Source organism: Engystomops pustulosus, chromosome 1 (assembly GCF_040894005.1).
Source record: "Engystomops pustulosus chromosome 1, aEngPut4.maternal, whole genome shotgun sequence".
Classification (NCBI taxonomy): domain Eukaryota; kingdom Metazoa; phylum Chordata; class Amphibia; order Anura; family Leptodactylidae; genus Engystomops; species Engystomops pustulosus.
Window position 1 is genome coordinate 244,312,924 of NC_092411.1, and position 72,089 is coordinate 244,385,012.

The 72,089-nt window shown below is 41.5% G+C and overlaps 1 protein-coding gene across 1 annotated transcript; it reads left to right on the forward strand.

The window, feature by feature from the left end:
- Positions 1-20,802: 20,802 nt before the first annotated feature.
- On the forward strand, positions 20,803-28,684 carry DCTD (dCMP deaminase). Its single transcript, XM_072123388.1, has 6 exons — positions 20,803-20,955; positions 22,777-22,888; positions 23,461-23,596; positions 25,841-25,957; positions 27,247-27,343; positions 28,152-28,684. The coding sequence occupies exons 1-6, from the start codon at positions 20,930-20,932 to the stop codon at positions 28,228-28,230; spliced, it is 567 nt and encodes a 188-aa protein (XP_071979489.1). The 5' UTR covers positions 20,803-20,929; the 3' UTR covers positions 28,231-28,684.
- The last annotated feature ends 43,405 nt before the right edge of the window (positions 28,685-72,089 follow it).

A 72,089-nucleotide genomic window follows, 5' to 3' on the forward strand; every position in this document is an offset into this window, starting at 1 on the left:
GAGATATCCATTAATTCCACAGATAGCACACATACAAATACATTTTTGTGGGCACATGGTGGTGGTTTCCACGGATCCTTGGGGGAGCCGTCGGTATGAGCCGCAAAAAAACATGGGGTGGTGGAGTTGCTTATTAATCAGCAATGAACATGACTTCCCCTATAAGGTTCCCTGCACATAAAAGTGTGCATTCCACGGACAACAAACAACGGATCTGTGGTCCGTTATTTGCGACCTTTGTGTCATTGGCGTTAAATAAAGTTAGGAATAAAGTTAGCTCACACATGGGGAGCTTAAGAACAATCCTTTAAAAAGTCTGAGCCATTTTTCATAAACCTCTTTTAGACTGTGAGGACTAAACTGAAGCAAATTGGATGATTTTATCCTTTATGCATTTACATGTACATTACTTTGATTATGTGTTTTGGGGGTTTTTTTGGCGGGTAGTGACGCAGTGAAACATTAATTTCAATGCACACATGAACATGATTTTCAATTTCATGATATTCTGTTTGGATGCTGTAGAAAACTAAGAACAGCTCCTATTCTTGTCTGTGTTTGTGGCCCAGGCCTTCCCATAGAATATCAAAGCATGGATCCACCTACTGTGGCCAAATATGTATGTTACAGTTATTATAACAAATCCGTGTTTCTGATAAGACTGTGTTATACAGTGTGAGGGGCATATGTTTTGCCGGTTCTATTGCAAAGCGTCTTTATGTTTTTTGATCAATAAAGTGCAACATCCCCCACCGGGGCCTAACCTGTTCTTGGGGCTTGGGAGCCAGGGCTTGGGAGCCAGGGCCTAGAATACCAGAGTGGCTGACGGTTGCGGCCAAAGCACGCTAATGTCACGGTGCTTGGTATGGGGTCCAGAGGGCTGTCCTACAGCCTGTCCTATACATACAGCATATATATGCACAGAAACAGTATGTACACACCATAAATACACACATACAGCATATACACATCACATATACACACATATATAAAGCATACATACATGACATATACAGATTATACACTGTACATTTATATACTCATACACACATATGTATATACTCACTGTCAGGCAGTCTTCTTATTATGGGGCCAAGTAACTGCTGTCCACATGGCGAAGTAGATGGCAGGATGATGAGATGACAGCTTCCTAATCCTACCATTTTGATGTCCCCTTCCATGGCATTTTTTATCTGAGCTGTCGGCTCTAGTTGGTAATGTTATATACATATCATGCTGTACAATGTAACTCCATTCTTTAGTGTGACAGGTCGAGTGGCCGGACCCCCTGACACTTCGGGCCTCATAGCAGCTACTACGACTGCTAACCCTGTAGTTATGTTCGGCCCAGGGGCGTAACTTTAGTGGGTGCAGAGGTTACGATTGCACCTGGGCCCAAGAGGTTTAGGGGGCCCTTATGGTGTCACTTTCCCATATGAGAAGACTATTACTATAAATCATACATTATAGTCGGGGGCATGGCATAGACTTTGCACTGGGGCCCATCAGCTTCTAGTTACACCACTTGTCCGGCCTGTATATATGTGATTGGTCTGTTACCTCTTCTTTCCATTAGAATTTACAATGGATGTGATACAGTATTATCCCATATCCAAACTTCTTAATGTAATGGTGGAGCACATATACAAACTGTACCGTGCAAGTGTAAACATATTGTAATAAAACAAGAACATGTATAAATGTCTAGTAGTATAAATCTAGGTCCAGCACAACATTACACCGCTTTATGGCTGAATATTAGTATTATTGCTACTGTACATGAGTGCTCTACATTTATCTGTAAGGATGAAATGTTTCATTGTGCAGTGGCATTATTACCAGCGCCATTGATTCAAAAAGCTATAATAAAGATTTACTAAGTATAGACTTCTGCACAACTCTATTTAATGCGTTCAGGCAAATGTAATTGAATGTAATGAAACATTGTACATTGGCTACATTTATAGTTAATACTTAGCAATGAAGCTGACAGGTTGAAACGATCATATAACAATGTTATACTAATGCTTATATAGAGGTCACTGGTAGAGATGCTGATGTATGACATTCATATGCTAATTGCCATTCTAGTGCAAAACGGGTAACCTAATGTACTACTTTAATAAAGCGTCACATCAGTGAATGGTGAAAATGCATATTTATGTTATATTTGAATTTTATTTTTTTCATTTTTAGACAGTAACCTATAAGTAGGGTCCAACCTCTTCTAACTTAAAAGACAAGGTCAGATGGAGGCCTTCCCGCTATATTCCTTTTATTGCTAATAGACAGTGTTGCTATGCAGCCCTTTTGCTTGGTTGTAATTAGAACTTGCACTTCTATTTTTTAATGAATTCAGAAACCTGCCTCATAGTGACTATCTAGTCCACATTTATACCATTACAAAATATCAGAATAACGCTGCCCTGCTATTAACCTTATATGCAATATCCCTAACTAGAAACTCCACCAATTTATACAATTAAAGGAATCCTACCATGAGGTTTCTACTATCAGAATTAGATCTAATGGTAGATTCCTCCTATCCACCTCTGGCCTAATCTGTAATTTAATAATCCTGGAACCTAACCTAACTTGTTAAAAACGTTATTTTTGTAATATGTAAATTAACTGCAGAGGCTACTGGGGCGTGGAGAAGCCTTAGCTCCCAGTGCCAGGCTAGTACACGCCCCAGTAGCCTCTGCAGTTTATGTACATATTACTATAAAAGTTTAGGTCAGGTTAAAGGATTATGGCAGATGCAGGCAGGAGGAATCTACTATCAGATGTATTTCTCATGGTAGGTTTCCTTTAACCATTTTCTATAATAAGTCTTGAACACCTTCAGACATTTAGCTATAGACTGCTAATGACTGCACAAAGGTGGCTGGTAAGAAGTTGAGAAAGTTATGGCCTCTTTAAGTCCATTCACTTCCCCTAAGGTGCAGTCTGGCAGCTTGTTTGTAAGATTTTCCTAGGGTTGTCCGAGGGTTAGTCAGTAAATACAATACTGATCTGACACAGGAAGAAGTTGGCTCAAGTATCTTAAAGGTGGCATTTTTTTCTCCGTTTGGGTCCTGAATCACATTAACATTTTGCTTCAGTTCCCATCAGCACATGCCCTAAACTGTGCAACCAAAAATACAACAGTTACTTGCAGTATAATGTCACCTGGCTAACAGAAATCTCTTACACTGTGACATAGGCTGGGGATGCTTCACGGCCACATCACATTCACAGGATCTTAAAGACGCAGATGTTATTGAAGGTGTCGGCTGCAGTGATATGACTAAAGTGGACAATTCTGGCCACATTAAGTGCTATGACGACCAATTCCAGGGGTCTACAATGGGTATGGATGGAAGCCCCTACCAAAGCGCCTGCAATCAGGGGGGCCACAGGTGAACCACTGATCCACTTGTAGGACAGGTCGACCCTGCTTATACACCACTTTTCTGGAGTAAAGGCCTTGAAATAATTTTAATTACTAGTAAACTGTAATTGCGATTATTTCCCCCCTTTGCCCCACTAGGCGTGGAGGGGCATAAAGAGGGTATAGCCGGCACTCACTATAGTTGATCACCTGCTATAGCATAACGGGCAGGTCATGGTAGACATGTCCGATCTGGCATAGAATTGTACACCACCATAAGCGGAACACCAGATACATCAGGAGGCTGGAGCTAAATATACAAGGAGATTCCGGCCTGATGTAGAGTTCAGGTCAACTCTGCCATACAATTCAGTTATAACCTGCTCCGGGTTTCTGCAGTCACAGCCTGCTCTGCTCTCTCAAACGCTTTTCAAAAAAGTGTCGAGAAGTAAAAAAAAGTGTCATAAAACTGGCGTACAAGGCATGATAAAAGCCTTCCTATGTGTAGGATTATTTGTTTGGCAATTTTATAAATGAAGCTGTTAACCACATTAAGATGACACTTCTGTCTCCATTTCAGTTATTTCACAATAAGTTGGGTATTGGGGTCATACATTCTTTTATGTGCAGTCTATAAAAGACCTGCTTGACTAAACTAATAACAACTATACTATATAAATATGTATGTATATAAACCAGGCACCCTCTTACACCCTCTGACATGGCACCCTCATAATGCCCCCAGCTGTCATAGCTACTGATGAGTGCCCTCCGTGTTCTGGTGCTGAATGGGTGATGCATTTGGGTTGGACTGTATCCTCCCTGTATTTAGAGGGCTCAGCATGTGAGCCCCCTGCATACAAAATTTTACATTAGCTGGTTGTAAAAAAATAATTTTTTTTTTAATACTGTAGTTATTTTGAATTATTTTACAATTTATCATTGATGAAGCTTTCAGCTACATCAATAGGAAAATGGAAAAAAAAATGTGAAGATGCATCAAATATAAAACAACTAAAATATGTATTGTCCAAAATTGGCTTCATAGTAAAGGGGTTCAGCATGATTAGAAATGATGGTCAGATTTGCGTTTGGTAACCTGACCTGAACAATTTGCCGGATTTGCACCAAATAGACAATCCGGCTTGCTGTGATTGGCCAGGGAGACACCAACATCAATTTGCCAATTCGGTGATCGGGACCGGTCATCTCTACTGACTAATTAATATATTTAGTGTGCATTTTATATGTAAACTGGAGCTGAAAGGGATTTTATTAGAGCATACTGGTTATACACCCATATATATTGAACTGTTGTCACAGCTATACAGCAGTGGAACATCAAATGCTGGCAATCCGCTTCTGCTTTAAACACTCAATGCTTCCATCTAGTGGTTAGACATGTAGATAAACATTTCCATACAGAGACAGCAACATTCAGAGACATTCATTTAATCAGGGATAAAGTATAATAGAAAGATATACACATGCCACTTCTGGTGGTGGAGATGTGAATTTTCCATTACTTTTCTGGGAACTTACATAATGCAAAAATATATTAGCTGCCAGTATGGGTTTAGAAGTTCTTACTCAAGTCCACATATACTTACATGTAAGTAAGATGTGATATCCCCATCAGAGGAAAGACACAGACACGTTTATTCAGCAAAAAGTAAAGTGGAGAAAAAGTAGATCAGGAGCATACACTACACACTGGGTTGGAAGTTGGTGGCGCAAGGGATTAATGATTTGGCGCACAAATAAAATGGATTAGAACTGTCTCCACATTCATGAAGGCGAAATAGACCTCACCAGACCAGCATTCAGCTACTCCTTTTTTGAGCCAAAAATAGAAGCGCCAGAAAAGCAGCGACAACATTTTATGGGCCAAAAACTATGAAACAAAAAGACATGAGTGCTGGAAAACCACCAAAATTGTGGTGCCAACACTTCATAAATAAGCCGCAAGAGGTGCAGCAAGGGAAAAAAAAATTGGGCCAGTTTTTTTTTAAATATATCTGCCTGTTATGCAGCAGGAAGTCTTATAGGAAATCTACCATCAAAATCCATCATTATTAACCAGGGGCAATTTGTAATAGATCCAGCCACCGTGACTGTGCTAATCTTCTTATATTTGTTATGCCTCATTCCTTTTAAATGCTAATGAGTCTAAAGGGCTTCTGAGGGTGTTAGTGCTGTAGCTTCACAGAAAGTTTCCCTCTGATTCCTCAGCACTTCCACCCTCCCTCTGCCAAATGTAATCTCACTGCAGCAGAAGAAGACCAATACTAGGGCTCTTCAGACTTATTGGGGAAAATGATTTTCGAGATTTGTTATTACTTTGGACCCAAATAATCGGTGTTACCCTGGGTCCTTATATACAGATCACAGATAGCCGTAGTATAATGGTAACATCCCATTAGGTTCAGGGCTGGATTAAAGGAGGGGCTCCCGGGGCTCGAGTCCCAGGGCCCCCACCACTTTCACTTTTAAAGGGGCCCCCACCAGGTTTCAACAGTCAGCGACTCAGCTGGCTATATACTATAGAGCTGGCAGCTATATTCTACAGGGGGCTGCTGGCTATATTTTACAGGGGACTGGCAGGCTATATACTACAGTGGGCAGGCAGGCTATATACTACAAGGGACAGGCAGTCTATATACTACAGGAGCTGACAGGCTATATACAGAGGCTGGCAGGCTTTATACTACAGAGGCTGGCTGCCTATATACTTCCAGAAACATTGTTGGAAGGGCCCCCACCAGTTTGCGCCCAGGGGCCCCCACCACCTTTAATCCGGCCCTGATTAGGTTACTGCCATCAGTGATCTATAATCTCCCTCTACAAAGGCAATCCCTGTGACAACATTACGGACATCATGGGATACCCCAGCATCCACCTGTATGTGAAGTGTTATATTTGGATAGTAGAAGTCCAATGTCACAGTGCAGGACTGGGCTGACAGCTGATTGATCGTGCCAATGGCACAGTGTGACACACCAGACCAACATTTATCAGCTGGAGTGAAAGAGTACTGTTGGAAAAACTCTTTAAGGGACTGTACCAAACCATGAGGTTATTCTGTAGACAGAGGAGATCAAGTTGATCAGTGAGTATCTGACTGCTGGGACCCCCACCAATCAAGAGAATGGACCACCAGCAATCTAGAGCATGCACCCTGCACTTGGCTGTCTCCAGTATTCCCATGGACAGTGAATGGCAGTGCTGGAGACAAGCGCTGTGCTCACCAATTTCCCACACTCTACCTGCAAGTAGTGAGAAGGGGAATTCCTAATCTCTCCCAGAAGGCGTCCCTCGCTCATCATCTTGTTATATTCTGTGGATAGGAGATAACAGGCAGACCACTTAAATAAAACATATTTTTTTTTCACCAGAATGTAGTCCAACCATTGTAGAAAATCAGCAACATACAACCAATCCCATTTGTCCTCAGCCAAAAAAGTTACGCTATACCCTGTAATTACTATTCTGCCTAAGCAGAAAAATCCATCCAGAAGAGTTGTCAGTGTCCAGCAAAACTAATGAAGAACAATGCCTGCCAATGATCAATTCCCTAGAAGAACAATTAACCTGCAATAAAGAAAGCTAATTGTCAAGCATTAATTATAAAGTGTTTGGTAGAGAGATGTAACATAAGGGTTGACAATCTCTACCATGGGTCATTGAGGACCACGTTCTCTAGATGTTCCTAAACTAAACAACAGCCTGGTGAATACATGGCACAGGATGGAAGTGAATGATCTCATTAAACTAGAACTGTTAACTGAGATTACTGAAAGAATGCGCACTTCTAAGGAGCGATGATAAATTCATTGTATCAGAGGAGAGCCAAGGAAGGGAGATGTGAAGAAGCAAGAGCGGTGATAAGAAGACGGGTGCATGTGATTGGTGTTCCTTAGAAGTTAGTTCCTCTAGGCTATCAGCAAGAGTTGTATCTCTCTCGTTTTCCTCTTGTAAAAAAGCAAGGCGGAAATCTATTTCCAAGCCTCTGCGGTGTGAATAAAGCAACAAGGCGTATATCCATGCCTGACCATCTGGGGCCTATTTATCAAGCTCTGAATTCACGTTGTGATATAAAGTCTCACAGCTTGACTTTTATCGGTATGTTTCAGACTTGTTGACCTATTGCAGAAAAATTTCCATACCTAGCATAAACTCCTGTGGTAATGACTAGCACTTCAAAACTTCTCCCCAACTGTCTTACAATGCTGGTGACAAAGTACGCGAAAGTTTTCTGAAGAAGACAGAGTCGTATATACTAAAGTTTTTATGTGTAAATGTAGAGGACTTCTCATACCCTTTCTCCTAGTTAAAATGCTAGAGAGGCGTAATTAATGGCTCCGTGAGCATGCAGTATGGATTATCTTTCCCATATCCAAGTGTGAAATGACCTATAAACCGTGGGTGGGATGCTTGATAGGATTATCAGTCCATTACACTGTAGAATTATATTAACACGGCAATCAATAGATAGAGGACTACCGGTACTGCTTCTCCTTGTTTTCAAAGAGATCATTGAAAAATTTACAGATCGACATTGGACAGGTACATATATTCACCAAATACAGAACTTTATTAATTTATGGAATACAAACTAATACTGCGACTAAAAGAAAATATTAATATCTTAATAATGTGATTGTGTCTTAGTAGCAAAGGATGTCCTACAGGCGTAGTCTTTGTAATTCTAGGAAATTGTTTACTGTATTAGAGAATACATTTATTTTTTAAGGCATCAGTCTATGTAGACCCAGACTACAACTGTACAGTGTAGATGATGAATTTTCACCACTAGGATGTCCACTCATCACAAGCAGAAGATGATTTAGCCATAATACAAACCATGAAATTGCTTGCGGCTGTGGATAAAAAAAAGTGCATCTGATTTTCCCAGACCGGATGATCACCCGCACACCCTACTTGCATGCTTTAATCTGTATCCCCAGGATGACAATATAATTTAAAGCTCTGTAGCAAGACTCCTTGCTCTGCCATTCTGAACTGAGCGATGCAAAATTAGCTCGCCAGGCACACCAAAGTTCCTTTACTATATATAGAGCCAAAGTAAGTATATATAGAGCCAACCTCTGAGTCTCACTCATATCTGGAAAAAATATTACTTTTACTTTATTTTCACATGATTTTGGAGAAGATTTTTATATAAGGAAATGGGTGAGTGTCAAGGGAGAGAAATCGGTGAAGACTCTAAACTCACCCACAACCTCAATTCCCTACCTAATAGTCTCACAAACCCTGGTGGTAAGGAACTACTGGTTGGCAATCCCTACTCTCAGTATGTGCTCAGAATAGAGGTAAATATACAGACACAAGGGAATAGGGGAGCATGCTTAGGAATAGGATTCAGGATCAGGCAGGATTCATGCTCAGGTATAGGTTCAGGGTTTTGGATCAGGTTGGGGTGCAGAATTCCAGATCAGGTTGGGGTTTCAGATCAGGCAGGATACAGACACAGGTACAGGTTCAGGGTTCTGTATCTGACAGAAAAAAAAAGTTATGGATTTTTAAAGACAGGGAATAAAAATGGAAACAGAAATCAGATTACGTGCGCCAAAATCAGATTGCGTGCGGAAATTTCCGACGGAAATGTGCTCCGCGGACCCTTTGTAAATAAGACCCATTGGGTATGTGTTCACACGTGGTGTTTACATTGCATGTTGAATGCAATACAACCGCTGAGGAGAGAAGGTTTGGCTTATTACATTGCTGTTAACATCTGCGATATGCAATGTATGCATTAATATTGTGTTAACATTTCCGTTATGTAATTTTAATGGTAACTAATGTTAACACTGTGTAAATACATTGCGTTAACATTGCATTTTGTATTAGGCCAATCTCCTATACTCAGCTTTTGTGTTGTGTTGACATAGCATTTTGTATTAGGCAAATCTCCTCTATGCTGTTAAAGGGGACCTATCACCACGATTCTACCTATAAAGGTAGAACGGGTGGTAGGTGGATGAATGGGACGTGAGGATAGCCCTTTTTTGGGCTAATCCTCACGTCCCGGCTATACTTTGGTAAACTTTAATAAGTCTTTATGTTAATTTTTTTTAAGCGGCTACTGGGGCGTGGAGTAGCCGGACACGACTACACGTCGCGGCTACCCCACGCCCCAGTAGCCTCGTTCCTCCGCCTACCATGTAATCTTCAGTGCGCAGCTCTTCGAAGCTCGTCCGTGTACCTGCTGTTCTGCGTATCCTCAGAACGGAGGCCTACGGTTGCGCGGCCATAGCTCCGAGGCCGGCGCTACTGCGCATGCGCAGAGTGCCGGGTACTCGGACGAGGACGCGCAGCTATGAGGAGCTGCGCGCCGAAGATTACATGGTAGGCGGAGGAATGAGGCTACTGGGGCGTGGAGTAGTCGCAACGTGTAGCCTCGTGTCCGGCTACTCCACGCCCCAGTAGCCGCTTAAAAAAAATTTACATACAGACTTATTAAAGTTTACCAAAGTATAGCCGGGACCTGAGGATTAGCCCAAAAAAGGGTTATTCTTACGTCCCATTCATCGACCTACCACCTGTTCTACCTTTATTGGTAGAATCGTGGTGGTAGGTTCCCTTTAATATTGTGTTACTAATAGGACAGGTTTATAAAAAGTGTCCTAAGGTTAGACAGAGTGGAGTTAGAGTAGTCTTATTCTGCACCGGATTCATATAAGTGTCTAATGCTGGATGATAAATCTGTCCTAGTATAAGACTGTCTAGTCGTACTCTGCACCTCCTATTAGTTGGCTTACTTTCTTCCAGAAAATTAGGACACAATTCTGTCGGGTCAGCAGTATTTCTGGTGCAATGATTTTTTTGATGCTAGGCCAAGCCTAGCCTTTTGTCCAGCTAGTAGTAGGAGAGCCAGAAAACTGTCTAAAACCCTTTATAAATGTGCTGCAGACAGTTTTTTTTAGTGCAAAGTACGATGGAATTCTATCATGGACAGATTAATAAATCTTCTCCATTCTATTTTGTATTAGGCAAATCTCCTCTACTCAGTTGTTGTTTTGTGTTTTAAATGCTGGTGTGGATCATAATTGGTGAGTTGGATTGGATCAAGAGGAGGTAATGGTTTGGACATCAAAAACTACAGGTGAAAACCTGAACGTTAAAATGCAGTCTTAGAATAGAATAAGCAGACATTTCTCGGGCTCGGTTCTCAAAATACGTAGCAAATGGCCATTTATCAAATGGACATAATTGGGCACATGTACTTACCCATACACTGGAGTTCACTGGAGTTCCATGTAACATCTTCCTAGAAAATTATGAATAAATTGATAATCAGGTGTCAATGGAGAAGATCACATGTGTACTTACCCGGCCAGAGGAATTACCAGAAAGTGCTTTATCCGACGATATTGCACGGTGCTGCGATTAAATAAGATTGTGTACCTGCATGTGATGCTTCCCCGCTCAGGTCCGACAGAGTTCACCTTCTTCTTCCTGGTGCATGTGAGTGCAATGTCTTGCGACATAATTTGAATCTTCAATCCCACACTCAGTCCGAATTAGTCCAACGGCACGCCCCCCCCCCCAATTTCCGTCGCATGAAAGCCAGCGCAGCACAGTGCACCACAATCCGATTGCGTGCGACACAATCCCAGCGTAAATCTCTGTTAAATACCTGTGGACAAATAGAAAGATGAGGCGGCATTCACCCGGGAACTCTTAGAAATGTATTGATGATCAGAGGATAGAAGAAGCGCTGTCTAGCACGAAACGACCCGTTGCCTTGCCGCATGTTGACGTCCTGTATCGTCTGTGCCCATCAATAAATTTTGAAGAGTTCCCGGGTGAGTGCCGCCTCATCTTTCTACTTGTCTACATGTGACGCTATGCCTCTTCGCTGAGCACATGTTACATGTAATACTGCAGCGGATGCCACTAGAGCAGTGATGGCAAACCTTTTAGCGACCGAGTGCCCAAACTGCAACCCAAACCCCCCTTATTTATCGCGAGGTGCCAACCAAAAACTAAAGCAGTAAGTTATTGCTCCCTGTTCAACAACTTTCAAGCATATTGGCCTCCCGAGGACAGCAACACAGTAGAAAGATGGAAAATTTGCATCAATTTAGCTTCTTTCCAGTGTCCCACTGTACACAAAGAATCCTCCAAAGATAATTCGGCCCTGTCTACTCATTCTCCCTATTACTACAGTTTGAAGTAGAGAAGCAAGTATCAAAATATGTCTGAAAGCAGCATCTTTTAAGTGGCTTGCAACTGCAGGAAGATTCTTTGAGTCCTGTCTGGTGTGCTGGGGCGATGGCCCGGGTGCCCACAGAATGGGCTCTGAGTGCCACCTCTGGCACCCGTGCCATAGGTTCGCCACCACTGCACTAGAGACTCCATCCACATTGATATCCGCCTATATTCGGAGCTATAGTGCGCATGAGAGTAGTGCCAGTGCTGCTTCCCCTTAGTACATAAGCCCCAATTTGTCAAAATGCATGTGACCGCTGCATTTGTTATGCATGATAAAATGCAAGGCAACGCAAGCACCTCCTAAATGTATGATATACAGAACGCCATGCGGACTACCTCTTGTTTAATTTGGAAATGTTGTAGATACAATATCTATAGACCAGAAGCTAATATTTGTGGCATATATTTTAGTTATTATGATTGTCCGTTTTTCTGATACCATTTTATGATTGTCATGCAAGGCAATGCACGGTAACTCAGTATAGTAATCTACTTATCTCTCTATGCTTCTGATAGATAGGGCTGCATGTACTATGTGACAGCTTCCCTGCCTATGTCACTGAGCGCAATAAAAAGCAGCTGACCATAGGCTGTGAAGATTTATTTTAATATGGATACAGACATGTGGCTTTTTTATTATTTATTTTTATTAGCTGCAGGCAATATATTTTGACAAGTAAGATTACAGAAGTCTTACTTTCTAGATTGCACAGTGCCTAACTTTCTCCAGCAGGCTCGCTGGAGCTCTGATAATGATACATTACATGTTTCTTCATTATGGCAAATACATATGACCCCCGATGCTAAACTGTAAACAATCATAGATCCAGCCTCATTAGAACTACAGCAGATGGCCTATTAAGTTATTGCTGACATTTTCATCCATTTGGCTTGCTGAGTAAAACTGTCACCTTTACACATCTCGCAAAAAATCAAAGGAGTTATCCACATATTACTGAAATCTACCATCACATCACTTTTCTTTGTTCTTTGTAGCACTTTTGATTTTGCCCCCAGTTTATATGTTTGATGGTATGAAAATGCTGTGACAAATATCGCTGGGAATTCCAATTACAGCCACAAGTAAATATGTGATTTTAACATTTTGAAACATTTGTGCTCAGCTCTTGATGTAGACCTTTCTTCCCCTACATAAAATCACTCCTTCTTGTATAGTAATAGTATTTATCTGCCATTACAAACAAAAGCAGCTCGTAAGGCACTAACACTAGGGCGAGGATGATGGAGCCATGACTGGAACACTTCCCTTTCTCGATTGCTTTCCAAATTTGCAGTCATTCTATAAAAGCCAAGTCCAGTATGTCAAATGATGGATTTTTATCAGTTATAACATCCATGGAATATTTTAAAAATAGAATAAATTCTTAATCCTTTTACTACAATTTCAGGCAGCAGATTTTGTCACTGGAAATATCCAGACAATAATCCCTCAACCATTCAAGTTTAACTGGAGGCCATTAGGTATTTATTTTCACTGCTATAAGACGTTATATGTACAGTTTTCATACTAAATGGGGGACATGTATCTTTATTTTGACTTATTTTTTTCTTCTCTTTTTGCTTATTTTTCCTCGTGCCTTTTTATAGTATTTGCATACTATTTTTTGCGCCTATGCCAGTTGTGTGTGTCTGTTGAAGTGCTCCTGATGTATCTTTTTTTTAAATTTGCGCCTTCTTCGCCCCCTATTTTTGAGCAAATTAGAGATTTTGAGGCGCAAATCTAAGTACAACTGACCCATACTTACTTTCATACATGGACCTAAAAGGTAGCATTTAAAATAATGCTCCCACTCACACCATCCAAAAAAACCCCTCACATGTTCTTATGTATCTCAAACTGAGGTAGGGACAGACTGATATACATAAGAACACACAAGTGTACCGACAGCAGACAGCAGACAACACGTGAAATATCACATGGTCATAAGTATTCAGACCCTTTGCTGTGACACTCATATTTAACACACATGCTGTCCATTTCCTTCTGATTCTCCTGGAGATGGTTCTACTCCTTCATTGAAGTTCAGCTGTGTTTAATTAAACTGATTGGACTTGATTGGGAAAGACAAACACCAGACTATGTCACACCTGACCTCACAGCCCATGTCAGAGCACATGAGAATCATGAGATCTAAGGAACTGCCTAAGGAGTTCTGAGACAGAAATGTAGCAAAGCATAAATCTGGTCAGGGTAACAAAAGAATTTCTGCAGCACTTAAGGGTCCTAAGAGCACAGTGGCCTCCATAATCCTTAAATGGATGAAGTTTGGGACGACCGCAACTTTTCGACTTGACCTGACCATCCAGCCAAACAAAGCAATCGTGGGAGAAGAACCTTGGTGAGAGAGGTAAAGAAGAACCCCAATATCAATGCAAGCCTCTAGCAGTCAAGGCTTTATGGCAGAGTGTACTAATGAAAGCCTCACTGCTCATCACCTGCCAAATAGAATCCCAACAGTGAAACATGGTGGTGGTCACATGAAGCTATGGGGGTGTTATTCAGCTTCAGGGATAGGAGGACTGTTTGCAATTGTAGGAATGACGAATGCGTCCAAGTAAGAAATATCCTGGATAAGAAGACTCTTGGCTGGACTAGCTCAAAAGGTTCTTTTACTCAATAATGAGCAAATGGGCTAAGACCTCTTCATACAAGAGGGGGTGTTTGCTGCATATTTTAGCGAACCCCCACCCGTAACACCCGCAGATGGTTGAAACACCAATCATGGATGTGAACCCTTTGATTGATTCAGACAAAGCCGCCAGCAGCAGTCCAAAGCTGGTGACATGTGGGCAATCTAATCTTGGCTGAGATCACTGCTCCCTGTGACATCATCTGGGAACAACGATTTGTCGCCATGACAGCCTCTGGTGTTTATAAGACCCAAGGCTATACGGTTTCTAAAGATTTGTTACAATGTGCCAGTCACAGTATATGGCAGTAAATGCTGGGATCAATCAGACAACTTAGGGCTAAAGTACCCTAGGGCAGTGATGGCGAACCTTTTGGAGACAGAGTGCCCAAACTACAACCAAAAACCACTTACTTAATGTGGAGTGCCAACATGGCATTTGAAGCAGTAAATTATTGGCCCCCTGAGGACACCAATACAGTTGAAAGAAGGAGGGCAAATTCAGGCATCATTGTAGCTTCTCTGCAGGGTCTCTCTGTACAGGAAGAATGTTGGGTACAGCAGAATGACCTCCAAAGATAAAGCAGTTCTGTCAGCGCCTTCTCACTATACCTGCAATTCCAAACAGACAATGAAGTGTCGCTTTAAAATAGCACTCAGAGCAGAGTCTCTTAAGTTTCCTGGAACTGCAGGAAGTTTTGGTGGATTTGGTCCTATTTGGTAAACTCTGTCCTGGGGTGATGGTCTGAGTGCCCACAAAAATTGCTCCGAGTGCCACCTCTGGCACCTGTGCCATAGGTTCGCCACCACTGCCCTAGGGGGTCTGAAAAATTGTAAAAATAAAAATAAAGTTAAAAAATTAAATTAAAAAAATTCAAATCACCCCTCACTGATGAATAAAAATAAACATGTTAGGTATCCCAGCATCCCAAAATGTCCAATCTATCAAAATATGATAACGGTTTTTCCCGGCATTGAACCCCGTAAAAATAGTGCCCAATTGTCTGAAACACAACTTTTTTTACCATTTTGCAACACATAAAAAATTACATAAAAAGTGATCAATAGGTAGCACAGTCCCCAAAATGGTAGCAAAGAAAATGTCAGCTCATGCCACTAAAAAATGACACCTCACACAGTATGAAAAAGTTATTTAGCGCCATAAGATGGCGAAACGAATACAATTTTTTGTACAGAAGGTTTTAATTTTTATAAATGTAAATAAATTTGATATCCCCATGATTGTACCAACCCAAACAGGTGTCATTTGGGGCTGATGTTAAATCCATATAACCAAGCCCACAAGAAAATGTCGCAAATGCATTTTTTCACCAGTTTCACTGCATTTAGAATTTTTTTTCCGCTTCCCAGTACACGATACCATCACTGTGCAATTTATTTCTCAGAAAACAAACCTTCACACAGCTCTTTACATGGAAAATAAAAAAATTATAGATTTTTGAAGGGAGGGGGTGTTGAAAAATGGAAATGCAAAAACGAAAAAGGGCTTGGTCGTTAAGGGGTCAGCATGCACCAGATTCTAAACCTCTAATTTAACACTGCAGGTTTTTTCTGCAGAATAAGGCTAGATTCACACTGCCGTTGCCCGCCGTACCGTAGCACACGGCAGCGCGTGGGTAGAGGAGGCGCTGTTCACCCCCCTCCCCTCTCCATAGTGATGCATGGCGCCGTAATACAAGAAAAGATAGGGCATGTCCTATGTTTTTCCCAGGTACGCAGCAATATGGTGCCGCACATGTGCGGCACCGTACCGCTCCCGTAGGGCGCTGTGCGCCCATTGCTGTCTATGGGGGACGTATATCAGCCGTATATACATCCCCCATGCGGCAGTGGGAATGTAGCCTTAGGATGGAATTAGTAGAGAATCTCTTCCACTACGCTGCTTATTAAAATTACTACTGTTGTATTGCTTGTCTCAAACAGGTAGGTACAATGACAAGCTTAGGCACAAGTTGGCGCTAGAGTATTGGTGACCTAATGATTTGCTGCAGTCTATTATCTACATATTTCGAGGATTTTAGTCTTTCATTTCTTTTAAAAGTTTGAAAAATATGCTCCTAGAATCACACAGCTGCAGACCCTACCCATGGTGACTGAACACTTGAAATAATAACGTCATCTACCTTCAACTCTTATGACATTTTACCTGACACAGCCATCCTAAATAGTACATTTTATGGAGCCATGGATGATTTACCTTAACACCCTGAGAGATGAACGTCCATGTCACACAGCGTAGTCATGTCGTAAACAGGTCTAATTTCTTCTCCTCGTGCCTGTTTGCTTAAATACTTTGTGAGGGGATAAAGGAGATCACTATGGGTATGCTGGCTATACATAAGGTAACACTGCGGTGTGGTGCTGAGAGTCAAATACGGATCACCAAGGGAATGGCCCTAATGGATGATCAAAGAGAAGACGCCAGGAACAAAGTGCTGCTGTGTTATCCCATTTGAAAATATTTTCATGCGACAGAAAACACTTTGCTGCCAGCGCTTCCACGTGATGGGAAATTGCTTCCTAGGGTTTGTATAATCTTCGGAGATATAACATGTGGTTATAATGGCTAATAAAGACACAAGTGAAGATTTTTAAACAATAACACATGGAGGGCATTTACTACCAGGATAATGACTTCAACTGAGTTCTGTGCCAGAATCATGTACAACGAAGCAGAATTCCCAAGGTCACTTTTCATCTCATCGCCCACACGTGAAGGAAACTGCGCAAGACTGAATTACTGCACACTGAAGGGAAAATAACAAAGACAAAATAGTTTTCTTACATATGGGGCCTGAACAGTAGGAGCAGTTGTTTGCACTTTTTACAGTTTCTAAAGAAATGGTAAAAAAATACTTTTAACCCTTTGATTTGTGACTTTCATTTTGCAGATTGCAAGTCAAACGGAAGTTCATTTTACCATCCACTGTAGGTGTCCATTATTCTATTCCATAAGGGAAGAGACTAATGGACACCAATAGCGGGGATGTGAACTTAGCTGAAGGCCACAGGCATTGTGGGGATGGATAAATGTCCCCATAGACACCTATGGCCTTCAGCAGCGGGATGGGGAAGACACACATGTGTCACCCTACTGTGCACGGGGAAAAGATAGAGCACTCTCTATCAGCTGTGTGCCATGCATCACTATGGAAAGGGGAGGGGTGAGCAGCGCTGCCGTATGCTCGCCCAGGCTGCTGTCGTAGCCTTACTCAAGGAAGTCATGCATCCATGATAGGGATGTATGATATATGATTTAAATGGAGACGATTTCTAAACAACAGCAGTATGGACCAGCTGCACACCATGCTAATATTTCCATCATGAGATCACATGAGGTCATCTGATCCAATCTGTCCATTGTGGAAAGTGGAGGGGTTATTTGGCATGTACTCACATTGGGGCACATTTACTAAGGGCTTTGCACCTGTTTTCTGTCGGACTTTGCACATTCTTTCTAGTGTAAACTGCTTGTGCAACATCCCCCCACCTAGCCTTCTCTTGGGGCCTGAAGGCAGCCGGGACCTGGCAATTGCGGCCTAGGGTGCGCTGTTGTCACGGTATTTGCCATGGGGTCTGGAGGGTTGTCCTAAAGCCTGGCAGGTCGCCAGCAGGTGATGTGATCAAAAAATATGGAGGGAGAGGCTGATGTACTGGTTTCTCCCGGATGCAACACCTGAGTGTCTGTAGGATTAGTCCCTGGGTAATGGATGGGGAAGCCCGTGGTGGTAAACAGCCATGTCCAGGGATCGCAGGTGACATTGTGCAAATCAACTTACGGTTCTTCATAATAAACGTCAAACAGCAGGCAATGGCCAAACACGATTAACATCGGATTCTGGTTACTGTAGTGGTCATGGAGAGTGGTCCGCAGGAATGATAGTAGATGCAGGCTGGGATAGTTGAGGTGGAGCTGTGTCCAAATTGTGAAAGCTGCAGCTCTGGGTTAGAGTCTCCTGACTCAGTTCCTGGGATTGGTATTTGTAGCAGCACTGAAGGTCTGCTGCACACTCTGTCTATCTTCACTCTGACTGCCAGAAAAGACATGAGGTAAGAACACAAACCATGTGCTCTCATGGCACAGGGGTTTTATACTTCCCCTGGTCAGGTGGTAGCACCTCTCCAATCACACTCCAGCTTACAATATAACCACATAATTGGATAATTACACCTATTTAAATCCTGCCTTTCCAGTCAGAATCCACAGCTGCAGTTGACCTAAGTTTTCCTAGCATTAACCTCTGGGTAAGTTATGCAGGCGCACCAGATAGATCCTGACAGGGAGAGGGTGCTATTCGCAACTACCACCTTGCCTCTATGTTGGCAGGGGTGTTGCACTTGCAGAGGTATTTAAGAAGTGTCTACGCCACTATTGTGACACGTGACACTTTTGTGGCGTAGCTGCACTAGCCTCCTTGCGACACAAATTAGGGGGCGTTCATGATTTCGGGCGCAGGTTCATAATGAATCTATTGCACTGAGCATCATACACGGGCAGAGCACTTTTAGTGCAGTTTCCGACAATCTTAGTAAATACTGAGAGCTCCTCACCCCTCTCCATAGAAAGTGGAGTAGCCGTGCCACGTTTTCTTATGTATTTTGGCGTGGCTGTCTGGCTCTGTCACGGTGCAGTGCGACACTGCATGCTCACCGCAATGTGACCAGGTGCCATAGCCCTCTATGGTGGCCACAATTACAGTAGTGTACATGGGGCCTAATACTGATTAATAGAAAGTTTCTGGAATGGTTTGATACAATTTAAATAAGGGACAACCTTTCCCGACGCTTAGCATTTACAAATAACGTGGTGTGAACCCAGCCTTACCCAGCATGGATCAACCCTCTTATCATATCATGCAGTAAATCCATCCTTAAACACATGGAAAAAATATGCACACATGTGCCGTAGCTTTCAGGAGCTCTGAGAATGCAGTCATGTGCTAGTACTGCTTCTCCTAGTACAGGGAGACACGCCATGGCCAGATCTCATTTGCGTTTCCTGTGAAACGCATGCGATTGCGATAGTGCAGCTTGTGACAGCAACCTGAGACCAACAGACTCAATGGGGCTAATTTACTAAGGGTCTGTCCGACACATTTTTGTCAGGTTTCCCGACGATTTCCATTTTGCGCCGAATTGCCCCGGGATTTTGGCGCACGCGATCAGTATTAGTCCTACTGTCCATAAGTGAGTCTTGCTTCAAAGACTTGCAATAAATTTGCATTGTGTACATGTCAGAATGTCTGCCCTAAACACCGATAAACCGGAACTGAACTCAGCACACTGACATACTGGTGTGCACCCCATCTGGCAGCATCCACTCTTCTTTTAGCTTCTTATACTTTTGTTTTTACAAAAAAAAAAGACTTTTAAAATTATGCAAGTGTGTCACCCTGCAAAAACAAGGTCATAAGAAGCTAAAAGAACTGAAGATGCTGCTAGAGGGGACACACACCTGCATGTAAGTGCGTTTGGTTTACAATCCTGCATCCTAGTGGTAGATTTTCTTTAAAGGAAACCTACCACTTCTGATGGTAGGTATTAGATGTAAACACCGGGCACCAGCTCAGGGTGAGCTGGTGCCGGAGCTTACCTTAGCGAGTGTTTTAAACTGCTATATCGCGGTTTAAACACATTTTGATTTACAGCCGTGCGCGCACGCGCCTCCATAGGAAGTGCCGGAGGCGTCACGCGTGCACGGCCGCACGCAGCGCCTAAGCTACCGCGGGGCTGTAAATCAAAATGTGTTTAAACCGCGATATAGCGGCACCTGAGTTGGTGCCCGGTGTTTACATCTAATACCTACCATCAGAAGTGGTAGGTTTCCTTTAAAGAGTAGGGGCTACAGAAATAGGGGTATTGTATTTGCCCTTGGTGGGGAGGGGGAGGGTAACATCGAAGGGAGCAAAACTGCTGCAGTTTTCCATGGTCCACAATATGAGTTGGTGGTCGATGTTAGGGTGCAGAATAAGTGTGGTACCACAAGAGTATTGTACAGAATGGGTACCTCATCATCGGGGGCATTTTACAACAGGGGGCCAATGTAAGGGGGGCATTATATAGTGTGGTGACCAAAGATAGGGGGGCATTATATATTATGATAATATAAAGTAGGGATTATAAAATAGAGGGTGGGCAAAGTTTGAGGGGGGCATTATATAACGTGGGGAGCTCCAGTATATAAGTGGGTGGTACAAATCCCAATAATGTAAACCTCAATGACAACTATAAGCAGAAAACAAGCTGTATTTTAGGTGGTTTTGCTGCGGTTACTTGCAGGAGAAGATGCCATTTACGTATCACACAGAGATTTTTAATAAATAAACGTGTCTCCAGTCTTGATGCAGCAAAAGCCTATTAATAAATAGGACATAGACCCAGCTACAGCGCCCCCTGGCGACAGCAGCGCACACTACACACTGTCCTTGTTCCAGGAGCAGGCACCACACAGGCGCATGCGCAGTTAAGAACTCGTCTGGAGTATCAATGAACGGCGCCGGTGGGCAGGACCTACTCCTAGTAGAGGCGGGGCGGTTATCAGCCAATGAGGAGTGCGGGATTGGTCGGAATATAATGAGGGAGGGCCGGAGTACGTGACGTCATGTCTGCACGCTGTTAGCGCGGGAGATTGTACAGCACTGTAACGATGAGCGGGGAGGCTGCAGGCAGCGGGTACGTGTCTACCGGGAGCAGGAGAAGTGTGGCCGCTGTTGCCGCTACATCACTGGTCACTGAATGTTACGTTTTATGTTGTAATGTTCTTTATTTTTTTAATGTATTGGCACAAAGTGACCCTGTATTACACCCTCTCCTGTAGGGGGCATCACTGAGGCTGCTTTGACGGCTATAGGAGCCCTGAATGTGCCTCCAGGTGACATAGGAACAGCCAGGTTACTGCCCCTGATGACCTCACAGAAGAGAGCAGAGGGGGGGGGGGGAACTATCTTTTCTGATATATAGTTGTGCTTGCCTTTTAATGGGAACCTGTCATGCAAGTTAGCCCATCGAAAATAGACGTCATTACAGTGGTGTAACTATAGTAGCTGCGCCCCATAGTAGACGTGTGTAACACCCCCGCCGATGCATAGGGTAGGTAGTTGTGAATAGTTCCCTCCCCATATTAGGAGCTGCCTAGGGAGACTCATCAGTTCTCTAGGAGGTCTCCAAAAGTGGGGAACATTGTCAGCTGGAAACACTCCATGGGAGGGAAACAGTTAACATATCTGTTGTCTATAACCAATGATATGCTGTGTTCTTATTGTAAAGCAAGCTGGGTAGTGCTGCCAGCTCTCTAGGGGAGTATAATAACCCATAGCACATGTTCAGTCCTGCAGAGGAGTGTGCAGAACAAGCCTGCGCGGCACAAGTGTCACACTACCAGAAAGCAGAGGTGTCTCAGGAAGCTGCCTGACAACCTGGTCAGGAGACTAAGCCCCAGAGCAGAGGTCCACTGTCTCGGCTCTATCTACCAGCCCAGCCTGAAGTTACTACCAGGCTGTGAGCAGCCCTTCCTGCGGACTAGCTTTCAGCTTGCTGAACCTCCTGTTGTTAGGCCGTCGCCTGCTGTTCTAGTTCAAATAAAGAACTGTGAGTTGATTTGCAGAATGTGCCTCTGTGTGATCCCTGGATCAGGCTACTTCACCATCACGGGCTCCCAATCCTTCATCACCCAGTGATTCCTATATACACCTCTGGGGCTTCCCTAGGGAGAAATCTTTCATCAGCCCCCTTCCTTGATTTTTTTTTTTTTTTTTTCCTGCACACACCAACTGCTAGGCTGTAGACCTGTACCAAGCACCGTGACCATAGCGTGCTCAAGGCTGCATAAGCCAGCCACTCCGGTATTCTGGGCCATGGCTGTCTCCAGCCACTGTGGAAAGGCCAGGCCCCTGTGGTGGAACACATACACATGCCAAAATCATGCCAGTTCTGACCTGGTGAAATTTTCTGTAAAAATTTTGTAGGCTGGTGGCTACACCCCTCCATAGGATCTGCTACCGTTGTAGTTTCCATAGTCTTGTAAGGAGCTGCAGGACGCGTGGTTGACCTGCCCTCTGCCTCAGAAAAGGTGATGGTACCTTTACTTGTAGTGCTTGGCCACTGCACCTCTGATCTCCCTTATCTGAATGGTGTGTGTGATATATATGTGATTGCCCTACGATAATAGAATAGCCCAGATCTCTGGTGAGTGCAGTGAACTCCGTCAGGTGTCACATTAATCCTCCTTGTATCGTGTTGTAGACCTATACTTGCCAGTGATGGTGAGTGTTACCTCTGTAGTGTATTATTTTCAGCATCCAGGATCCCTCCCTGCATAGATTATGTAAATGTCTTCATTAGCACTAGTTACAATGTCTCTGGGATGTAATGAATGGAGTGTCCTGGGAACTGGAGGCTGACCTGAGAATAATTGACAAGTATCAATATTTACGTTGTTTATATGCAGATTTTTACGGTTCATTGCACTTTCCCAATTTGCATTTTGCTTTCTAGGCAAGCGGCGGATGTGATGTGTAAAAAGCGGGAGGACTACTTGGAGTGGTGTGAATATTTCATGGCGGTTGCCTTTTTATCAGCTCAGAGGAGTAAAGATCCAAGTTCTCAAGTAAGTCCATTGCATTGATTATCTGGATTAGTGATGGCCGGACTCCTCTCCCTTCGCCTCGTAGTTAATAGCCCTGTGTTAATCCAATATGGGGGAACACTTTCAAAGGGGGATTATTAAATTGGTCTCTAGGGTCTTTGGTAGGAGACTGCTGGTGCAGCACTTGTAAAAGTTTTTTTTTTGTTTTGGTCTTCAGTGGAAAGAGTATGAAAGGAATTTTTAAATGTGTTGGTTTGGCTTTTAATGTAAATTGGTAGTTATTGGGGGTAAGGAAGGATAAATAATTTATAAACAGGGTGGCCCTCTGGAAATTTGTCTGGGTGGGCAGATGGCCTGTCTGGGCATGTTAGTCATTGCTTCTTGTCTTCTACACTGGGGTCTCCACTTTTTGCAGAGCTGCTCACTTTACACCTTTTTAATGCACTGTAGTAATCAGATCCTATTATAACAAATGGCAACACACTAATACTTTCTGCAGTGCCATTACCCATTTTTTTTCCACCTTATTTTTATTGGTTATTGGATGGGTTATAGTAATTCTCATCATTTTTTTTTTATTTTTTTATTTATAGGTTGGCGCATGTATTGTCAATCCAGAGAACAAGATTGTTGGAATTGGGTATAATGGCATGCCAAATGGCTGCCATGATGATGTCCTTCCATGGGCTAGAACAGCGAGTGATAGGCTTGACACCAAATATCCCTATGGTATGTATGTCACACACTGCTTTTACATGTGGTTCCTGAGTAGTTGGACAGTTTCATAGAGATCAAAGATGATAAAATGCCAGATCTTTAGCTGTACCAGAGAGCACTATAGAAATGTGCTACATTTGGGCTCATTTTGATTGTGCAATATGTGCCGAGATTTAGATTTAAGTTTTTTTTTTTTTTTTTTTTTTTTCTTCTCACAATGGTACGTTGCTTAGAATTCATTAAAATTTGTGATTGGTGTTTGAGTTGCGCTCACAAGCCGATGATGGTAGAAAAGACTGCACAAGCTGCTAAATTGGGCAGGAATGGGACAGGCAGTTGACTTGTACACAGGTTGTGGACTCCTTTGAAATATATGGGATGTTGAAAAGTGTGCCAAAATAGTTTTCAATCACCAATGAAGAAAAGATCTCCTCATACAAATTCCCTCACATTCTTCAATATTAACAAAACTGAGGGGGAACTATCTTGACTGGGTGCATTGCACAGCACTTGTGAATGTTTCCCCTATCACCCGCACATTATGTACTTGACATACGAAGAAAATTCGGCCTCTTAGAATATTGTGACTTTGAATTCTATGTAAGGTCTCCTATAGCTTGCACTAGACATTCCCTGTCCACTTGGAATGAGTGTGGGTTAGGGGGATAAAAAGTGGCCATTCCTGGCTTCTTCTATGTATTTACCCATTAAGCCAGAGACTATAAGAATTATAATTGCAATGACTCTGGGGAAGCAAAATGGATGTAATAGAAAAGTATATGCCATCCATTTTTAAAATGGATTGGTAAAATGAATACCTGATCAGAAATAGTTATGATGGGGACCTTAATGCAGATGTGAATATTTTACATTCTTTTTATTTATAAGTGCAGTTCCTCGCTATATTATGTTAGGTGGGGGAGGAAGAAGGATTTCTTGGCCTTTATAAATAAGCTGTTGTCATTTATTCTGTCTCCAAAAAGCTGAGATGGAAATGGTTGTTGTAGCGGGAATAAGCTGGGATGTGGCGATGTAATATTTCAGCCAGGACCCAGCTGTGGAGCCTTATGAATGTGCTCTGCAGACGGAATGGGGATTGTGACTTCTCCGCTTCAGTATATATATTTTTATTTCTGGAACTCCTTTATATGTTAAATTGTGTTTGTCAGTGGGAATTGGTCACATAGGCTTTGTGCACATAATGAAACGTCCTATGCATAAGCTGATGAGCGCCGTAGCGCTTGTATAACAAAAACAGATGATACCTTTAGGCATTTGTAACTTTAAAGGAAATCTTTCATTAGAATTGTATATGAGGGGTGAAAGTGTTGTGGTGGCACCGTTGTCATGATTACATGATATAAAGAGTCGCTTTGATGTGAAATTTCTCCCCTGTCTAGAATACCAATGGTTTCTTCACACTTGTGACTTTCCCCATATGGCTCTTCACTGTGTAGTCTGTAATGGTGTTTGGCTTGAGGTTTCCCTGGCCAGATATACTGCTGTGGTTCCTGCTAAGCAGAGCAGCAATGGTACAGACTTCTTGCAGCCCTTCATTGCCACCTTGGGCTAAGTGCACACCCCGCAACTTGCTGTTGCAGCCTAACTTGCTGATCAGCAGCGGTCTCGTTGACAGATCACGAAAACGGGGTCTGTATGACAGCCTCCCCCAATGCCCCCGCCCCCACCGTTTCTCCGTCAGACTAATGGAGCAGGCGACCGTTCTTCTCCATTAATCTCTGTGGAGCTGACTAAGATCACCAAGCGCAGCGCTCTGCTATTTCCGTCAGCTCCATATAGATTAATGGAGCAGAACGGTCATGTATGGCCATTTGCTCCATTAGTCTGATGGAGCAATGGGGGGTCCGCTGGATGTACGTGGGACCCCAACAGACCCCTCATTTTTGTGGTGCCAGCCTGTTACAATCCAGCTTCTTTATAGTTGAAACTTGGAGTAAGATCTGTGTGGCAGAATTGGTTACCTCTTGAAGTTACAGGGTACAGGTATTGCATTTTGCTCCTCTTTGCTCAAAATTTAGCACTTTTACAAGTGGGCAATGCTCCTATGTGTAATGTCTGACACTTGTGATGTTGGTTCACTCTCTAAATACCTGTTTGATGTGGCATGAACTGAGCATATATGACCACTAGCACTGGACACTTGACAACCGGTGGGGGGGGGGGGGTATGGGGGATGTGCTATGATCCTAAAGTAATGGGATACCCTTTTTAACTTTTTTTTTTTTCTCCTTTAAGTTTGTCACGCAGAATTGAATGCCATTATGAACAAAAACTCTGCTGATGTTAAAGGGTGTATCATGTATGTAGCACTTTTTCCATGTAATGAATGTGCCAAGCTGATCATTCAGGCAGGTAAGTGATTTTGTTTGCTTTTTAGTGCTTGATTTTTGGTTTAATAAATTACACATGTTAAATAATGATATAAGCAGTTTACAAAGTTATTCTCCCATTGTTCTATCTACAACCTGTACACAGGATGGGTGAGATGTGTTTGGTCACTGACAGATTTGTTCAAGGGGCCCTGAATCTCCTTTATCTTCATACTCGGCCTATAGGTCAGTGATGGTGAACCTTTCAGAGGCTGGTAACTTAAGCAGTAAATAAATGGGTGTGTTTGTCCTTTAGGCACTCAGTGTTGGTACTTTACAATGAGTTATCATTCACTGCTCTCCAGCTTTCAATCACATTAGCTTCTTGAGGAAACCAATACAGTAGAAAGAAAGAAAGAAAGAGAAGAAATTTATATTATCATTGTAGCTTCTCTGGAACCGGAAAAACAAAATTTGGTGGCTGGAGGACCCTTGGATGAGCAGCCATGTCTACAATGTCTCCATCCTTCTGTAGTCCCAGGAAGCCAAGGGTGTTACACTTTAAAATTAGTTCTTAGTGGGACATGTCCTGGATGTCTTCTGGCGGAGACCTGGTAAACTCTGTGCTGGTTGATGACCTGGGCTCTCTGGCACACGAGCCATAGGTTTGCCATCCCTGCTTTAGGTTATATGTAAAGTCTTATTCATTGTAAATGTGGCTTAAAGGAAACCTGTCAGCATAAATTGACCTAATAAACCACTACCAGTATGTTGTCCAGCAGCCAAACTCCTACCAGTTTCTTTTGTGACCCAGTCTGATGGCATCATGGAGAAAATCTACTGAGATGTAAATTGAATCAAGGAGGCGAGAGTTTACCACTCTCAAGTCAAGCTCTCTTCCTCAGAAAGCCCCCTTCATTGTAACTGACGGTCCTGCAACAAGAGACATCACAAACCAGATCTCATGTTTTTTTTCTTTAATCTGAGGAGGCGTTCAGAGCTCCCCACTTTAGTGTTAAGCTGTGTATGGGATGCTTTGTGTATTGACGTCTACTTCACTACAACGTTAATATATTAGAAGTCGATACAACCCAGATTGGTGACTGGGACTCGTTGTAGTTTGTTGAGATTTCCAAACTTCACTCATCCAATGCAGTTAGGATGAGGAAAATACCAAATCGTATAAGTGTAGTGTATTTGCTGTGTGATACTATAGTGTGTGCTTGCTGGGGGAATGCATGATGATGGGGTTAGCATAAGCAGAGCTAATGGGAGGGGGTGGGACATTTTGGAGAATGTTGGTTGCAATTATATATATTTTTATCTTTCTAGGTATTAAAGAAGTAATCTTCATGTCAGACAAGTATCATGACACACCGGAAATGAAAGCTGCGAGGCACATGTTTGACCTAAGTGGGGTCAAATACACGTAAGGCCATGATTTATTTTTTAAAATTTTATTTATAGTCTTATACGTAATCTTTAAGGTTACAGTTTCAGGATATCCCTGCAGGAATCACACTGAGCACAGCGCAGTCTATGGGGGTCCTTCCATCATAGAGAATTGCATATATAATTGTTTAAACATTGACAGATTGTTGGGGTGTCTGTTTTAAAAAAATTTTTTTTTTTTTACTCCTAATGTTCGCTGTACATGCTCAAAAGGTGTTGTTGGCAGCTGATCTCCCTGTGTTAACTTGGGATGTGCTGCAGCCAATAAGTGGTATGAGAAGCTGGTGGTGGGGGTTGGGGGTACTGCTAGAAATTGGTGACAGGCCCCGATCGGGGCCTGTTACCTATAGTCTATCTACCCTATTAATGGTGTCCCCCCTCCCACCCCTTAAATAAGTCAAGCATCATTTTTTAATAATATAAAAACTTGTCTATACTTTTAACTTCAGCTAAGAGAATGAGGAAGGGGCGATACGTTTTGCACAAAGGGGGAAAACTTTAGCAATGAAACCAACTCCTGGAGCTCAGTTGTTAGAAATGTTTTCTTTTCCTGGTAATTTATGATCTCTGTTAGCTGAAAAACACACAGCCTCAGCAACCCCATGTGTCTTTTTGTTTCAGTCTATCCCTTCTAAGGATTCTCTCTGCATGGGGCACTATAATTGGCTTCTCTAGAGAGCGCATGGAGTCTAAGCAATGTATTCCTCTCATACCCCCTCTTTCTTATTCGACTGACGGAAACTGAGTTCCTGCGTGTAACTAACCTATATATTTTATATTTTAAGGAAATTTGTACCCAAGCAGAAAAGTATAGTCATCGACTTTGATTCAATCAATAGCAAGAGGAGTCCACCTGCGTTGTGAAGACCTTGATGACGCCATCCATCTTGGCTTTGTACACCGCTCCTTCTTTTTGTGCAATCTAATTTTGATGGCTCCGATAAGTCCCCTAATGCTCTCATAAATGTTCCCAAAGTCAGGTAAACGCTAATGCTGATGTGTTCTGTTACATATGCTGTACCTCCAGTCTTAAGCATAGTACTATCAAGTATTAACCTGCTTTCTATAGTTGTGGCGTCCTAGGGTGCCGCTCTCTGGACGGTTTCCTGTAGGCTGCAATCGTCCTACAGAAGAATATCCTGGTTTTAAATGTTTTTCTTGGTACAGGGAATGGATGTCTGGTTTTTGGTTTTTAATCTGTTTTTAAATTCCTTCTATATTTCTATTCCTTGAATTAAAGCATTCCTTGAGCTGCTAGGTTTTACTACTTCTGTACTCCATGTGTGGTGCTATTAAAACCTGTATATTATGCTTTTTACTATGTGTTTTAATTACATAAGTCCAAGCTTTGGAGTGTGCACCTATGCACTGTGCAATAACAATATAAGATAAGACTCAATATAAAAATTGGACGAATACAGCTGATTGAGTCTGACATTCTAACTTTCAGAAGTCCTTATGTGATTATATCCGATCATCACTACTTAAACTGAAAAGTTTGGGTCCCTGAACCTGAAGACAGACGTTCAGGAAAGTACGGAAAAGCTGGTTGATAACCTGCTGAGCATCTGAGTACCTTGGCAACCACAGCCACGCTCAGTATTAGCCAGGGGGGCTATACAGGAAGGGTCACATGTCCTGGCACCATCAGACAGGAGACAGAGGTTTAGGTTTGATTTTTGTGCCTCAACGTCTGTGGGATTATATTCATCATGCTCATCCTTGGTTGTGAGTGCAAAGCCCCCCCACCTCCCCTCTCAAAACAGCAAAGCCATCTCTGCCACAAGTGATGGTGTAGTCACTAATGCTGTATGATGACTCTTCATTGGGATTGTGTGGACCATTCAAGTTTCCCCAGTTGTAGATATAGGCGCACAGGTATCATTTTAGTTTTCTGCACCTGCCTATTGTTCTTAAAGTCAGACCTGGCAAAGTAAAAATCAAGACCGCAGAAGATCATAAATGTTACCATGAGGAAGTCTTCATACCCTTACACTGAACAACACTCTTTATCTTGATTCCTACAAAATAAAAGGCAAAAATCGGGCAGATGCAGATGGAAGTGCAACAACCCTGCTGAAGCATAGGGTGAGTAGTTGTTGCGAATAGCGCCCTCTCTGTTAGGAGCTGCCTAAGGAGACTGAGCACCTCGCTAGGCTGTGAGCAACACTTCCTGCTGAACATGCTGATGATGTTAGGCCATTACCTGCCATTGAAGTACAAATAAAGAACTGAGTTTATTCGCGTAAAGTGTCTCCGTCTAATCCCTGGATCAGGCTGCTTCACCTCTGTTTTGTGCAGAAGTAAAAGCTTCCTGCACTTCAGTAAGATATGAGTGTCAGACATTTATGTGTGAGCTATGCACTGCACTTTCTTCTTGTGAGGGTGCTGCATATGGAGGAGCCGCAGGCTTTTCTCCACCAGTGGACCCGGTTGCAGTCGTACCCTCTGACTAAAATCATTACACCCCTGGTGGAGGGAGGTCCCATGACAACTTGCAGTCCGCCATCATAGTCCTGGGGATGACCTGACCTTGGCTAGTGTCCCCACTGGAATTGGTACCTGGGAAAATCCTCACTGTTTCTGGAATTGAAGGAACTGAACCGGCATTGCCAAGGTCTAGGGAAGGGAGTGAGGGAGGTTGCGTGATGTAGGAGACTTTGATTAGGAAATTGTGTACCAAAAATCCACCATGTGAAATTGAATTTTGACTTTTTTGATCAGAGGGCATTGCATGTTTTGTATGTATAAAATATGTGTTGCCCATTTCCAATTGCAAGTGTTTATCGTTATTGCAACTTTGATCAGGAGAAGCTTTTCCCTACTGCACTTGAATAGCGTTTGTAATCGCAATGCCAATGTTGCATGTAAACCAGTCCTTGGGGAAAAATCACATGGTGGATTTTGGTTTGGATTATCCTGATCAAAATCTCCTCTATTCATTTTTCTGCTTCATAACATCAAATTAATTTCATCAAATTACTAAAACCCATTAGGACAGCCCCTATTTATACGCCTCCTTGGCCTTGAATACTCTGGAAAAATGCAAAGAGGAATATTTTTAGTCTGCTAGAAAAACTTTAGTGCAACCTCTGCAAATAGACATCAGCAGAGAGGGGCTTGCACAGAAGAGCTTACAATGTGCTTCATTTGCCAAAAATTTCTGGTAACTTCCCGACCAGTCAATATGCATGTATACTATATACTTTACGTGCTTATGAAATATACTGTCACATCCTTCCATATATGTGGCACATAGTTATTTTCATTTCTATAATATTTGATTGTTTTAAGTTTTCGCCACAAAATGAACAGGGAAAGCGCCCCTGGATGCTCATAGACGACACAAAGCTGCCATCTGTCCATATGACCTGCAGTCTTTAAATTCTGTCTTGTGTTCTTCTATCACATTTTTCAGAAAACAGGGTTCTATTTTCAAGCAATCACCACGCAAGCATTTGTCATCGGTGCTCATAAATATCAAAGACTTCTCCATTCTCTTGCCCAAAGCAAAATTCTTGGCTGTGTTTTGAAGAAAAAAAAGAGGGATCCCGCACTCGGTGCATCTCATGAGGAATGAGCTTTTATTTACACTTACATTAACTGAACAAGCTTATTATGTGTTCTAAAGAGAGGAGTAAAACAGTCAATGATACCGGGGCAATAACACTTTAAAGTATGGTCAAAATCAATATTATCTAAGAAGTGGTATATAATATGCATTCCGATGCATGAACATTTTACCAATCCAACATGTTTACTAGAGGAGCTGGACAATACAAGCTTTGGAGGAAATTTTTCAGAAGTGTCTGAGTGCAGGACTGTTCTATTTGTCCATTGCAACCAATCAGAGCTCAGCTTTCATTTTTCCACAGCTGTTTATAAAATGAAAGCTGAGCGCTGATTGGTTTTCATGGGCAACTAGAACAGTTTTGCCTCAAATTTATTTCCAAGTGGGATACTAAGCTTTAATAACCAATGTCATGCATAAGCCTGTTCACAGCTGTCAGATAGGGACAACACAGCTGCTATTATAGGGGCCACCAAAGCATCTGACAAGCTCATACTTGACAATTACAGCCATTTCCTCTGTGCGCTATACCATATTTACCCATATCTGATGCTGTGGCTGATCCCCATAATAGTAAAAAGGTTTGGCCCATTCACAGTTTAGCTGAATTCTGTAAACCTATTGATTTAGCAAATCTAAGCTTTATATAAAGTACATAGACCACTTTAACATGCTCTAAATGAAGAATCAAATCCCATAAGAGGACACCAAGCAGTAACGTACTTTCACTAGACGACCATGACAGGTAAGGGGAAGGTATGACAGGTCGCCATTACCTTGACTAGTTATGCATGAGAGGAACTGCTGCCTTTTCATTATTTCCCCATTGACATGTTTATTAATATCTAATATAAGCAGACGCAATTCACATTGTGAAAAAGGCAAGTTTTATTCTCTGGTTGTTCCATTTGGTTAGTCTTAGGTCTCGCAAAGTAAATGTTTCATTCTTTGTGTGGTTTTTTTTCACCTCATTAGCAGTTTTGCCCAGCTAGCCATAGCATTTGAAACATTCTCTGTTGTTTTACTATGTTTCACCCCACTGCCTGCAAAAGCTGCAACCTTGAGTTTTAACATTTTTTTTTTTATCTAATGTACTTTAAAACTCTCTGCAGTCTTCACCTTTGAAAAATTCCTTGTATTTTGGTTTCGGTCCAGTGCACTGAAACAGATACAAACATATAATTCTAAGTCTCCTTTTTCACCGCTCTCAGTGGTGATTTCTATTGATTCTTGGAAGTCTGATCAACATAGAATCCCCACTGATAGGCTGACTGAAGCCTCTGCATATATTCTGCTTGTCAGTCCAGCTCTAGTGATGTTGACAGACCTCTTTTTATACTGGGCACCAAGGTGTTTCAAGCGCAAAGACAACCAAAAAAAAAAAGTTAGTTTAGATCCTGTGGATGTTCATCCTCTGCTGAGAGCGATATGGCAGAAAAGGATATATGAATCTATTAGAGTGAACTTCCAATAGTCTGTGATATTCTGTACTGGCAGGGTGCTGACTTAGAACTCTTCTTACTATTGGTTTTGGAAAATACTTAATTTTACGAATTGAGTTCTACCAGCGTTTACTTGAAAATTCCACCCAAACATGAGCTATTAATTTAAATGGATTTCCTTATGTAGATTTACACTTGTTAAAATTCAGTTTGCTACAGGTTATATTGTACAAGAAAAAAGTAATATGTATGCAACCAAAGAAAAAAAAAATCTCATGTATACAGTATATGATTAAAAAAAACACCCTTTTATTTGGCTAGTGTGTTTACATTAAGTTTATGTGGGTTCCCTCTAACTCTACTGTACCATTTTGATACGGGTAGTAAACAGCCTCATTCAGTTGAATGGGCAACATGCACATTAATTTGAATGGCCGTATTGCCGACCGGACCATCTGCCATACGTATGCCCCGACTGCATAGCTCCCTATGGAGAGGGGAGGGGTGAGGAGCATCCACCTCTCTCCTCCTCCAGCCAGCAGTATGCTGTACCCGGGACCCGGCCTACGCCTAGTAAATGTTTAAAAGGAGCCTAAAACCAGAACTTACCATTTAGTTAGTTGATGTTATTCCAATTGGGCCATAGTGTGAGAGATATTAAATCGAAGGCCCCATTTATAATAATGGGGATGGCAAAAATCTCAGTACAAAAGCACCTAGAATATGTTAATGCTATATGAGCAAGAAATCACTTACACAATCTTTATAATCTCTATACTATATTTTCTCAACATTGGCTCCGTAATCACTCACCCCCTAGTAAAATGGAAAGCCATGGTAAAATGCCAAAAAAATACCAACATAGATTACATGGACAAAATTATTGATGCACAAAAACATTACATCTACATGGGCTTGTGTGATATCCTATTCTTAATACGTAGGCATCATGATGTTGGTCCCTCTAGCAGCTAAACCAGCTTCCATTCTTCAAAGTTTGTGTTGTGTTTGGGAGAATTTTGTCCAATCATCTACATTCTAGTTTAACAATGATGTGGTAATTTGGGCTGAGGTCAGCATTTTTTGGGGGCCTGTCGTATTCTTCAAAATCGAACTCTTCAAACTTAAGTATGGCTCTATGCTCCTTGCTTTTTTTCTTTTGTGCACAGGGCCTAAAGGACATTACCCAAATTGTTGTCACCAATTTTGAAGTATACAGTTGTCCATAACGTATTGGTGTGCAGAATCATTATGATTTTACTTCACTGTTATTTAGGAGAATTGGTCAAACCTTGATCGAAAACCTTTTAGCATGTATTCTACTCTTCCAAACTTTAGATTATAGGAACAAATATAAGGGAGGGTAACCACATGATCAGACTACACATAAGCCCAGATTTATAAAAGCCCCCGCGCCAGTTTCTCTCAGACTTAGCACACTCTTTTCAGTGCAAATTGCTTGCACAGGTATTTATGTATTTCTGGTGCACACTACACATTTTTCTTGTGTATGAACATTCTGCACTGAAAGGGACATTCCTGTGCAGAGTCAGACCGGGAGACATATTTATCAAAAAGTATCCGACAGAATTCTGTTGCACGCCCTATGTTAAACATGCACCAAAAAAAGTTGTGACACACTTCATGAATCTTTCTCACCCTGCACACTACACAGTTCAGTACATAGTTCAGTTTGCGCTATTTTTGATAAATGTGGGTCATAACGTATTTATTACTATGTAACATACAGATATCACGCAGTTATAGCAATAAAGATGAGTAGATATGATTTTTCCCTCGTAAATATCTCTTCATAAAGTTTCAGCGCAAAACTATTTCTGCTCATGGCAGGATCAAGAAGCCCATATACATAAATCTTACATAAGCAGGTGAAAGGATCTTGGCATTCCAGGTCAGAAAAGCCAGTGTAAGACATTGAAGCATGAGGGAGCATCTACAAGAGAATGATTGATATTTCAACTCATCCATGTCTGCAAAGTAGATGTTTCCCATCCCATTAGCATCGGAGAGAGCTTTTCATGTCTCACCCCATTTATTGCACCGCACACGGAGCTAAATATCAGACATTCTGTGAGGATGCCGTGTAAAAGAAGTGTCAACTTAAAAACAGAATTTTATGCTGCAGTCAAAAATGATGGAGGCAGAATGTAATATGCAGTCAAGACGCTCCACTTCTAACCATTTCAAGACGATTTTAGATGTAACCGTAAACTTGGAAAAGAACGTAGCATTTACAGGTGGCTGTAATTCCATCGCACAATAAATGGGGAACAAAACATTTCTAAATTCCCCCTAGTTTCACCAAGTTGAGAAGGTAATTGTGTTAAACACAAGGGTTTCGTTCTGAAATAAATTCCGTAGACCGCGCAGGCTGAATAACCTTTTATATTGGTTTTAACACTATTTTATTTATTCATGTGTTCAGCAAATCGTTTCCCCCCCAGGCTGAGTGTGAGAAATCCAGTGTAATATTATGTTGTACATCCTCAGTTTGCCACATATCCAGGTCATGCAATGAAAATAAAAGTATTATAAAAAGCAGAGGGAAAATGTCTTTCTCTCCAACCTGCTAATTGCATTTGTTTGTGCTGGGATTTCTTTACTAAACCTTTCGCACCGGAGGTCTTTTACACTCGGTACAATGAATTGATTCTGCTACTTCTGAGTGAAGAGAAACTTCTAATGTTCTGGCTTCCATATATCATTTCTGTGTTATTATTGACTCTATAGATACTAGATTATAGTCATATGCCCCTTTTCTATCTTCTGTGACATGGGTGACCTCATGTGAGGATCTTCCTGACCTTTGTAAGGCCCAGAGGGCAGGGTTACAAACTTGGAGCGGAAACCATATTTATCTTCCCATGGAAGGGCTCAGCCTGCGGACCCCTGCTAGAACTTTTATTGCTTCTCCTGTTGCAACTTTTTTTTTTTTTTTAATGAAACATTTGGTAACAGTGTTGAGTGAGTGATGCTTGTAACGTTTAAAAGTACAACATGGATGTTTTCAACTTATTGTAGTAGACCAGGAAAAAAAATCTTCCAGGACTGGCTTTGAGTCCAGTAATAATGGATTAAAAACATCTGTGTTATTTTTTTATTAAATATTTCTGGTTTATTCTTAAAAAGCACAAGCTTGCTTGTCTGTCAAGCCACTATTCATTTGGGATACAGCAGACCCCAGTTGTTGTCCCTCTCTCATTCCGCAGCTCTTTTCTGTTTTTTACTCTCCATTTTCCAAAGACCATGAGGCTCATTTACTAAGGATCGCACTGCTCAATTTCGTCTGACTTTGCACCTTTTTCGGGCATTGCATGGCTTGGACAGGTATTTAACAGGTGTCTGCGCTGGGATTGTGGTCGGCTTTTCTGCTGCAGCTACACTGGCTTTCATACAACATAAATTTGGGGATGTGCCGTCGGACGATCCAACTGTTTCGGGCTGAGTACGGGATTTAACTTTCAAATTGTGTCGCAAGTTAATGGGCTTACATGCACCACGAGATAGAAGGTGAACTCCGTTGGATTTGAGCGGGAAAGCAACACACAAGCAGGATATCGGGCGCACGATCTTAGTGAATCGCGGCACAGTGCACTGGAGTAGGACAATGCACTTTCGGTGAACTCCGGGGAAGAAGTAAGTAAATTTGCCCCCATATCTTTTTATTTTCTCCATTTCCAGAGGTGTGCAAGACTTGTTATCTACAGGACAGGTTGTGCTCTCTACTGGCACAATGTCCAGGAAGGGGGAAACATTTCACATGTAGTAGAATTTACGAAAAGTGCATTGCTGCCATTTTCTAATGTGCTTGTTTTTAGCTTTTATTGGGACACCTCTCCTTTTTTTTGGGGGGGGGGGGGTCAGTTCTGTCACATAATAGGTTTCTTTTGTTTTAAACCTAAATTAAAATCTTTTGAAAAAACATTTCCTTAACATTTCCCAAATTTTGAAATCCGTCTCTTTTTCAAATTCCTTCTATGAACCTGGTGTCATTTTGTTTGTGGGATGAGTTGACGTTTTCATATGGTTAGCATTCTGGGGAATGTACAACTTTTTTGATTACTTTTTATCAGTAGCAAAATGGTGAAAAAGTGGGGAATCAGACATTTTTTCCATTACTATATGAGAGTTATTTAAATATTTTACTAAATCAGTATGGTAATAACACAAAATATGGCTATTATTTATTGTATGAAGACCGCCTTCCGCTCACAAAACATTTAGAATCGGAATAAAGTCAGATGCCAGCTATAAACCACCATGGCAGGAAGACCTACACATCAGGGAACACCCAACCCCACATCAGGACCGTGCATTGAACGATCGGCAAGCCACATCCGGCCCGCTAAGTATCTTGGAGTGGCCTATGCGACCACCTGCCACGATCGTGGATGCATGCCATGTGACAGCGATCATGGCGGGTGTAGTGTGGGGAGAGTGGGCCTGCGGCTTATACACTGCTGTAGCTAGTGCCGTGACACAGAGTGGAGTATTACACGTCCTGTTCTGCACCTATCCACAGCACCGGGCCTTATGAATGGGAGCATAATGAGGGAGGGTATTAGGTAGAGCTGAGTTAAGTATATTACTCTGGTCCTCTAAAACCATTACAATATCACATGTGGCCCCATGATAAAATTAATATCCCACTGCTGCACTACATCAGATAAGTTCACACGTCTCGAGGAGTATGTGTACATTATACACCCTAGCCAGGATGAAAGAGCTATGCTTTCACATCAGTATGTGTGAGAGCCTGTCCTGTTGATTTCCCTCCGAAAATAAGACTAAAACGCAACAATCACACAAAAAAATATCATACATTGGAAATATCCCACAGTTATGTGCCACCGCTAATAGCATAGGGTCCGGTGGGATTAGTCCACATTACTTTCGAATCTTAGGACTATATATTTCCAGGAACCTTTTTAAATCGTAACCACCTGATTTCGGGCACAGCAACCCCAAGTTAACTATGGGGTGATAGAGAACATGGTAACCAGTCAATTTGAAGATGGTCACATCATTGCAACAGCCCTCTGTGAAGATTTATGAGTTGTAATAACAACTTACTTACAAAATGTACCTTACTGAGGGGTGCTAAATATCACATTAGCAGCCCTCATTTGGTGACGTCACAAGCCGTGGGGTGGGAGGATAACCCATAAAGTATAAATTATCGAATGCTCATTCTTGGTCATTTTGAGACTCCATGATCATCTGGATAGGCTGTCTGAACCTCTGCTGAGTCTCATGGTGCAAGTAACTATTTGTTTTATATGTATGCTCTTATAACAATTTTTTAAAACCTTTGATCTGACAACTGTCTGCACTGCACATCCATGTATTAAATGTGTAGGCTTCTAGTCTTAACCACTTCCCGACATTTGACGTAATAGTACTGCATGGTGGGAGGTGCGTTACAGCATTTTGCAGTAGTATTACGTCAAGCTTCTGGCACCGGCTCCTAAACTGAGCCAGCACCAGAAGCTGTGGGTGTTGGCTGTATATTACTGACACCCGCCTCTAACACCCGCGATAGGAGATTCCTCCGATCCCAGGTGTTAACCCCTCACACGCCGGGGGGTCCGCTGCTCCGATGGCAGCCCCTCTGAAAGCATCAAAGAACAAGCATCGCTTGTTCAAGCCAATCTTTTAAAAAATAAAAAAAGGTTTAAAACACTTAATCAAATTTTCGTAATAAAAAGAATTAATTAAAGTAAAAGTCCCCTAAACACAAACATTCCCTATACACATCTAATAAAGTTAAAAAAAATACATATTTGGTATCGCGCGCATCTGTAACAATCTGTACAATAAAAAACATTATTGGACCTGCTCAATGAACGCTGTAAAAAATTTTCATAAAAATCCTTTCACAAAATGTTCCAAAAAGTGATAAAAAAAAGTTACCGTGTATAAGCCAACCTCACCTAGGCTTATACATGACTCAATAAAAAAAATAAAGTTACATACTCGCCCTCGGTCGTCCCCGATGCTCTGCGCGGCTCCTGATCCTTGGCGCGGCTCCTCTTCTTTCTTCTCCTTGCTGTATTAGCTGGCAGAGATGCGTCCACACTATGATGCGGTGGTGTCGCAGCTGATGATGTCACAGTGTGCGCCGGCCGGTAGTTCTCCTGCCGGCTGTTACAGCAAGGAGAAGAAAGAAGAGGAGTTGCAGGGACTGGAACATTGGGGAGCTTGCTTTATGTGCGGGCTGGCTGGCTGTATTCTACATGGGGGCTGGCAGGCTGTATACTACATGGGGCTGGTTGGCTATATACTACTGGGGGCTGGCTGTATACTACATGGGGCTGGCTATATACTACCGGGGGCTGGCATGCTATATATTATTGGGGGCTAGCTATATACTACAGGGGGCTGGATGGCTATATACTGGGAGACTGTGACCAATGCATTTCCCACCCTCGGCTTATACTCAAGTCAATAGGTTTTCCCAGTTTTTGGTGGTAAAATTAGGGGTCTTGGCTTATACTCGGGTCGGCTTATACTCGAGTATATACAGTATGTGCGCCAAAATGGTACACTGAAAAGGACAACTCAACACGTAAAAAATTAAGCTGAAACCAAAGTTATCTCTCCCAAAAGGTGGCGATACAAAAAACAAATAAGCCCCCAAAAAATACAAAAAGAAAGAAGACCAAAATTGATGATTTTCTTTTCCTCCATAAATTCAAGAGTTAATAAAATCTCATCAATAAGCCACAGACCCACTAAAATGAAATATTTGTAAAGTGCATCTCATGTAGCAGAAAATAAGCCCTTATTTGTCCAAATTGCCAAAAAAATAAAGATTGTATAGCCAATAAAATGTGACATTGCATAATCTGCTCTGAATGGTTCAGCCTCCTTTCAATGCCCTGGCGTGTGCCCCTACAAAAACACTTTAATTAAGCCAAAAAATTTCAAAATTGCTTCCGATTTTGTTTGATCCCCTGTAAAACAATTAAAGGGTTAACAAACTTCATAAAAGTTGTTTTCTGTACGTTGAGGTGTGTAGTTTCTATAATGGGGTCATTTATGAGGGTTTACTTCTATTTAGGCCTCTTAAAGGTTCTTGAATCCTGAGCAGGTCCCTGAAAAGCATGATTTTGTGTTTTTTATGAAAATGTGAAAAATTGCATAACACCCCATAACACCCTACAAAAATGAGAGGATGCATAAAAAACCATGTGCACATAAAGTAGACTTTCGGTGAATGTTTGTTATTAAGGTTTTTTGCTGTTATGACTATGTGTGGAAAAAGTAGAACATTTTAAATTTTGAAAAACGAGAATTTTCAACATACCTGATTTTCTCATAAATAAATGCAAAACATACCACCAAACATTTTCAACAAACATGAAGTACAAAGTGTCACGAGAAAACAATTTCAAAATCACTTGACACAGGGCAGATTTGAAAAAATGGGCCGTGTCAGGAAGGTGAAAAGTGGGTTTGGCAGTATGGGGTTAAAGAACTTAAGTTTTCAAAGAGATAGTGTTAATTATATAAATCTTAGAAAATATAGTTGTCTATATAGTTCTTATAGTTGTCTGTATTTGGGGTTTCCAAATTGCTGAGGTCTCCATCTCCTCAATGTTGCTCCTTCTACCTCACACAGTCAGCCTCCCATTCATAGTTCAAAGCCTGTACACTGCTTTTCCCTGTGGGTCATGAGATGATGATGATGTTCTTACAGGTCCTTCACCCTGGAAGATCCAGGACTGCAGGATCTGAATGATTTAATTTCAGGTCTTCCAGGATAATATAGTTTCATTGTACATTGATCATTGCACGCGTTTCATTGTGTTTTCTGCAAATCAGGGCACAAAAACAAAGAAACTGGAATGGGGAAGGGAAGGTGCAGTCCTAGATCCCAAAATGCTGCCCCCTGTCATCCAGCAGGGGGAACCTCCCAAGGAGATTTCTTCAATTGCCTCATGGGTGGTGCGCCCCTGGGTGCTGGTGGTGTTGTTGTACTCCTCAAAATAAGGATCCCTGCTCCCCATCCACCAGGCGAGGTAATGGCATCCAGGAGCAGAGTGAAACAGAAGAGCAGATAGAAGAGCCTCATTCTCTTAATAGGTGGGTGATCAAAAGTTTGACTGCCCACCTCTCTTACATAGTGCTTCAAGGATTTGCCCTGTTGCCTTTTAACACTTCCTGGATTTAACCAAGGAATCTGCAATTCGTTTGTTTTCTGATTTCTTAAGTTTACTTTAGGATGAAATCTTGCGATCATATCATATGTGATCCAACGATATCAAGAAAACCTATAACTCATACTACAAAAAACAAACCCTCATACTTGCTGTAGCGACTGAAGAACTTAAATAAAAACTCTTCAGATTTGATTAAAAAGACTGTACCCACTCACTGCACATGAGGAGTTAGGGCTCATGTTATTTCTACCTCTCTGCTAGGCGGTATGCTTGTATTAATATCTTTGAGAATGTTGATGATATTTTCCGTGGGTGTTAGTTAGTATGTACTGTATGTATAAAGAAAATGCTTACATGTAGATCTCTATTTTACATTCTAAAGATTTTCTTAACAAAATCCAGCTATAATGAGAGTTTTGTAAGCATCGAATACTGGTTAGAACATAAAGCACACAGGACTGCCGTTCCAATATGTGACACTAGAGGTCGCTGTTTTGTCTCCAGAGCGTTGGACTGATTCCAGTCTTGTGTATTACAACTTCTGTAATATGTGAGAAATCCCGGGATTATTATTGCAATGCTTTCCGGTTTATGTTCTCAAATACACAAAATCAATAGATTTGTTTCTCACAGGATGCACAGATAGATCAGTAGATGTGTGTATCTCAGGATGGGTCGTGGGTCATTGTGATGTGTGCGTGTCAGTATGTGCAATGTATTAACAGTAGTCGGCTCATTATATACAGCATAGGGCCAATACAGTATGTGCACTACAAAAGATGCACCATAATAATTACCTCTTATTCATCATCATCAGGAAGCTAAAATCTTACACTCATGATATGTATAATTTTTGATAAAAACTTGGATTCCCTTTAATGTAAAATGTGGCTATGGAGGGGCCGTGAATGGGTGCAGTCGTCAGTGAGGGGCCAGCATGAGGGGATCCAGTTCCGTGCCTGTGCTTTTTCTAAAAACCCACCAACATTCACCACTGAATGTTTGCAGGTTTTTACTCAAAACTACGCAGTTTTGTCTGCCAGCGCAGCACATCCGGCAGGGGACTAAGCATCATGATGTATCTGTCCTGGTGGCATTTGATTCATCTCCCCCATGCACTGATATACACCATTCCTAGTATGTAATATCATTGGGACATTGTGATTATAGCTCATAGTAGATACGGTTGGAAAAGACACAAGTCCAACCTATAAATCGTAGAGTGTTGATCCAGAGGAAGGCAAAAAACACAAGACTGATGGCAATTAACTTCAATATGGCAGTCAGAATTACTCCCTGGATCACCATCAAATTAACAATATTTTTGTTCTCTAGAAAGGCATCTGGGCCCCTCATGAATATGTACCAAGTATCAGCCATAACTAATTCCTTACTTCACCTCTGCAGGCCTCGAGGATAGCTACTTGTCCTGGCTACAGGCCTAGGTATCTTTGGGAACATCCCTGTCCTGCCCATTCTGGTATTTGTAGATTGTAATAAGGTCTCCTTTTAGTTGTCTTTTTTCTAAGATGAATAACCCAAGTTTTATAATCTGTAAATGTGATCTAATCTGCCCATTCCCTTAGAGGCGTTGGCTACTCTTTTGCATAAGGTGTCCATGCGCCTTTACTGCCTTTTGGATTATCCTAGAATGCTCATTAATAGAGATGAGTAAACCTGAAGTGTAGGTTTGGGTTCAGCGCTTAAGCACATTCCTCCTGACCAATCAAAGCCATTGCTTGTTGTTAGGGGACTTTAATTTACCGGATTGGTTGTTTGGCAGAAAATATGGCAATATGTCCGGGTTGGGAGGAATGCGCCTGAATGCTGAACCTGCTGAACAGCAGGTCCGCTCATCCCTACTCATTAACTGATTCGACATTCCTGATGACATTTTTGCTGCAGACTCTCTGTGATTCTTTATTTACATGTCTGAGCTGTGCTGAATAGTAGGCGCTGCAGCACCAGAGTTACAACTCATCCTGCTCCTTCCCCCTCCCCTCTTTGCGTCTCTGTCATTTAGGACGGATAGTGAAAAGAGAAACACACTAAGCGACGCCATGGGGATGGCCTAGAGCAGTGAGATAGAGCTCTGTATCTATGTAGAAGGAAGCATGATGAGAACAAGGAAAGGTTGAAGCTATCAAAGAAGACAGACACAGGTACATATGCATGAAGAGAAGTGTTTTATGGAAGAAAATTATTGAAAAGTGGCTAACCCCTTTAATAAGATTGGTTGCTTTTCCTCTGCACTTGTTCCAGTTCTAATATGTCCTTAACTTGCCCGATACTTGCCCTCAAAACTGTACACAATATTCCTCTGGTTTATACTCTAATGAGCATATAATGACGGACAGTTGCCTAGACCTATTATGGCTTCTCTGCCAGTTTTCGGGTGGAGAAACCATATACATCTCCCTCTAATGCCACTTTTTGGGTTTCTACGACCTATTCTCCCCTATTGGCGTTAGCAGTGTCGGACTGGGTTTCCTTAGGCCCTCCAGAGAAAATACATTTGGGGGCCCACTCTTCATTATCCCCCAGGAAATATACTCTAGCAGCATCCAAATTGTGGTGTTTTCTGATGGACCTCTGGGGTTCAGTAATGGGTTGATCCAGGGCCCACCGGAGGATGCTCTGGTACTCTGGTGGGCCAGTCCAACACTGGGTGTTAGGGTGTAGAATGGGCGGCAAGCGGGCCAGGCCTGCCGGAGTTCCAGTGGCGACTGGAACAAAAACCCTGCAGTTTCCATCCATATTCACTAACAGGCTAGAGCGAGTGAATATCGGTCCAGGACTGCCGGTGGGGGGAATTTTAAGATTGGAATTCTAAACGCTAGTCTTAATAAATCCCCCCCACAGTGTCTGGCATTATCATGGGTATCTTTGCCTTATGTCATCTTATAGGCAATTCCATAAATTGCATCAGGATGTTACCCACTGGAAATGCCTGGATAACTGCAGTTAGCAGCATTGAGTACTGCACTTTACAGTAACCTAGTACATTGATATTGTATGGAAGCTCTTGTTAAAGTGCCTTAATAAAGTAACTATAGACAATAGCTGGAGGGCAGAGCTCCAATCATATAAATCACAGTCTAGTTCTAGGATATATTTACAGGTGATTAATAAAAGAGCGGGGAGAGCCTCATATAATTCCATTCTCTAGAGAAGATATTTTTGGTTATAAATATATATTTTTTAACAATGCCCGTCCTTTTTGTTCATTGCAGCAGTGTTCCTGTGGAAATGATGGGACACATCTGCATGCATCTTTCATGGCTGTTTTGTTATTCTTGGTATGTGTTAATAATAAATGTATATTATTTATACATGTTTATTGCTATTCCACCACTGGGTATGCTCTGCTCTGAACTCGCACAAGCTGCACACACAAGTATCTGGGCTGAATATTGGATAGGAATTTCTCTTCAGCCAATATCCTGTGGTTGGTTATACACACTGGAGATCAAAATTGGAGAACAACACACAATTTACTAAATGTCAAGGTCACTGAGTAGTCCTTTATAAATATATCCTGACATAAGTAAAATAGCAATATTTTAAAGGGAACCCGTCACCACATTTCTCACAAATACAGCAGGTTCCCATAGAGCCCTAGTAACAATCCGCCGCCTTTCTTTTAGCTAAAAATGATTCCCCTGAGATTCCCATATATTCAACTTGATAGTATTACCTGGTATCTAAGCATGGCTATAGCGAGTTGAGGTGGGCGTGGCCTCCTCGGACTGAATCCAGCAGCTCCTTTCCATCCTATCTCTGTATGTAGCTGTAATGTCATGTGACCAGGGTGACATCATTGCCGGTCCTATAGCATTAGAAAACTGTACACCAAGCATATATCTCATGAAATCACAGCATATTGGGGCTCATTTACTAAGGGTCCATCGGACGGATTCGGACACGCAGGATTTAACAATTAGAAATGTGTTGCAAGACATGCACTTACAAGCACCGGAAAGAAGAAGGTGAACTCCGGCGGGTGCACGAGCAACGTGAATCGCACCGGGCCAGAATCCTCGTCTGACAACGCACCACGGGATCGCGACAGAACCAGGTAAGTAAATCTGCCCCATTGTATCACATGAAATCACAGCAGCCTGCATGAAGAGGAGTAGAAGTCCATGGAAGCTGCTGTGATTGTTTTATGTGGTCAGATATATACATGGGTTATAGTTTGCTAATGTTAAGTAGCTTAATGAACTTTGATGATGTCACCCTGGTCACATGACACTAGGCCACGCCCCTTGACTCACTCCAAAGAAGCATAAATATAGGCAAGATTATAACTCTGATTTTATAGAGAACTGAGGGAAACTATTTTTCGTTAAAAGCAGGCTGTCAGTTACTAGGGCTCTATAGGAACCTGTCACTACCTGTATTTGTGAAAAATGTCAGGCTCTCTTTATGCTTATTTCATAAATTGTATATATTCTAAAGCATCAAAATTAAAAAGCATTTTCTGATACCTGTAAATTATTTGTGTTAATCTGGCACATGTTGCTTATCAGCTTTATTATCTGACAACCAGGGTTGAAGTACACGAAACCTGCTGGCTCCACCTCCTAGCCACTCCGCCCCTAGTGGTGCCAACTTGCCTCCCCTAGCTGCACCGCCCCGCCCCCTTTTTCTGTTCGGAACTTCAACTCTGTCCCCGATGAAGTAGGAAGCATTGATGATACAGAGAGCTAAGACCTTTGCACATCATCATTGAGCCTCTCTGCTGCTATGTGCCCGTTCTTATTTCTACTAACTATTCAAGAGTGCAAAGCAGCAAAAAATGCCACATTATTTACATGACTATAGTTTACAGTGCTTTACATGGGCATATTTTATACCTGTTCATTGGTGGTGAATGAGGATATACAGTAGCATGATGCTCACTGACCCAGATTATTAATGGTATAACCCAGTGGTGGCAAACCGATGGCACGGCTGCCAGAGTTGGCACTCAGAGCCCTTTCTGTGGGCACCCAGGCCATCACCAGAGAGGACTCCAGGTATCTTCCTACAGTCCCAAATAGCCCAGGACTTGCTGTGCACAGAGCTATTTTAAAGTGACAGGACAACCTGGGACTACTGGAGGAGTGGGCTGCTGCGGCCCTGACAATTCTTCCTATTTTTGGGATCCTGGAGGGAAGCTACAATGATCATCCAAATTTCTTCTATTTTCTGCTTTATTGGGGTCCTCAGGGTGCTGATATGAATGAAAGCTGTGACAGAGCAGGGAGTATAAATTGCAAATTATATTTCTGCGTTGGCACTTTGTGATAAATAATTGGGACTTGGTTGTAGTTTGGGCACTCGGTCTCTAAAAGGTTCGCCATCACTGGTATAACCCATCTTTTCCAAGCAATCTGTAGACCTTTGTCCTTTTAGGCCAGGGGTCCCCAAACTTTTTACATAGGGGGCCGTTCACGGTCCCTCTCAGAGCGTTGAAGGGCCGGACTAAAGTTAAAAAATAAAAAAAAATAAGAAATTCCTCTGTACACTGCACATATCCTATACTGCTCCTCCTTCATTGATTATTTCCTATACTGCCCCTCCATCATTAATTATTTCCTATGCTGCTCCTCCATCATTATTTATTCCCTATACTGCTCCTCCATCATTAATTATTTCCTATGCTGCTCCTCCATCATTGATTATTTCCTATACTGCTCCCCCATCATTAATTATTCCCTATACTGCCCCTCCATCATTAATTATTTCCTATGCTGCTCCTCCATCATTAATTATTCCCTATACTGCCCCTCCATCATTATTTCCCATACTGCCCCTCCATCATTAATTATTCCCTATATTGCCCCTCCATCATTATTTCCCATACTGCCCCTCCATCATTAATTATTTCCTATGCTGCCCCTCCACCATTAATTATTTCCTATGCTGCTCCTCCATCATTAATTATTCCCTATACTGCTCCTCCGACATTAATTATTCCCTATACTGCCCCTCCATCATTAATTATTCCCTATAATGCTCCTCCATCATTAATTATTCCCTATACTGCTCCTCCGTCATTAATTATTCCCTATACTGCCCCTCCATCATTAATTATTCCCTATAATGCTCCTCCACCATTACCGGTAATCATTTTATTTAATGCCCCCATAATTAATTATTTTTTTTTATATTAGGGCCCCCCGACCGGCAAAATATATTTGCTGCTGGTTAAAAAAAAAAATCCTATACTCACCTCTGGCAGCGGCTCCCGTGTCTTCTGTCTTCGGGCTGCTGTCGGCCGGGAAGGGGTGCGTGGCCGCGTGATGACGTCATCACGCGGCCGCGTATCCAGGTTCAAGGAGCGATGTGCGCCGGGGTTGTCTACCGGCCACATCGCTCCACCTGTGATAATAGTGCTCGAGCGGGCGCATCGGCCGCGTCTAGCACTATTCAGTGACGGGCAGGAGCTTCCTGTACAGACGGACGGAGGCTCCTGCCCGACTGCCGCGACCTGCCGGGGGCCTCAGCAGGAGCCGCTGGTGCTCCAAGCGCTGGATGCGGTGGGGGCCGGATAAAAATGGTCCGCGGGCCGTAGTTTGGGGACCACTGTTTTAGGCTGTATATCCATGTATCAACACCACCACATAGTGGCCCAAGTGGGTATATTATGTTTGCAATGTATTTAAAGGGAACCTGTCATCAGAAACTGGCCTAATACAATACCACCAGTATGTTGTCTAGCAGCTTTATATCTTACAGATCACATTTCTTTCCTTGACCTGCTTTGTTTCATCACCCAGAAAACCAACTTTAAAGTGAAATGGTAGTATAAAGTTAAGCTCTCCCTGCCTCTGAACACCTCCTCCCACAAATTACATCATGCACTAGACTTCAGGAGATCTGGTTAGTGTGGTCTCTGGCTGCAGGTCCATCAGTTACAGAGAAGGGGACATTCTGAGGCAGGGAAAGCTTGAATTCAGTGTTAAACTGTAGACTTTATACAACCAATTTACCTCTCACTTCAAAGTTAATTTTCTGGATGATCCCACCACTCTGGGCCATGAAAGAAATATGATCTGGAAGGTCTTCAGCTGCTTGACAACATACTGCTAGTGGTTTATTAGGTATATTTGTGCTGAAAGGTTCCTTTTAATTATGTATTCCAATGATGTTTGTATTGTATATCACCTGGTGCAATGTAGGTTCTCCCAATTAGTTGGTCCTAAACTCAATAAATATAGGTTCAACCCTGGGCTCTGGGCGCTCGCTAGAATGAAAGGCTCTGCTCTGGTTTCCTTTATATTCTAAATATGTCTATTATTCTAAAAATTAACTAGAAATTTCTTCCCAAATGCGCCTTGCTGAAGGCAGCGCACATAGCGATAGCACTTGTCTTGGTATTGTTCTAGCTGAGATGTTAAACTGCTGTGTGTGCCTGTGCTTTGAGGGAAGACATTTTCCATGCGGATATATTTTAAGATTGTTTTAATGGAGCACTTATAATTTGCATATAAAAGGTCCATCTTTGTGGCAGTATTTCCTCTTGCCGTCTCATCATGATACTGAAATGTATAATGGCGTCCTTCATTTCCTCTAGTAATGAATATACCTTACATCCTATATTAATACAATTTTGCAAAAAGCCGGCTCATTTCTTTATCTAAATTCCCTGCTGCTTTTCTCTTGGTTTGAAAGTTTTCTTCTGAACAACAATTATTCTCAAAGTTTTACAACACCTTTAACCTCAATCTGAAGTGAAGAATGCCTCTTGGGTTCCATAGTATAATGTTCCTTTTGCATTGCATTTTTAGAGAAGAGAAGGGGCAGACTGGTGACAGAGAAATGAGACAGTCCTATGTCTTATATCTTCAGAGATCTCTGCTCCACATTGTGAAACGCCATCAAGAACTAGAAGCATCATGTAAAATACACAGATTACATTCTGCTCTGTAGTCTGCAGGGGTAGAAGCCACATGAGAAAACTGGTATTAGTTGACTATAAATAGCAATAGCAACAATACAACCTTCAAGGGTTCTATTGGGGGACGTATGTCCTAAAACTGCACATACTAGGGAGCATAATGCCGGAACTAATGAGAGGCTGAATGAAATGTACAGGAGGTCCTGTCATATATTTGAGCTTTATTAAATCTAGAGGGCTGGGCTATCCCTGGCCTGTGCCCGGCCCCATCACATCCTCTTTTAAAAAGAAAAGAAGAAAACATGAACCCCAAACACATTTGTCCCATAGAGCCTAGAGGCATCTTATGTTTAAGGTCAGCTTCGAGGGAACCTGTCGCCAGCTTTTATCCTACTAAATTCTTAGCACCCTCAGGTAGGGTATGAAATGTCCTTTCTGTCATTGCTTATTTAATGTTAAAACTCCCCTGTTTACCTATTAAAAACTCATATCCAAAACCATATGCAAATGAGCTGGGAGGGCTGGAGAGCTTCAGACACCCCCCAATTTGGGATCCATATCACTGTGCTTCTGCCAGAATAAAGATGAAAATCTCATCTTTCAAATCACATCAGACTTGTGTTTCTGTGAGCTGTAGAACCAGACATAGAGGCAGAGTTAGAGATAGAGGTTAAAGACATAGTCAGAAATTTAGATTTTTAGGTCTAGCTGTATCTCGCCCTGTGACTTTATCTCTGGTTCTGTAGCTTACTGAACGACAAATTGATTTGAAAGATGGGAACCAAGGTTCTAGTTGCTATAAAGCCCAAGTTTTAGGTATTTAAACCAACACTCCCCTTCAGCCTCTCAGCCTGACTCATCTCAGGGAAAGTGACTCTTTACTCATTTGCATATGACTTTGGTAGAGATTACAGTTACCAGAGTATCCAAAATGGTTTTTGGAAAATGAAGATCATCCAGCACTGTGTTAAAAGTTTTCAACTTTATTCTTTAATCAACATAAAATTCTAATTGATGTCAATGGGGTTTTTAAGTGATAAGTTAAACCTCCATTCTTTATTTTTTTAACGGAGAGAAGGAACAGTAGTGGGAAATGAGCCTTATCAGTTTATTCTCACATATAGGGGGTCATTTTTCATTGCTTTTCCTGGGCTTTTTTGGCGTAAAAAGTCTGTAAGTCATCACATTAAGGGTTTTTGAGACTTTTCAATGCTAAAAAGTCTCACAGGACTATATACACTCACCGGCCACTTTATTAGGTACACCTGTCCAACTGCTCGTTAACACTTAATTTCTAATCAGCCAATCACATGGCGGCAACTCAGTGCATTTAGGCATGTAGACATGGTCAAGACAATCTCCTGCAGTTCAAACCAAGCATCAGTATGGGGAAGAAAGGTGATTTGAGGCCTTTCAACATGGCATGGTTGTTGGTGCCAGAAGGGCTGGTCTGAGTATTTCAGAAACTGCTGATCTACTGGGATTTTCACGCACAACCATCTCTAGGGTTTACAGAGAATGGTCCGAAAAAGAAAAAACATCCAGTGAGCGGCAGTTCTGTGGGCAGAAATGCCTTGTTGATGCCAGAGGTCAGAGGTAAATGGGCAGACTGGTTTGAGCTGATAGAAAGGCAACAGTGACTCAAATCGCCACCCGTTACAACCAAGGTAGGCAGAAGAGCATCTCTGAACGCACAGTACGTCGAACTTTGAGGCAGATGGGCTACAGCAGCAGAAGACCACACCGGGTGCCACTCCTTTCAGCTAAGAACAGGAAACTGAGGCTACAATTTGCACAAGCTCATCGAAATTAGACCGTAGAAGATTGGAAAAACGTTGCCTGGTCTGATGAGTCTCGATTTCTGCTGCGACATTCGGATGGTAGGGTCAGAATTTGTCGTCAACAACATGAAAGCATGGATCCATCCTGCCTTGTATCAACGGTTCAGGCTGGTGGTGGTGTCATGGTGTGGGGAATATTTTCTTGGCACTCTTTGGGCCCCTTGGTACCAATTGAGCATCGTTGCAACGCCACAGCCTACCTGAGTATTGTTGCTGACCATGTCCATCCCTTTATGACCACAATGTACCCAACATCTGATGGCTACTTTCAGCAGGATAATGCGCCATGTCATAAAGCTGGAATCATCTCAGACTGGTTTCTTGAACATGACAATGAGTTCCCTGTACTCAAATGGCCTCCACAGTCACCAGATCTCAATCCAATAGAGCATCTTTGGGATGTGGTGGAACGGGAGATTCGCATCATGGATGTGCAGCCGACAAATCTGCGGCAACTGTGTGATGCCATCATGTCAATATGGACCAAAATCTCTGAGGAATGCTTCCAGCACCTTGTTGAATCTATGCCACAAACAATTGAGGCAGTTCTGAAGGCAAAAGGGGGTCCAACCCGTTACTAGCATGGTGTACCTAATAAAGTGGCCGGTGAGTGTACACCTCTTCATTAATCTGACCTCAACATGGAACTACTGCTAGTGCAACACCATGCAAAGCCGGATTCATTTTGCAAAAAGTCTCATAAAAAGTCTCAAACTTACTCCAGTCCCCTGCTGGTCTGTGCTGAGAATTTTTATGCATTTTGAGACTTTTTTGGGACTTTTTGAAAAAAAATCATAGACAGAAAATAGACCATAAGGACATTTATTAAAGGGCCAAAGCCACTTTACTGAATCTGATGGGCAGTGGAGCTTCAAAAATAGACATAGAACTGTTGCAAGGAGCCGCCTAATGATAAATATCCCCAATAGTGTCTGAAACCTAAACAAAGTACTGATGCCCATAAGAACCTCAAATTGCACTATTTGTTTAAAGAGCAACAAAAAACTACCGGAAAAGAAAAAACAATAAATAATAATGAGTATTAATAATTATGATACAATGCAATACAATGGACTGATTCCAAAACTTGCAGCCCCATTGACCTTCCTCTTCCTACAATAATATAGAATCAGCCTGCCCTGATATCCAACAATCCTACTATAAACTAATGTGACACATTTTACAACGTATTTAACATTTTTTTCCCCTCTGTTGGCTCCAAGTGGATTGACATTGATAAAATAATATAATCGTTAATGTCCTGTTGTTGAATATGCAAGAAGAGAACAAGTCACAATCTCTTGGAAGCAGTCATCTGATTTACATCTCCCATAGCTATGGGAAAATTGCATTATTGTTGAATAGCTGGCAAAGACAATTACATCTCTCTATACAAAACCCAATATCTATCATGTTCAAATTACATTGAAACATGTCCTGGAATCATAGTTTATTTACATCAGGCATTAGAGAAAGTGCAGAATTAAGGAGGTGTTGAGATGACATTCTTCAGCTGTTTGTCATTTCTGCAATACTCAGGAAATTGCTTTCTGTAAATCTTGGTTAAACAGTACTAAAAATGCAGTTTTTTCCCCCAGTTGTGACGCCTCTGTCACTGATATAATATAGATATTGTGCGCTGTGACTTATCCCAGCCCTGATGTAAAACCAATCTACAATCTTGGCGGATCTTATCTTTGTCACAAAGTTCTATTCAATTACAGCCAGAAAAGGGTTTGATGAATTTACACTGGAGAACAATGGGATGTGATCCCTACGCTGTGTACAGGTGCAATTTCCATGCGTCTAAATGAATGTTCTGGGAATGCGGGAGCAGCTCATTGTTTTGTTTTGGACTGAAGCTAACAATTGGTGAATGTAACATTAAATATAGTAATTCCGTGTGTCTGTAGCTGCAGGGTAACCGGAGTAACTCAATAAAGCTAATTGGTTTGCTTTCGTGCATCTGGAGGTCTCAGGGACAATTGAACCAGCGTGATAGACAAGAGGACGGCAATGTCATTTTCTGTTTGCAAGTGGTAAGTGAATAGCACAATTATTCCTGATAGATATGAACCAAAATAAGGACAATAAAATATAACTGAAGGGACATTTATGGCCATTGGACCTAAACGGTTGTCTCCTCCGGAACCATCACTCCTCACTAAGTATAGAAGTCATTGCTGTATGTATTTCTTCATAACCTGAGCTCACTACAGGATTGTGTCCTAGCACCATGAAAAAGTTCCACAACCCTCTGGACAATATATTATAGTAAATATTCCTTCTTCCACCAATAGGAGAAGTGAGCTTTCCAGAAGAGGACAGAGGGAAAAGTCTGTCTAATGGAAGTGGCCATAGGGAACAACCTGTGGGAGTCAAAGGAGCAATCTGTGAGTTTTTGTGAGAGGGATTGGAGCAAGAATAGTATGAGATGGAGAGGAGGATGGAGACCATAGGCAGAAGTCTGTGTGGTTCATTCTAGTCTCCACTCAATTCAAACTTCTCCACCTACTAGCTATAAACGCTTAGAGGGAACATAGTTTACAACACCAAGTGATTAATGATTTTTAAGAAACTCTTACATCTTATCCCCCCTTTAGAATGATGCCCATGTTGTGTTACTCGTCTTTTGTCTTTCCATAGTAACATCATTTTTTCAGTTTGGAATATACTTTTCAAAAAATGTCTAACCTCTCCCTACCCATTATTGAGTCTACTGCATCCTTCCCTCACTTCCCATGATGCCCTGTCTCCACTTATAATAGTGGAAAATTCAAAGTATATTACTGAGCTTTGCATAGACTGCATATGTATAGTGACCTAGCCTGCTAACTTCCATGGCACGGAGGCTTCATAGCATGAATAGTGGCATGTGCTGTGGCAGCACTAAGTTACTAGCTTCTATAAATTTGCTTGCAGTACAGGGTCAGCTCGGGTCAGCATCGTCGAGGCGGAGGAGTGAAGGGGAAGGAGAGTTGTGAAAGCAACGAGGAGATAATGATGATGAGAATGGGCCTTGCACAGACCCCCCTGTGACTCAATTCAGTTGGTAGGGTGCCAGGTAACTTTTTTTTTGTACTTTTTAATGTGAGTGGAACCAGTAATGTTAATTATAAAAGCAGATTTGGAACCTGTCATTAGGTTAAAAGGGGACATCCTTATGACAGATTCCCTTTGAAGGAACACCCCATTCAAAACTAATTCATTGAATAATGCATGGTGCAGGGTCTGAAGGGAGGAGCATAACTCATCTTCATTGTATTCAAGCACTGCACCAAGTATCAATCAATAGATCAGCTTTGACTGGAGTGTTCCTTTAAGGCTTTTACTTTGCACATTTCTGTAATTCAGATCAGTGTTGTAAAAAACAATTGTATATTGCCTACTTTTACCAAATACTTTGTGTCTTAGTAGCTGTAGATCATCCATTTTACCCTAAACAGTCCATTCCAGCAAGAACAATCTGAGCAGCACTTTCAGTCTAGAGATAAATAGGTGGATAGAATATAAAAAGCTATATCAGGAACATCTCCGTCTGGCCGGAACAGCTTACAGTGCATTTCTTTCTACCATGTTAACCTCTAGGATGCACTGTGCTGCTTTGATGAGTCCCTCTGGATGTGAAGCAATTAAGACTACTTCCAATAATGATGTAGACTACTGTACCTTAAAGCCCCATCAAAGCACAAGATTCATGATACTTTATGTAGCATGATCCCCCCCAACTCTTTTGCAAAATGTCAGAGTTTAGCTGCATAATTTCCACGGCATATAATTAAATTTCCCAAGATCCCTTAAACATAAAGATTCTTCTGTTTATGGATAGCTTATCGGGCATCTGGCCTATCCATCACATTTAGTGCAGTCCCAATACTAGTATTGCTTTATTGCCACACAATGTTCTTTTTATTTTTCAATTTTGCATTCGGGCCTGTGGAGGCTGTAGAGCCGCGCTGCTTGTAGAGACAACACGCTATCCACCACCCAGCGTCCTGCACCCCTTATAGTGATAGAGGGCTAGATGTCAATGGAAACATATTCTTGGCATGTTTGCACACAACATATGTCCCACTGGGCATAAATTGTAGAGATTTTGTTTTTCTTTTGAGTTATCCATGGTGCATAGACAGTAAAGGATGTGGATGCTGTGTGTCTCATGCAGTCACATGCAGCAGATAGAAGTGACTCACGCTGGGAGCTAGAGCTGGTCTATTACATAGCACAAAGCCTATAAAACATGTTATGTTTCTATGGGCTTCCACATGCCGGGGATCTTTTACAAAGGAAAACTCAGCATTACATTTCATATAACTAGTCTTATCCCATGTATTATGGGCTGTAAGGCATCCTGCCATTTTTTATTGTATACATAATGTATACGTAGCTGTGGGCAAGAATAGATTCATCTTAAATATGTTCTTTTCTAGAAGATACATCGACAAAGGTGGATATAGGGGCACACATCTGTGTTGTTTTATTCAGTAATGCATTCAGTGACATTGGTTTTATTAGTAGGAGTGATGGCATATGCTCGTGATCAGGAAGATGAAATGTACAGTTACCCGTCCCTCTATATCTGTGCTCCCTTAGCTTGATATATACTAATAATCTCTGTACTTGCTATTTCATTACTTTAGTTCTGTTGCTTCTATTATACAACACATTCCATAGCACAATACAGAGATTGTCATCTGCCGCCATTGGTGGATGGTGATTTCAGCAGACTCTTCCTTTGGTGCCCCCCACTGTCATAACAAAAAGAAAATACCCTCTTGACATCCAGCAGATATAAGGTGTAAAAATTTACTTTATCAACTACCAATTGTTTAATTTCTTTAATAGATATTGCTCCGCTGATTTGATTACAGCCCCTACTCTATTTACTGTCAGGTGGGTGGTGCCAGTATTTCAACTTCAACCCAGAGCCGCCCACCTGACAGGAGAGAGCTTCAGTATCAAGTTGGGTGCCATAATAAATGGCATTGGTCGCTTGATTATGGTGGGAGTCCGAGACGAAATTCCAACTGAACAGGAATCAGTGGTACCTTACAGGATCTAGATTTAGAGCTAATGAAACTTCAAGTACAAATGTCATCACATTTCTTCATATAATCATCATATTAATATTATCAATAATATCATCATATTAATTTTAAAACCATTTGATCATTTTTCTTAAAGTTGCTGTTTGACAGCTTGTTTTTTGTGGGACAAGTTATATATTTTTTGCTGGCACCATGTTGGTAAATATGATTTATTAATTTCATTATTTATGCTATTCTGAGTTATTTCTAAGAAACTTTTATTCCCTCGAAAAAACCCTAAAGACATGAGAGACTTAAGAGGCATATGAAACATGCTTTCCTTACCAGTTAGCTAGGATAATGTAAATCTTAGAAAATCCAGCACTTGTTTATAAAGTTAAAATCACACTTTATGGTTATTATTATTTATTTATAGAACACCATTAATACCATAATGCTGTACAATAAGTACAATACAATAAAGCTTTATTGATCCCTGAGGAAATTGTGATGTACATGGCTTCAGCATTTAGAGTACCCAAAAGAAAAATCATAGACACTCGGGAACACAGATGTAACACAGGAAATGGGGATACAATATATCTTGGGGGGGTGGAAAACGTTGGAGGGGGCAAGTAGGGGGGTTATTAAGTTGGTTTGGCTGCTCCTTGAGTCCATTTATTGTAGAAATCGATGGCTCTCAGTATAAAGGAGTTCTGAAACCTTGTCGTTCGGCAGCTGATCTGCCTGTACCAGTCACTTCTCGTGCTCCATTGTTGGAGCAGCACTTGGTGCAGTGGCATAATGCGTTTCCTGCAATGGAAATAAGCTGGCTGTGACTTGCCAATTGTTTGTGAGGAGGTAACAAGGGATTTACATAAATTACATTCAGACCAAATACAATACAAATACAGTACTATAGAAATTAGGAGAGCAGAACACTGCCCGTGAGGAGGGTAGATGGGGACACAAGGTGAGGGAGCAGAGCAGTGTGGTTTTTGTGTATTGTAGCTGTATTGTCCTGAACGGGTGGGTTTAAAGTGGTTAAAATGAAAAATACAAAATGTACACTCTGGTAGTGTTTAGACCTACACATTTTGAGTCTCTTGTTGGGCTCTAAGTCTTGGGGAAAGTTGCATCTGTAATGAGCAAGCAATGTTAATATACACATCCAGCCATCTAGTGTTGATGAGGGCCTGCCAAGTCTCTTGCAACATTTGCCGAGATCCTATCTTCAATTATCTATGGCCTAGTCTGAAATTCGATTAATGTGTTGCAGATCTGTACAGATCTATGAACGATTTTTCAACTTCATCCTTGGGCTACTACTGTCTAAATCCAATATGGCAGGTAAATTTTTCTATCTGCTACTTTGAGTCATCTAAAGGCACATGATGGCTACTGATTTAGCTGATTGGTGGGGGTACTGGGAGTTGAACAACTACTGACCTGAAATTGATGAATAGTTTATTCAATATATTGCACATTACTGACTTATTGGGGCACATTTACTTACCCGTCCCGTCGCGATCCCCGGGGTGCGTTGTCCGATGAGGATTCGGAGCTGCCGGGATTCACTAAGATTGTGCATCCAATTTCCTGCATGTGTCGCTTCCCCGCTCAGGTCCACCTTCTTCTTCCCGATGCATGTAAATGCATGGCATGCGACACAATTTTGAATGTTAAATCCCGCGCTTAGTCTGAATCATTTGGATTGTCCGATGGCCACACCCCAGATTTGTGTCCCATGAAAGTTGGCGCCAAAAACTCCAGTTATATGCGGCGCAAAACGGAAAAAGTCGGGAAACCTGCCAAAAATGCAGTGTGCGGACCCTTAGTAAATGTGCCCCATTATATCCAGCATTGCTAATCTGCCCCTACCAGCACCATGGCTTTGCCTCTTCCTTTGGGGGAATAGGGGGTCTTGTGGTGACTCCTGCTATGAGGCCCTATTATTTCTAAATACATCACTGGATATTTTATCAAAATCTTATTTCTGGACAGACACTTTAAGAAAAAGTTAAGAAAATACTTTGAAGACTGCAAAGTTATTGAAGGTGGGGTAGTGATAAAATGAGTTTTAAATGAAACCAGAGAGCATCAAAGCATCTGATCCACAAAATAACAGCTTGAATAGGATTTGTTGTTGTTGGAAAATATTTTACTTTCATGCAACGTATAAAAAGTATAGCCTTGTACATTTTCCCTAACAATGCTGATGACAAATTGCTTCACATATGTCACTGACAAAAGTGCCTCTGCTAGGAAGCAAAACAATATTCTCAAATACAGAGATTACTATGTAAATCAGGCTTTTCATACACAGAAGTCATTCCTCCACCAGATCCTTCTCTTAAATATCTTCAATCTCTTTCATTAGTATTGATGTTGGATGAAACAGTTCAATGTCAATGGTGTTTTTTTTTAAATATTCAATCAAATAAAAGACTATTTAGCAGATTGATCAACTAAATGGGATGTACAGAAAAAAAAACAAGAATATAAAGTAGAGTTTATAAAGTATATTTAGTTAGTGAGTTAACCCTATACAGGACCTATCGAATCACTACATTTTGCTGCATTTTTTCTGAGGGTAACCTGCTGGTGACCTTCCTAAAATTTAAGGGGTTTCGTTTCTTTTTTTAATGTATGCATAAGAGAAATGTGCGGTGGAGGATGAATGTGCTTGTGTTCCAGTGGTGATGTTAAGCTACCCTTTAATCAGTATTTGATGTGCCTTTGAAGATGATCTTCATGTTTTCTGAGAGAACTGACACTATCAAAAAACCATTGCAAGCCATTTCACTAAATGGTCACAAGAAACCAATCCTTCTACTCCGGATGTAATGGGATTTTTCTGCAGGTTATACTTATGACATGAAACAGAAATCTTGCAAAAACTTAGTGAATGTTCTTCGACTTCTTGATGTGAAAACTGATGTAAAGTAAAATACAGAAAGTAAAAGCTCGTTGTCCTGTGAAGTGACTTCATGCAGTTTAGGATTGAGGTTTGCTACCTGCCACGTGTGACACATAGTGGGGGAAATTTACTATGCCGGAAGAAGGCATGCTAATCTCCCCATCTCTGCCAGTTCCAGCCCGTATGCCACTTTGGATGAGTTGGAGTTTGGGGGTGGCGGTGGATGAGCAGGGGTGTGAATGCCCTAGCCTACTGCAGTGGAGACTATAGCAGACCTGTCAGTGATTGTGCACGGATCTACTAAGAGACCAGAGCCTCTATTGATGGGAATCAATCTCACTTGGTGGGCGAAAGAAGCTTATTATTTAGCTCCAGCAGTCTCTGTCTTTGCCTTTTTCTCCCCTCTTCTAATGAACTTCTCCTTACTCTTCCCTTCTCTTCATTTCTATAGACTTCTGTCTAATCTGGTGCTTCAGTGAATCCAATGGTGGAGTGAAGTAGATTCATTAGAGAAAGTGAATGTTATACGTAGTGTTGAACGGAGTGAACGGCAAAGTTTGAGTCCGTCAAAACTTTGCAAGTTTGGGTCCCAGATCCGAACACTAACTTCAATCAGTTCGCTGCCATTTTGGCGTAATTGTCACTCCCCGAGGATGTGAAGGTCGTGGTGCCTCCATCCGCCACATTAATTTATATGCCCCTGGCAGCTTTGCCAGGAGAATTTAAAGATATAACACCTGTGATTGGTACCAGCACCCAACACTTAGCATCTAGTACACAGGCGAACCCAAATTTTATCGTGTCCGCTCATCACTAGTTATAACATAAGTTACAATACAGATTCTTATAGTCAGTTGTATTGTTACTGTTTTTTAAAGTTTGTTGAGTAGCTAGTGACCCTTTAATACAAAGATGTTTTCCTGTTGTACTCCACTATGTGTATTTAAGTTGGTCACATATACGAAAGTTAACCAGGGTAAGTACAATATCACCCATATTGTACTTACCTTAGCAAACTTCTCCTTTTCTGCCCGTAGGAGCCGTAAATCATATGACCTCCCTACAGACGCTTACTGTGAAGTCCGGCATCTTGAAAACTACTGACAAGTCTGGGGGCAGTGCACATACACCTCCAACCAGCATGACCAGAGGATCCTTTGGGCAGAAGGTGAACATTTACTAGGTTAACTACAATGGTGGTGTCTCTATTCAGGTATTGTTCTTACCCTGATAAAGTGTGTTATCAGTGACCCACCACTTTAAGCCTGATGGAATGGGTTGATTAATTATTTACAGGCCATTTACCTATTTCTAGAGAAACGGTCCACTCACACCTATACTGTAGCTGCTGAACCCTCTCCATTCATGTCTACAAAGGACCCGAAAAGAGCTAAATGCTTTATCTGACCTCTAGTCCGTTTATGGCCAATTCTATTGTACAGCTCTAGGTGGTCACAGGTTTAGTTCCTTATATTTTCTGCCATCTACTGTCTATATATGGTATTGCAGCTATCTCTATCTGCATGGAAGAAAGGGTTAAAGATGTTAGCCAATTATAAGAAATGTTTTATTATTGTTAATCCTGATGTATACTGAGCACAGGGATAGACTGGATGCCTGGAACACCACTCAGAGTGGATGTTGATTAATACTCCCTCTGGCTGAAGTTCCAAAGAGTTCTGTCTGAGTGTTCTTCCAGAGAAGACACATGACATGGAGAGATTAGCCCTCTGCTGCTGCTGCTGTCTCCTATCTGAGGGCAATTACCCTCCATCAGGTCTGCAGCTCTGATCCTATAGAGAGTCTGTCCTAAACTTTCTTCCCAGGCAGCTTCTAGCCCTAAGTTTCTGAATCTGGGATGGGAGCTTTTACTACTAGATTGCATGCAACCAACTAGCTCGGACCTGGCAGATAGAACTTCCTTGTAATCATCCTTGTAATCATTTCCGTTTCAGAGACATTGGGGGTCATTTACTAAGGACCCGATTCGCGTTTTCCCGACATGTTACCTGAATATTTCCGATTTGCGCCGATTTCCCCTGAATTGCCCCGGGATTTTGGCGCGCGCGATCGGATTGTGCCGCATCCACGCCGGCATGCATGCAACGGAAATGGGGGGGCGTAGCCAAACGAAAAACCGCCGCATTTAAAACAAAAAATGTGTTGCGGAGCTTGCACTTACCTTCACTCAGCCCGGTTCGGTGTATTCCAGTGCATTCCAGGGAACTTCAGCGCAGCAGCACCACCTGGTGGACGTCGGAGGAACTGCCTTAATAAATCCCGGCCGGACCCGAATCCACCGCAGAGAACGCGCCGCTGGATCGCGAATGGACCGGGTAAGTAAATCTGCCCCTGTGAGTTTAATGTTCATAACTTCTGTCTCCACGTGAGATCCCTGGCTGCCACCAACATCACTACCCCCCCTCCAACATGTACCTGGGGATCCCTTTATTACACATACTGCGGGAGTGCCCTAGGTGGAAACCTTCATTATATTGCAGTCTCCCCCTCTTCTTGCAACCCCTTGCTTTCCCTGTCTTCCAGAGGCCATGCTTCAGCCTGCTGCTCAAGTACCGGGGTAACTCAGCTGCCCCCACAGCTTTCGGTCAGGCCCCGGTGGGAGGACGTTGCATGTCTACTTTTAGAACTCCCATAGATGTGAATAGAGAAAGAGAGAGCAACCTTTACTATTACACATTTATTCCATATTTTATGCTTATATGTTAGTGAGGGACAAATGATGGGGACTTTTTACCTGCACAGCAATTAAAAATTACAGTGAAAATGTGTCCTGTATTGAATGTATATGCAAATGATTTCTCATATTTCAAAATATTCACTAAGCTCTATACAGATCTATGGAAGACATTGGGGCTTATTTACTAAGGGTCCCGCGGCCGCCTTTCCGTGGGGTTTTCCGACATTTTTGGGGATTGCGCCACTGGGAGAGGGATTTAGAAGGGGATTGTGTCGCACGCAATCGGATTTTGGTGCATTGTCGCTGGCTTTCATGCGACAGAAATCGGGGGGCGGGCCGTCAGACGATTCAGAGGGATTCTGACAGAGCGGGGGATTTGTCTTTAATATTGTGTCGCAAACAAACCACTTACATGCATCGGGAGGAAAATGATGAACTCCAGCGGACCTGAGCGGGGAGCGACAAATGCAGAATATTGGGCGCACAATTTTCTTGAATCGCAGCACAGTGCATTGTCGTCGGACAATGCACTTTCGGGATCTTCTCCCGATCGGGTAAGCAAATGTGCCCCATTCTGTCAAGAGCTACAGTTTTAGATTCCATCAGAAAAATATCACTTAAAGGGGTTTGCCCATGAAGGAAATTTCTCAAATTTTAACCCCCTAGTGATTTTTAAACAATAAACATAATTTTAACCCCTTAGAATTTTTATTGCTGTTTTAGCTCCTATCACTCATATATTGTGAGTTTAAAATTCCATAGTGTGAGCGGGGACTCACTAAGCAGACACTTCATGATTCCTATGTCCTATGAGATGCTGCATGCTGACAAAGTACTTAGATTATCAGGGCACAGGTTTATCTACACTTTTATTTAGCTTTTGAACATTCTACTAGTATCTGACACATAGAAAGAGAGATGAGATAGATCAGAGATGATGAGATTGATGAGATTGATGACAAAATGACACTCTCAGCTCTGCTAGCTATATCACACACACAGTCAGCACTGCTGTACCTCCTTCCCCTGATATAAAGATTTTATCTTGGATGTAGCTTATAGATTTACTCTCCTCACACTGTTGTTTGCTGGCAGGGAATGTGAGAGTCTGTGTGTGAGCTGGTCTTGTAATGCAGGGGGAAGGGGCAAGACAGAGACATTGCAATGTGAGACAGGAGAATCTATTCATGAGAAAAATCTGTCCTGCCCGACCCTAAAGTCAGAAGATTAACGGTTGGATCCTGGGGCAACCGAAATTGTGTACACCTGGACTGATAGAAAAATGTTGGAATTATGACTGTTAAATGCTGTATTTTTGTTAATAACAGTGAATTAGAGAATTTGTTATCCTAAGTATATTGAAGAATGTTGTCTTCGTGGGAATACCCCTTTAATGCAGTGGTTTATATCCTTTAAAAACAATGTATATTTTTGACAAACCTAACAAACTCCATTATGAATCGGATGTGTCAATTGGTCACTTTTTCAGTTCTTTTGTGAAGAGTGTTGTAGTTTCCATTATTGGCAGATAAAACCAGAGCAAGAGAGATATCTCTTTAATTTCTTGATAAATAACCTAGTAATTATAGTGATGTATTTAAATATTTTCTTGTCATGTAAACATCAGCAGTTCTTTCTTTATTATGGCTTTTGAAAAAATGATTCTCTGTAGAATAATGTAGAAAAAAAATCACTAGGTAAGATAATGGCGCTGCCTCTTACAATTCCTGAAGCTTAAATGCTCAGAAAAAGTTAAAATAAAGTTCAAGATGAAGTGCAGGATAAAATGTTTGAGAAACAATCACTCCTACACATTTTATAGGAGTTATTTGAGTAGAGACACAATCAAATTTCTGAAGAAAAGAAGCAAACTCTGAAACTTCTTATAGAATGACAACAAGCAGAGATCTAGAAAACAGTGAGGAATTGCTACAAAAAGTATATTGATAAATTGCATCACTTTTCATTATAGAAACAATATACCCCTTAAAGGGGTTTTCCACTTCCTGCTTTTCTTTGTGGGGGCACAATAATAGGTATTTTACCTATAACATACACCACCGGCCACTTTATTAGGTACACCATGCTAGTAACAAGTTGGACCCCCTTTTGCCTTCAGAACTGCCTCAATTCTTCGTGGCGCAGATTCAACAAGGTGCTGGAAGCATTCCTCAGAGATTTTGGTCCATATTGACATGATGGCATCACACAGTTGCCGCAGATTTGTCGGCTGCACATCCATTATACGAATCTCCCGTTCCACCACATCCCAAAGATGCTCTATTGGATTGAGATCTGGTGACTGTAGGAGACCATTTGAGTACAGTGACCTCATTGTCATGTTTAAGAAACCAGTCTGAGATGATTCCAGCTTTATGACATGGCGCATTATCCTGCTGAAAGTAGCCATCAGATGTTTGGTACATTGTGGTCATAAAGGGATGGACATGGTCAGCAACAATACTCAGGTAGGCTGTGGTGTTGCAACGATGCTCAATTGGTACCAAGGGGCCCAAAGAGTGCCAAGAAAATATTCCCCACACCATGACACCACCACCACCAGCCTGAACCGCTGATACAAGGCAGGATGGATCCCTGCTTTCATGTTGTTGACGCCAAATTCTGGCCCTACCATCCGAATGTCGCAGCAGAAATCGAGACTCATCAGACCAGGCAACGTTTTTCCAATATTCTACTGTCCAATTTCGATGAGCTTGTGCAAATTGTAGCCTCAGTTTCCTGTTCTTAGCTGAAAGGAGTGGCACCCGGTGTGGTCTTCTGCTGCTGTAGCCCATCTGCCTCAAAGTTCGACGTACTGTGTGTTCAGAGATGCTCTTCTGCCTACCTTGGTTGTAACGGGTGGTGATTTGAGTCACTGTTGCCTTTCTATCAGCTCAAACCAGTCTGCCCATTCTCCTCTGACCTCTGGCATCAACAAGGCATTTCCGCCCACAGAACTGCCGCTCACTGGATGTTTTTTCTTTTTCGGACCATTCTCTGTAAACCCTAGAGATGGTTGTGCGTGAAAATCCCAGTAGATCAGCAGTTTCTGAAATACTCAGACCAGCCCTTCTGGCACCGACAACCATGCCACGTTCAAAGGCACTCAAATCACCTTTCTTCCACATACTGATGCTTGGTTTGAACTGCAGCAGATTGTCTTGACCATGTCTACATGCCTAAATGCACTGAGTTGCTGCCATGTGATTGGCTGATTAGAAATTAAGTGTTAACGAGCAGTTGGACAGGTGTACCTAATAAAGTGGCCGGTGAGTGTATATGTCTGCATCATCCTCTGCAGTAGTAAGCAGCTGAGGAGTCGCTGATTGTATCTTTGTGCCTTTCTGGAACAACTGTAGTGTAAACACAGATTTCAAGGGAACCTGTCATCAGAAATTGGCCTAATAAACCACTAGCAGTATATTGTCAAGCAGTCGTGCAGCTTCTAAATGATGTTTCTTTCATGATCTGGTGTAGGGGCATCATCCAAAAAATCATCTTTGAAGTGAGATGTAAATTGGTTTTACGAAGTGAAGGAGGTTGGGATTTTCATAGTTTATATGGTTGAAAAAAGACACTTGTCCATCAAGTTCAACCAAGGAAGGGAAGGGATCGGATGAGGAAGGGATTTAGGGGAAACATTTCTATATAACATAACCATCAATGTTATTTCGGTTTAAAAAGGCATCTAGACCCTTCTTGAAGCTCTCTACTGTCCCTGCTGTGACCAGCGCCTGAGGTAGGCTATTCCAGAGATTGACCGTTCTCATAGTAAAAAAGCCCTGTCGCCTCCGGTGATTAAACCTTGATTTCTCCAAACGGAGACAGTGCCCCCTCGTCTTTTGATTTGATTTAATCTGAAACAACTTACCACCATATTTTTTGTATGGACCATTCATATATTTAAATAAATTAATCATATCCCCTCGTAGTCGTCTCTTTTCCAGACTAAATAAATCTAGTTGTTTTAATCTTTCCTCATAACTAAGACCCTCCATACCCCTTATCATTTTTGTGGCTCTACGTTGAACCCTCTCCAGCTCCAGGGCATCCTTTTTATGGACCGGTGCCCAGAACTGGATGGCATATTCCAGGTGAGGCCGAACCAGTGCCTTTTAACACTGAAGTCAAGCTTTCCCTGCCTTAATACAACCCCTTCTCTGTAATTGATGCCCCTGCGTCCAGTGTCCAGTATTAAACTCTCTTCCTCCCTGACTTTATACATCTAACTTACATCCTACTTCAAAGTTGATTTTCTGGATGCTGCCACCAGACTGGGCCATGAAAGAAACATCATCTAGAAGCTGTTCAACTGCTTGACTAAATACTGTTAGCGGTTTATTAATGATGACAGGTTCCCTTGCTTATTATTCTGTTAGGTATTGATGAGCACCACACCTGTCTCTTTCCTGCAGCATTAGCACTGGTTCATCATTAGTTAACCAACTGTGATTGATATAATTCTCACACTGGTCACCTGCTCCCTGTGCTGTCTGGAGTTCTGGACCAATCACTATTAAAGCTGGGACTCAGACATCACACAAGAGTCATGCCCACCGTTTCTAGGGTGCGGGCTATAGGTTCTTCTTAGTTAGCTCCATACCTCCCCTAATATCCTAGCAGGTAGGTCTGCCAGGGCAAACAGTCCCATGTCAAGATGTACTTTGTTTGTGCCATTAAAAAAATGGTATTTCATGTCCGGTAGACCATATCCTCCCTTTTCATAGGGGAGCATCATAACCTCCAGCTTAATACGAGGTTGTCTACCCCTCCATACCAGTTCCCTAAAGAGACTCTCCGTGATCCTAAAGATCTTCAAGGGGATCCACATTGGTGAAGCAGATAGTACATAAAGAATTTTAGGGAGTAACTGCATTTTAATCACCGCAATTCTGCCCAGCATATTGATGGGTAGTTTTTTCCAAGTTTAAATCTTACTCCTAATATATCCTAATACTGGTGTTATGTTAAGCTCAAAAAACCTATAAATATCCACTGAGATTTTTATCCCCAGATATTCTGTATCCACTCCAATAATTTTATCATCCCCAGGTACATAACCATTTAGTGGATCCACTGGGAGAGAAGGAGACTTCTGCCAATTTATGGTCAAACCGGACCTCTTCCCAAACTCACCAAAAATTGAGAATACTCTTGAAATAGCTTCATGGGAACCCAAAAAGAGTAAGATGTCGTCCGCATATATTGATATTTTTTTCTTGAACCTCACAATGCTTAAAGCACTTTATTTCCCGCGACTGAAGGATCCTGCAAGCCAGTGGTTCTAATGCTATGGCGAACAATAGAGGGGATAGGGGACAGCCCTGTCTAGAGCCTCTACTCAGTTTCAACTCCCTTGTGATCTCCCCGTTGAATAGTATCCTTGCGGAGGGATCGGTATACAACATTTTTACAAACACTATAAACCTATTACCAAAGCCCATAGCCTCAACCATAGGTAATACCACTCTATTGTGTCAAATGCCCTGGAGGCAACTAACATCAAAATGGTGCATTCCCCTGGGTTGGATGGGACCAACTACAAATTATGAAATAATCTCCTGAGGTTGTCCAACATAGAGCAACCAGGCATGAATCCACGTCGATCCGCCTGGACCACACTCCTAATACATTTTTTGAGTCTTTCACATAGTAGTTTAGCAAGAAGCTTATTGTCAGTATTGATCAAAGATAACGACCAATATGAATCGAGTTTACTACAGTCCCTCCCAGTTTTTAGTATTAGGGTTATTAAACTTCCCTCGTGGGGGGGGGGGGGGAGCGGAGCTCACCCTTACTTAATGAGTAGTTCCATACCTCTAAAAGGTGACTTATAAGTTCATCCTTATACAACACGTACAGTTCAAACAGAATCCTGTCCAACCCAGGGGAGCTTCCCCTAGCAGTACAAGAGAGTATTTCCTCATAACATATCTGGAAATCAAGGAGTGTTCTTTCTTACTCAGACAGATATGGAAGTGGAACATGCAAGATATAAGTAGCAATCTCTTCCAAGAGAGTGAACACTGAGATTTAAACAGTTTTGTTCTACAAGTGATGAAGAGTACCCCTCCCAGGTTTATCTATGGCTTTAATTATTGTATGTTTTTGATCTTCTTTGATTAGATTTGCTAACATTTTTCCTGGCACGTGAGCTAATTTTCCTATTTGCCTGAGACTGGACTAAATCTACAAGTAAGTTTTGTGCCTCTTCCCAACTCACTCTATTCTGATCCAATGGATCAACCAGATATTTTTCTTCAATCATTTGAGTTTTATTTTCCAACTCCTTTATATTATTACTTATACCCTTCTTTTACCTGTGAATTTGTGCTTTAAATAAACCTCTTATATAGGACTTGGCCATATCCCAGACCAAATCCACCGGAGAATTCCCTTTATTTACCACAAAAAAATGTGTTAATTTGATTTATCACCCAATCACTCTTCCCTAAGGTGCCTATCCATTACTATACATAAAAGAATAATTCTGCAAATCAAATCAGTTATTATTAATGTATGATTTTATTTTTATAATTTCTGGCTGTTGTTTTTTTTCTCTGGCTATAATGGGTGTTCAATCTATTGTTTTATAATATATATGATATGCCTGATAAGAATCATCCATATGCCTGATAAGAATCAGACTATGGCACTTTCCATTATTGATGGATTGAATGAAAACTGTTCTTTCAGTTCTCTGGTTGTGAAATAAAAAAAAAAACACAAATATTTGGGCATAAAATAAAAAATGTCCTGTAAGTATAACATACTCAGGGAAATAAATAGTTGTTGTAGCCTTGAATAAAAAAAGAGACAGAAAGCTACTTGAGAGAATTGCTGGCATGGGAGATTGCAGGAAAATATATTATAAGAACCATGTGGCAGCGCACAGATTAAAGTCCGCAATGCGAGCATTTGATCTTTTTCTTTGCAAGTGTCAGAATTCTGTGTGTATTGTGTAATTGCCAAAGAAAGATTGAAAGAAAATAAGAATACGGCACCAATTTCCAAGTTGGGGTCAGGGAGGATAGTACTTTATTTTAAGATAACAGCTCTGTGCGACCCACTGAATCCGATTTTTTTTTCCTGAATATTACTTCAAAATATAAGTTGTGAAGGTGAAATCTCAATGATATATGTTATCAAGTTAGAGACGTAAATTAAATACAACTTGTCCGGAAAGATGACACATCCATAAAATGACGAGAGCGGCTGTCACACAGGGATGATTACCACCATTTTAAGAGTATAACCTTACCAGGAAACCATATCTTTTTACAAATCCTCTGCTGACACTCATTTCCAGAATATCACAAATATGATAACGGAGCCGCGGGCAGAGGACTTAACGTGACACAGATAAAGAGTGGAAGCGCAGGGATTTAGTGCATTGACCATTCTTGTACAGTGAATTTGCAACACTTTGCTTGCCAAGCCCAAAGGCTACTTTTTCCAAAACATTAAGCACAATCAGAATTTACATTATATTCTTCATCCCATCACAACCAGGACATTTACTGTTTTTGTGTTTCCATTTTTCATTTTCCACATTCCAAAAGTCATAACTTTTTTATTTTTCATTTACACAGGGCGTGTTATCTGCTGGCAAATTATACTTTCTACTGTATAAATAATATTCTTCCCAATAGACTAGAAAGCCGCAAAACAATTCCAAATGAAGTGAAATTTGATTAGAAACTTAGTTGCGCCATTTTCTTGCAGGCTTTGTTTTTACGTCTTTCTCTGTGCACTCTGTGCACTCCAAATGACACATCCCTTTTATTCTTTGTATCAGTACACTCACAGAGATATCAAATTTATTTGGTTTTGTATGTTTTTAAAACATTTTTTAAAAATATGCACTAAAAGTCTATGTATCGCAGCAGTTGGACATTCACAAATTTCATAGTTGAGTTCTGTATATGGTACAGTTTTTTTTCATGGGGCAAATGTACATTTTTATTGAGCATTTTTGGACCTGTACGACCTTTTGATAATATTATATTAATAATTTTATTTATGACGAACAAACAGAGATTTGGACTTATTCTTATACTGTTAACAGTATGGCCTAATGCTAATTATTTAAAAATATTTTGATTGGGCATTTTGGGACCCAGGGATGTTTAGAATTTTTTTATATATAGGTATTCTAGCGAAAGTGGGGGTGATTTTTTAAAAACATGTTTATTACTTTTTAAAATTTGTTTGAAACCTAGGGGGTCTAATTGTTCATACAATAAACTGAAAATATACTGCTTACATTTAAAAGGGTGTTCCAGGAATAATTTATATTCAAATGGGTCATTAAGCTATAAGCTAATATGTATTTAGTTGTATATAAAATTGTGCTACCCTTAGAAGAAATATGTTGTTGATATACATTATGATGGAGAATTAAAATGCTACTGGCCCTCTAATCAGTCCATTAATTTTGTTCCTGTAGAAAAGACACAGGATAGAAGATGGCCTCTGGTCACATGTCCACATCACATGTCCTGCACCTGCCTGGACAGGTCATGTGATCATCACTATGTTTGGCTGTAGTCAGTATGGCCGGTGTTGTGGTGAGACATCATCTCAGTGATGGGATGTGCAGTAATGGCAGTTACACATCATTACTATGGTAAGAGAGCAGGTAATAAAAGCAAACTATTTAAGCTCCATTTTGTGATGGGGGACATTTACTTTGGTGTTTACAACAGTTTTGTGGTGGCATCACTGCATGTTTTTCTTTCTGAACTATTTATTAACTGGTGGCGCCAAAATAAATGACTTTTTCTGCCTTCTCTGACTCCGACACAACTAATTTGTGTTGTAGCCATTTTTGGGCGCTGTAAAATGGCGGAAAGTTGACCAAAAGAAATTTGGTATAGCCGGGACACAAACCCGTGCTACTGCACTCAGCTTACACTAGCTTACTCAGACTACTGGGAACTTAGTTTTTTAAAGTTAGATTTTGGATAAATTGTACAGCGGTCTATAAAATGAAGATGGTTGTTGGGATGCCGGAGGTAAACCCACTCCCCACATTGGGATGGCTGCTGCTTGTCCTTTTGGTGTCCAATTCTGACTGGACGAGCTGTCGGACGAGGTCAGCCACCGATGCATTGCCACAGCGGCCATTGCTGCACTCCAGGGCAGGGCTCAGCTTGTTCTCTGACTGCTAGACACATTTCTGAAGCTCGGGATATATTTTAGTCCCAGAGACAGGACATGGTCTCGGCACCAGAAATATATCTGCACAGAACCACAAAATTCCTCTCCTTTCTGAGAGCAAGTCGGTAACCAACCACTGCAGACACCGACACTTTATGTAAATGTCCCCATTGATTTTTGTTATATTTACTTATTTATAGAATTATGGCTTTTTGTAGTAGACATTCATATTCCCAGAATACCCCTTTAACAATCCCACTGGGTAACATACCCAGGCTCTAATAACAGCCCATCTGTGCTGTCCATGAAGACATCTATAAGCCACCACTGTTTTAGATGCTAGGACCGGGTTTAACAGTTGTGACTAACCAGGTAACTGCCAACATTGTAGGCCGACACATACAGCTGACATCTGCCCTGCATAGATACGGCTGAGCTGGCTTATAAATTGTAATTTGCATTGGTTCCTTTGTCAGGAAATTAGGTTGGATCAGTCAAATGGACCTTGGGGTAAATGGACGTTTACTTCATGAATAGTGGCTTTTATTGACAGAACAACACATTTTAACATTGGGATGATGTCTTGCTTAGGCTAGGTAACCTGCAGATGATCAACCAGTATGATCGAGCTTAGATAGTTGAGAAAGGGGAAGGATATTCAACATACCCTCTTCATGGCCCACTGCTGTGTCTTCAATTTTTATTATATTATAGTAAAATAAAACATCAGAGAACGTGACAGGTCCCCTATAATATGCATTAGCTGCAGCAACACTGTACACAACTTCAAACCTAACTCATACATGTAAAATAAATATGAGAACATATTGATTGAGTGATATTCAGCTCTACAAAGCAAATAACATGAATTATACTTCACAGCAAGGTGTATTGGCAAAAGTACCATCTGCTGATTTACCTGTCTATGTTGTTGTTGGCATTATATGCATTACTCACGACGCCTTAATTTCGTACTGTGCATTGATCTCGCATAATCTGCTTCCTCTTAGATTTATTTCGGCACACAATCAGGTTACATTTGAAGGATGAGGCACATACAGCTTGTTCTATGTGGTTGTAAGACAAAGCTTCTCATCATTAGTAATTGGATCAATAATTTTCCTCTAAACAACATGAATTCTAATTTCCATCTCATCTGATCTCTTTTCAAACAAGTGATAGAAGTTCATTAAGGCGATGTAATTCTGCATGTTAACTCTTATTTCTCTGTCTAGGGCTGGGAAACATTGGGAGGTATAGTCCTACCACACCGATCAACCTGGATTTGGATCTAGATGAACTACGTAATTAAAAGAGATTATTGTATGTGCTACTCCGGATTTCTCCAAGTTAATCTAATTATGGGGCATTAAGGCTGAAATAGATTTTTACCAAATTCCTGTAACAGAAAAACAAGAAAATCCTATCATTTAAACTTCATTAGTATAAATGGAAAACAGTATTTTCTCGTGAGAATCAAGTCCATTCAGTGCATTTAGCTCAAATGATGATTTAACATATGAAAATTGTGTTCCGGTTGGTTTTTTATAGGGTTGACTCTATAACCTCTCTCCATATATTTTATTAGGGCATATTTTATGCAAATGGGGGATTCCAATACCTGGGATGCCCTTTATTTGTTAGATTAAAGTGCCGAAATGGTGGTGATGGTAGTGCTGGAGCAGGGTGACCTGTAAAATATGTTTTTCAGTCTCCAGGAATCTGTTTTTACAATCTCCAGGAAGCATGCCTTCAAACGGATTGGAGGGTTGAGCCTTATGTCGTTCCTTTAAGTTTTGTCAGGAGCCACCAAACATTCAACACAAAGGAATATAAATTGTTTATTTGGGAATTCAATGAGATTGTCCTGTGATAAATCAGTTCTCAGTAATAGGTCAAGACCAATTGTTAAAGGAAATCAAAATGAAGCATGATAAACCAGGGACACTTCCTCATAGATCCAGGCACCATGACTGTGGTAATCTAAT

Bases quoted from the DNA above. Each gene is read 5' to 3' on its own strand.
- DCTD (XM_072123388.1), top strand. From the start codon at position 20,930: ATGAGCGGGGAGGCTGCAGGCAGCGG. The intron at 23,597-25,840 runs GTATGTATGTCA...TTCTCCTTTAAG, and splicing joins TGACACCAAATATCCCTATG to TTTGTCACGCAGAATTGAAT. The intron at 27,344-28,151 runs GTAAGGCCATGA...TTATATTTTAAG, and splicing joins CTAAGTGGGGTCAAATACAC to GAAATTTGTACCCAAGCAGA.